The sequence below is a fragment of the Punica granatum genome, chromosome 5, assembly GCF_007655135.1.
Source record: "Punica granatum isolate Tunisia-2019 chromosome 5, ASM765513v2, whole genome shotgun sequence".
Classification (NCBI taxonomy): domain Eukaryota; kingdom Viridiplantae; phylum Streptophyta; class Magnoliopsida; order Myrtales; family Lythraceae; genus Punica; species Punica granatum.
Window position 1 is genome coordinate 12,034,960 of NC_045131.1, and position 72,089 is coordinate 12,107,048.

The 72,089-nt window shown below is 37.1% G+C and overlaps 3 protein-coding genes across 3 annotated transcripts; all 3 read right to left on the reverse strand.

The window, feature by feature from the left end:
* Positions 1 to 12,316: 12,316 nt before the first annotated feature.
* LOC116206699 (protease inhibitor HPI-like) lies at positions 12,317 to 13,171 on the reverse strand. The gene is made up of 2 exons (XM_031539498.1): positions 13,032 to 13,171; positions 12,317 to 12,715 (listed from the first exon to the last, which is right to left on the reverse strand). Exons 1-2 carry the CDS (start codon positions 13,051 to 13,053, stop codon positions 12,510 to 12,512), a joined length of 228 nt encoding a protein of 75 aa, XP_031395358.1. The 5' UTR covers positions 13,054 to 13,171; the 3' UTR covers positions 12,317 to 12,509.
* An 11,264-nt stretch (positions 13,172 to 24,435) lies between these two features.
* On the reverse strand, positions 24,436 to 25,230 carry LOC116206698 (protease inhibitor HPI-like). Its single transcript, XM_031539497.1, has 2 exons — positions 25,075 to 25,230; positions 24,436 to 24,802 (listed from the first exon to the last, which is right to left on the reverse strand). Exons 1-2 carry the CDS (start codon positions 25,094 to 25,096, stop codon positions 24,594 to 24,596), a joined length of 231 nt encoding a protein of 76 aa, XP_031395357.1. The 5' UTR covers positions 25,097 to 25,230; the 3' UTR covers positions 24,436 to 24,593.
* Positions 25,231 to 40,749: 15,519 nt separating this feature from the next.
* Positions 40,750 to 41,583, reverse strand: LOC116206697 (proteinase inhibitor-like). Its single transcript, XM_031539496.1, has 2 exons — positions 41,428 to 41,583; positions 40,750 to 41,110 (listed from the first exon to the last, which is right to left on the reverse strand). Exons 1-2 carry the CDS (start codon positions 41,447 to 41,449, stop codon positions 40,902 to 40,904), a joined length of 231 nt encoding a protein of 76 aa, XP_031395356.1. The 5' UTR covers positions 41,450 to 41,583; the 3' UTR covers positions 40,750 to 40,901.
* Positions 41,584 to 72,089: the final 30,506 nt, after the last annotated feature.

Below are 72,089 nucleotides of genomic sequence, written 5' to 3' on the forward strand. Positions count from 1 at the left end.
GTTTCCTTTTACTTATAATATTGAATATTTTTATTTATTCTGAGTTTTATCTTAAAATGTTAAATTATTTCACTCTAATAAGCTCAATTAAAATTCGATATATCATTTACCAACATAAGACGGCAAAGTATATGATTTTAAATTAATTCAAAATTCTTTGAATAATTAGTCTTTTTTAGTTTTAGTATCGAATGTTTGCAATTTTATTGGGTTTAACTTAAATTTGTAATTATTTTAGATTTACTCTAATATACAAAGAAATTTTTGATGCATTTTTACATACATAAGATAGCAAAGTATATGACTTTAAATTATTTCAAAATTCATGATTTTTTTAATAATTGTTTTCTTTTTAATTATAATATTCAACATTTATAACAAAATTATATCATTCACGAGTTTCTGGTTTAGAGCTCCCCCCTCTATGTGGCTCAACGAAATCATGGCCAGTCTTTTTTACCCATGCGTTGCGCAGCTAATTATTCTACTAAGATTTTTGGATTTTTTTGCTTTTGGATGTAAGATTATAATTTGTTTTCCCCAAGTGAAGAAATTTTTTCTTTTTCGAAATTAATTATTGTTTCATTTTCAATAATGTATTTTCCATAAACTATGCAGGATTTCAAAGTGTAGATAATTATGTCATCATTTTATGAACATTAATTAATTTGTTATACGTAATATAAATTTTATTTGTTAAAATAAAATTTTCAACATAAATTTAAAATCATAGTAGATTTGCATGGCAAGAGTCTAATAATATGTATTTAACTTTGTTCTTATAAGTTTTAGTTCCTTTATAGTTTGTACAGTTAACATATCACTTGAAACTTATTGTTTTATAAATAAAATTTCCTAGATTGAGGGCAAATATACTTAAATAAATTAATTCAAGTACAGTTTCTTTTCTAATTTAGTTATTTTAAAATTAAATTTAATCTAAATTAGATATAGAAGTAAACATTATTTCGATATTTTGACCTTTCTAGCTCTATATCAGTAAATATCGTTTCTAATCCTATTTGTTTCAGAGATGTTGACACTTTCCAACCCTATATCAATAAATATTTATCTCTCTAACATTATTTATTGGATGGGATACAACTATATATATATATATATATATAGATATAGATTATGAGTTCCACAAGTGTGAGAAGCAAATGTTGACATTTGGTCCGCCCATCAGGAACACTACCCAACACATACGACTCTCTCTTATGTATTAGTGTTGAATTGATAGACAGTTTCCTGTTGGTTACAAGAGAATTGATCTCTTTGCAACTCTCGCAATTATCTCTTGTAATTAACCCACAATTAATTAGGTTAATGGTTGCACGTATTATGTCAGCCCAAGTCGGATATATACAAGGATACTAGTTTTCTATCCCGTGCATTGCACGAGTTTGTTCCCATATATTCCTATACCATTTCCTATTGTAATTATTCACAATTTGAAACACAAATTTTATGATTCAAAATAATAAAATTTTCAATTATAAATAATAATTTCAAATGTTTATCTTAACATTTTTTTATTAAAGAAAAAGAACGAGTGGTCATTATTTCTTTTGCCACAGAGCAAGCTAATTATTATAATATTTGAAACTATTTATTTATTCATAAAAAAAAATTGAAACTACTTAATTCAATTGATATGCATCATCATATTTATGTTAATTATCAATATAGATTAACATATGTTAAGTTTACTAATAAAAATAAAACTTCATTTTGCTCGTTTGTTAAACAATATATGTGAGATTCTTATTTTATATTTTTGTTTTTATTTTATTTATGAGTTTAAACTCATGGCAGTGTATCATATATAATATTTTTTCATTTATAAGACCAGAACTTTTTTGAAATTTTTATTTTTATTTATGAGCTTAAAACATTTTTAGAACAATTATTCTGAATTTTGAAAAACATATTGGCTTCTTAACACAATAAAATACTTTCAGACGATAATTGGATAATATATATTTTGCAACAAACAATCTCAATTAGAGAATATTACATTATTTATTAATTTTAATAGTAAGTATATTAGATAGACTGGTTGTAGATAATATCCTCATGATAAGTTCATGCATATTGACTTCATACCGAATTTAAGTAGGTAAATCTTATGACATCCTTGTTTTAATTTTTATATTATCATAAGTTCATAAATAATAAGAACAATTTTAATTTTATAATAGAAACTAGGTTAACATCCAATTAAATAAATGAAATTCGCATGATTAAATCAACTCTCTTAATTTTTTTCAAATTTTGTTCACTACTGAGAGATCATTTATTAGTATAGAAGTCAATTTCAGATATATGACCATAAATTTGTAGAATTAGTGATTTTTTTATCATTTTTGAGAAAAAATTTGGATGAAAAAACTATTTATTTTTTACTGTTCCATCATTGTATTATACGCAGATTCATCTTTCATGCACTTATTTAATTTATATAATAATTATATATATATTTAAAAGTTAATTTGCTTTCTAAAAATCATAAAAATATATATATAAAAAATAAGTTCGTAGAATTAATGATTTGTTATCATTTTTTAGGAAATGTTTATGTGAAAAACTAATTATGTTTTAATGTTCTGTCTTTGTATTATTCGCGGATTCAACTTTTCATATATTTATTCCATTTATATAATAATTATATATATTTTTAAAATAATTTGCATCTAAAGAATCATAAAAGTATCAAAAAAAGTTTAAAATTTCACTCAAATTTTTTACTAATAATAACCTTCGATGAAGTTGGACTAATTAATTTATTCAGTATTTTTTTATTTTTCTATTATGAATTTGATTTATACATTTTTATACTCAATTTCATATATTTTAATTTCTTTCACATTCCAATAGTTTATGGTATGTTCCTATTTATGATCAATCGATTATCTTTCAATATAAGTCACATAATAATACCATATTAAATATTTCATTGTTATAAAATTATAAATTAACCTTTGGGGTCGTAAAATGGCAAGTGATGACTCCTTCTCACGCGTGTCCATCACGCGTCCCCACGGGAAGGTGGATACTCCCAAGTCATGCGATCGGACCGCACGCATGCGGGCCCCTATGAGACGAAATTCGGGTCCGCACACTCAAACATCAAACACGATGAATAACACGTATTTGACAAAGTCGGTATCGCCATGATTTTGGAAAAAAAAAACATTTAAACATACAAACATGGACAAACATGTTGTTTATGGAATCGATAAAACGATACTGAATTCATGGATGCGGAAAAAACGTGAAAACTCAGGAAACGACTTAAATCGGGACAAGGAGACCACCCTTAGCCGGAGAAGACCCAGATAGCTCTCGGTCACCTCATTTGGAGGCAAGGCCGAGAGCTTCCTTGGTTTTCCCGGGTCTTCTCAACTCCGATTCAAACATTTCCATACATGCTAGCATATATCACGATGATAAACATGCATAATATAACATGAAAATGCATACAAATATTATCTTGCATGCAAATCGAACTTGACACACCTTATTACCCCACAAACACAAAGAAAACGTAAAATTCCTAACTCCTCTAAGTCGGGAATATTATACCTAGTCTCGAGATACGAGGAAAGAGTCAGAGAAGAGCTGGAGAATCGGGTGACTCGGCTAGACACGTGGACGGGTGTTTGGGTGCACGGGCGTAGGCGATCGGGCGTGCACGCGGGCAGGCGTCTGGGCGCTCTGGCATGCGGACGTATGCATGGGCGGATGTCTGGGACGTTCTGGCGTGCACGCAGGCGGGCGTTTGGATCGCGAGCATGCGCGCAAGCGAGCATCTGGAGCATGTGGGGTAGAATCTGGAGCGCGAGGGCGAGCGTCTGAAGCGCACGGGCAAGCGTCTTGTACGCGCGGGCGAGCGTCTTGAGCGCACTGGCCTGCGTCTGGAGCGTGCAAGCATGCATTTGAAGCGCCTGGGCGCACATCTGGAGTGCCCGGGCGTGCGCTTGAGGCACTCGAGAGTACGGGCTGATTCCAAAACGATGAGCTAGGAGGCTCAAATGGGAAATCTAAGTTTGGAAATGAACTCAAATGGTCCAAAATATATAGGATATGAAGTTTAGTCAAGTTTGAATTTAAGTCGGGATTGTGATCGCCGGAAATCCGAATAGTTTCTGACTTATTTTGCTTGGTTTCGGGCTTGTTGCTAGGGGTTGCGGTTGTTGTGTTTGCTGCTGGTTGCAAGAGAGCTCCAGAGCATTTTCTTGAGTGAGAAAGCTAGAGAGATGGCAAGAGGCCAAAGTGATTAGCTTAACGACTTCAAGGGTATATATAGGCAAAACTTAAGTGCAATTAAGGAAAACAAAGTGCAATTAGGGCAATGCTTAGATAGAGTCGGTTTTATTAGGGGAGGATGAGGATGAATCTGCTCCAAGTAAATTGATAAAGAAGAGTTAAAGGCATTAATGAGGGTGGAATGTTGAAGAAGAAGACTTAGGATATTTTTAGGGCAAGGTGAACAAGAGTCCAAGGGAGGGGCGGCTTGGGCAAGGTGCGGCTGCCCGAGGCTGACCGTGGGTCCCACGGACTTAGGGTGAAAGTCGGGAGGAAGCTCGGATCTCGATTGGTCACGCGTTCGAGGCCCGTGGCTCAAATGAATGTCGAATTGGTGATGTGTGCGTGAAAACGGTTCAAATGAGCCTAAGATGGTCCATTTTGCATGAGGAGATGCTCGGGTGGTTTTGGAGCTCGAAAGTCGGTTTTGCTCGTTTCAGGCAATCAGAGTAAAGTTACTCGTATTTGATAGCATGTCTTTCATCTATGTTCCGCTTTGATCGTTTTGACATGCATTGTCAGTCGGAATGAATAGTTGACCCTTAAGCCGATATTGCAAATGTGGAGTCAGAGATGTCATAGGAGTCCGTAGCCGGATTTCTCAAATTGTGTCTGTGCGCACCCGAATTTCGTCTCATCGGGGCACGCAGCGCGCGCCTAATGCAACGCGGTTAGGAGTGTCCACCTTCCCGGGGACGCGCGACGGACGCAGTGAGAAGGAATCGTCACTACCTGTTTACGACTCAAAGGTCGAGGGCCGGTGAGTTGTCCGAGTCTAGGGGTATGGGACACACCTAGTATGTTAAGGTAATGGTCTGTACGGAACCGAAAATTCCGAATTCGGAGGTTCTATTACGTGTGGGCCTATATCCCACACACCCTTTCGGTACTCTAACTTCTTAGACTTGCCATTTTATTTATTTACCGCATGATTTAGAGTTGCACTTGACTCGCCCGTTTTGACACCGTAAATTCGAAGAAACACTTGAACCATCCACTCTCCGACCGGGATTATAACATGAATAAATATACAATATAAACCCTTACATTGTTCTCTCAAATAAATAAAAGATAAATTACAATGACTGAATCCCGGTCGGTTCGCGTTCGGCTATTATTCCACTCATGCTCACCGTATGGTTTTGGAAAAGACCGAAAATTAAATTAAATGTGCACTCGGTGTATGGGGGCATTGGACCCCGTGATTGACGGTTAGGGGCTTTAGACCCTGTGTGAATCGTTTCCTAAAGAATCGGGCTCGACTCACATAACAAACAAGTGCAAAAATGTAACAAGCAAGCTCAAATAAACAAACAATGAGTTTTTGTTATGGCCGAATTTACGTGAATTAACTGATTATTAACCGGGGTATTTTGGCATACAAATCCTACCTTAAAATAAACAAAAAGAGTGATAGAGAGGGCATGTAGCATTCGGCATTATTTTAATGGACCTGACAAAACACAATGCATGTAATCAAGTCTCAAATGTGTGGATTGTTTTTACATTATTCTGTATCATGACAATATCGCTTTTACAGATTAAGAGTATTTTCACCTAATACCTGAAACTTAACCCTCTACTCGACTATTTGCACATGTTTGATTTAAGCTGAGTTTGAGATTAATCGCTTTTTCCATATTTTAACCCGTTTTAAACACAAACCTACACTAAAGTGACGGCAAGACAAGAACCGGTAGTCATGCCCTTAAACCGGAAAATATGTGTGTGGATGAAAAATCAAGATTACGTGGCACGTATCTCAATGCTTTTGAAATTGTGAATTTAAAAAGGGAATGACTAACAGTTCTTGAACTGTTGATGCGATTACAGATTATTAATCGGTTCGTACAATTCATTTAAATGAGTCAAGTGATTTAATTTAGCCAAATTTAACGTTCCGATTACCCCGTGTGTGGAATTTTAAGTTAATTAAAACTTGCCGAATGCTTTAATTTACGGGTTTCGAGCCATCGGAATGGCCATTGGTGGACCACCCGATAAACTTTAATTTCCGACCGTCTTGGGGTTAAATCAAAATTTTTAATCAACTTTACGTGATTAAACCAATTCATGTGAGGTTTTAATCAAAGACACATTCATCATTCCAAGCACAAGAATATTGGCAAAATGATCACAATAAAATTAATTCGTCGATTTTAAGTCCAAGTGATTAATTAAACCGGTCTTGGTTTGTTTAGTCGATTTTATCTTTAACAGCCGAAAGAGCATGAGGTTAATTCGTGTGGGCTCATTCTCATTTCAAACAATCAATTCTAAATCCGATTCTTTGAAAATATTCAAATTCATATTCATATCGATTTCTTTTCACATGCCTCATTTTTTTAAAAGTCGGGTTTAATGATTAGATCAATTCATGTTATTTTCATCCAAGACACATATTTCTCATCATCACAATTCATGCGAGTATTGAATCGACAACACGACAATAACAAACAAATACGAAATCGGTATCCACATAATCTCGGAATTTCAAACAAAACATTCAAGCATGCATAACAATATGGGATTTAACGAAATCGATAAAAGGGGCATCGGTTCATACCAAAACATGCATGGAAATCGATATGGGACCGCCTTATCACCCCACAATACTCGAAAATTAAAAGACCTAACTCCTCTAAGGGTTTAGTGGATGTCATACCTATGCCTTAAGGATGAAAATGAGTCGGGGAAAGTGTGAGGTGATCTGCTGGATGCTCAGGTACAACAATGATCCGAGTAAGCCTTCCTTGGAGCTAAGGTGAGGTGAGACTGTGAGGAAAAGGAGGGGTGTCTCCTCCGATCAGGCACGGTTTGTTCAAGGTTGTTAAGAGGTCCACGGAAGTGGCTGTGGATGGTGCTCAAGAGGTGAGTACCCTAGCTAACCCGAATCAACAAGGAAAAAACCGTGAAACTCTAAAGAGAGAGAAAGAAAAATAAAAATAAAGAAATAAAAAATTCGGGTAGTTTGCACAACGGAACGGCTCTCGGGCTGTGACCTTCGTGTCACGGGGAGAGTGAGGATCGTTAGAGACCCGTCAAGGAAGAATCGTACGACTCGCCTTAGTCGTAGGGGTCGAAGAACGCAAGGAAACCTTAAAATCTACAAAGAGCTCGTTTCCGTTCAGCTCTGGAGCGGGTGGCTAAGACTCCAAATGGCTAAATGGATGTCACCAATGAATTGAAAATGTCGAAAATAGGTGGGGTATGTATTTTTTCGAAGGTTGGGTAAGGGTAGATGGATGTTTTGCCCCAAAAACGACGTTTTTTTGACAATAACGGTTTTTTTTTGTTCTCTCCTCTACAGCCCTCTTTTCCTCCGAATTCTCTCTGTTCTCTGCTCACTCCCTCCCTTTCGAATATTGCTGAATGAATTCTGAATCAATGAGGGTGATGGGTAAGAGAGGAAGGAAGGTTTTAGATCGGAAAGTTGTGCCAAAAAATCGGGCAAATTCCCACGAACTTCCTTTTTTCTTTTTCAGCTGAACCTGGCCCTTATTCAGCTCACCATGCTGACCGAAATCTTCCTAAATCTCTGCTAAAAAATGAATGGGAGAAATGAATTAATGTCATGTGCAAAGAGGAAGGTGAGGCTTGGATAATAAAGTTTCGCAAAAACCGGGAAATTTTCTACAAACTTCCTTTCTTCCTTTCTGCTATGAACCTAGCCGTGTTCCTCATCCTCCTGCTGACCGAATCCTCTCAAGAATTAATGGAGAGATGAATGTGATTTTCGGGCAAGAAAAGGAGGAGAGGCTTAGATAGAAAAATTGTGTAAAACCGGGAAAACCTTCACGAACTTCCTTTTTTTTTTTTTTCTTTTTCAGCTAAACATAGCCGAATTCTTGGCTTCTTTTGAATGTGTTTTTCTGCTGAAATTAAGAGAGTAAATGCTTAAGGGAGTGTGAACTTGGAAGGTGAATGCGAGTTTAGAAATTGTCACACGATGAGGAAAGTCATTAATGAAATTTTTTTGTTTCTTTTCTCCTTTGCAGGTGCCCCTTTTTGGCCGAATTCTTCCTTTCTTTGCTGCAAAATGAATGATTTTATTAAAGGAGGAATTTTTGCCAATCGAAGAGCAAACTAGGAAAATGATTAAATGGCATAAAGTGTCATGAATGGCTGGTCAAAGGAAATGAATGCAGCCATGTTTTTTGCCGAAATTAATGAGGAAGCTTGATTGATGGAATGAGCTTGGAATGATTCTTAGAATGGCAAAGGATTGAATGAGTTTGGAGACCGGTTAAAGGAGGAAAGATTTGGCCATGCAAGACTACAATGAATGAGTGAAATTCCGCCATATGAAGGAAGAAACATAATTGGAAGGAAAATGCAAGAGAGGAATATAATTGATGCAAAAAGGATTCGGCCATAAAGAGAAAGAAGCAAGAAGAAAATTGGAGTTGGAAGTGGGATTCAAGATGGAAGAATAAGATCAAAAATGGAAGAAAAGTTAATGGGAAATAAAAGGAGAAAAGTGACCAAATGTAAAATAAAATAGGAAAGAAAAGACTTGGATGTGAGTTTAAGAGAAATATGGATGGAATGTGCTAGATTAGGAAAGAATGAGACTAATTTTGCAAATGAAATAAAGAATGGAGCTAGTTTTATGAAAAACAAAAGATTGGGGCCAATTTGTGAATAATGAAAAGGTGGTGCTAGTTTTGTAAATAAATAAAAGTAACGTGCTAGTTTGCAAAATAATAAGAAAAATGCTAGATTGCAAATAAAGAAAGAGAATGGAGCTGGTTTGCAAATAAAAATGGAAAAGTGGCCGTGGGTCCTGCATGGATTTAAGGGATGTTGGAGGAGTCTTGATCCCAATCAATTGCACATTCAAATTTCGTAACACAAAGGACAAGGTACTGTTGATATGTGCAGAAGAGCGATCCCGACTAGCCTGATATTGGTTTATCATGACTTGATGCACTGGAAGCTTGGGAGCCGATTTTTCCCGGTACGGGTAATCGGAGCAACACTAATTGATTCAATTGCATGTTTGCATATTTGTGCATTATACTGCTTGTCTGGGCAAGATCTGTCATCCTTTCGTAAACCTCTTGGGAGGCCCTGAAACATTCCTTTGTCATCATATTTCTTGAGTCGCCTGGTCAGCCCTATCGATCTTACCTTCAATAGTAAACCGACTTTGTTTGATTATTTTCTGCTGGAGCTCATATTATGGCCTAATTGGTTCAAGACTTTGCTGTAACTGGTGGACCAAAATGGGGTGCTGACAGCGTCCTGAGTTGCTTGGGCGACCCATATATCGCTGCGATCTCTGTTTGTTGAAAACAGATCTCAAAAGACTGAAGAAAGGCATCTGAGACCTTTGAAGTACTGTTCTGGAGGCCTAGATGACTCGTGCGGTTCAGTCTGAAGATTTCACATTGAGCCTTGGGATAATTAGCACTGTGTTGGCCAGCTGTCCGGCATCAAGTTTTCACCAAAAGGACCTCCGGGTATGGATTTACGTTGAAAACGGCATTTTCTGCTCCTCGGAGGTCACTCGAGAAACTGAAAGGGATTATGCAAATTGATTTGGCCAATTGCATATGTCCGCTGTAGTTTTCAGGGCCATGCAGGGCTAACTTCGTTTATCGAAGTTTCGTCAGACTAGTCTCTGGTTATGCATTTCCCTTGAAAGGTATGCTTGTTCTATCACTCGGGAGTCATTCGAGGAGTCTGCGTGACTTTCGAGAAACAATCTATGGGGTTTGACTGTGTCTGACATCAGGCATTAACATTTGTCTGATAATCTGGCGCTTTAGGACTTCTTGTGAAAAGATTTTTGTATTCGAGAAAGTGCTCTGTATAGAGCAGATGATCTGCAAAATGTGTTCGGAGACACTTTTCATATGTTTGACATCGCTAAGGATTTTTGAGACCCAATATTGACTATCTTCTGATGGCCCATTGAACCGTCGGAAAATAGCACTGTTGGCGTTATATTCGACAAATGTCGGTTTTGAAGCTATTTGGGCTCTTTGGTTGCTTTGTAAGATCTTGATGACCAAGAAAGTTTTTCTGTTGTGCGCTCGAGTCCTCTGCTTGTCCCTGCTAACTTGAGGATGAATAGTGACTCGCTGCGCTGTCGAGCATTCTTCTGTATCAGTGTCCAAGTCATGGCCTGAATTACTGTTGATATTGTTATTTGAACCGGTGAGCCAAAATGAAGTGCTAACAATCATAACATGCAGGGCATAGGCGTTCAATGGAGTTACTGGTGTCCTGCAGAAGAAAAACCAGAGAGGAAGAACAGTAAAGAAAGAAAAAATTTAATGGTCAGCTTCCGAGAGAGGGATCGAGTGTGAAAGAGCCCGACAGAGAGAGCAGCAGAGAAAGGAAATGGTTGCGAGAAGATCAGCAGGTGACAGGGGATGGCCTTTTCAGAGCAAGACCCGTGCCAGCCTCAGATGAAGAAGATCAACCGATTCTGCCACTTTTCAATTTTCTTTCTCTTCTCTCTCTTTTTTTTAATTATTATTACTTGTATGGGCGTCTTTGGGTGAAATTAAATTTCTTGGAATTCGTCGACAATTCCGAAATGAGTACTTTGAAATCGAGAAATTCGCAAAATAATCGGCTTTATGAGAATTTCAATTTACATCGACGGAGATCGAATCTCAATAAAAATCAATGTCGAACCTCTGACACACGTCGATAGTAATTGCTCGATTATTTTTTAAAATTCAATATTTTTTATCGGATATCTGAAAAATATTCCAGGACCACTGTAATGTTCAGAAAAACTTAATGATCGATATTGTGCAGAAAATTATTTCTCGGCCTTGAGTTTTGTCCCAAATTTTAAAAAATCGAAATTAATGCACGTGAGGCTTGAAATTATTGCATTTTCAATCGGATATCCGAAAAATAATCTGGGATCACTATTGCATTCATAAAAATTCGAGAATCAATATTATGCAAAGAAATATTTTCCGGTCCCTAATATAATTCTAAATTTCGAGAGATAGAAATTGGTGCGCCTAAGACCCAAAGACGTCCCGTAGAGTATTTTTTTTGAAAAATGTAAAGTTGGAGTTAAATTAAGAGAATGTCTCGATTTCAAAAGCAGTCAGTGTATCGAACAATAATTAGTCATGATCTCCTCGATGAATGGGAAATATGGTTAGGTCTTCCTCAACGGTTCCCGAGTGTCAGTGAACTAAAACGGGATGTTGGCAATATGTATACATATGTGTTGTGTGAGTCTACAAGTTTATAGTTATTAGTTTTTTCTTGAGCCCTAAATGACATCCCTTTCATCAAGCTTGTAAGAGCTCGAGCTCATCTAAGGTTATATACGATCTCAAGCTCAAGCAGAGTTGACTCAGAGCTCTTTCGCTTCACATGGCTGAGCCTTGTCGAATTCAAGCTCAAGCCTCCTATTTGTATAACGAGCCTAGCTCGAGCTCAATTGTTTAGGCTTGACTGAGCTCGAGTTCGAGCTTGACACATGATAAAATGATCAAGCGGATGAGCTTGATCCTTCCAGATTTTGGGCTCGGCTCGGCTCGGCTCGGCTCGTTTATACCTTTAACTGCCAAGGAAATGTAAGTGGAAAAGGATCAAGAAGAAAAATCATCTTTGATAGGCAAATCATTTTCGGATCCTAATTCGCCAAATCTTACTTAATTAGAGTGATGACATCTTGGATATATGTAAAATACTTTCCTTCAACAGTTTCCTTGTATTTCTCTCATTGTGCACACTATACGATCTCTTCAATCCCCATCCATTCTGAAAACATTAAGTGGAAACAATACGAAAATTTCTCTTGCCACTTATCTCGAACGTGCCGGTGGGGAGGCCATTGCCCCTCTCCTTTACTCGTTATTTTTTTATTTTATTTTATTGGAAATTTTTTTCACAAGTCATTCGTTGGTTTTCAAGATTGGCCGAAAATTCCTTCAAGGCCAAATTGACAATTTACTTATTTATTTTTTATTTTGAATTACATTTATATTTATTTGTATAATAATAAGATATGCTTCACATGTAAGGCAAACCATTCTTCTTTTAGTATACTTGAAATATATGAAGAGGAGACGTAAACAAAATATTATAACTAGATTAAGACATATCCAGAAGTTAAACAACATTTATTTCATCACATTCAACAGCGTTGGGCTCCTCTGATTAACGTACTGAGGAGCTCTCATTTATATTATTTAATTTAGTAACACGATTGTTTATCCAATTTTAGGGACATTGGTGACAATGCAGTGTTCATCAACGGAGACACGGACACGACCGCTGTTGTAGTCGGCAGAAACGGGGGTGATGTGGCCGGTGGCTGACGGGATTATCACCACGAACACATTTGGATTCTCACTGATTATTGTTGTCGCCGCTTCCCCCCCATTTTTTCCTACAAGCTCCGGCCACGAGCTCTTCCCTGTAAAAATTTCATTAATGATCATGTTATTGTGATCAAATAAAGGAGCAAAGAAACAAGCTTTTCACCTGATGGTCAAGCACAATAACAAAAGTTGTATATCCCATTTACAACTTTAGCGACAATTTGGAAAGCCGGGGCAAGAAGTTGTTCAATAAAATATAGTCTACATTCCAAAAGTTATGGCCTTCATAAGGCCAAGCAACGTCTCGATACGTACTTTGTTGATGATATGGGAAACTCTTAAGTCATCTAACAATACAAAACAAGAGATCAGTTCATATTTCCAAGTAATTATACCCGCAAAAGAACTCACCAGGAACGTTGATGCTTGCCATAATTCAAACTCTAAAATGTGCTGCTGCTGCTCTCTTTTCTCTATGTGTCTTACAAAATGGAATGGATGTGTTGAGCAACTCTTGGTATGAACATCTGGTATTTATAGGTGGGGGCTCGAGGCGTAGAGGGTTCAATAATTGAAAATGAAGAAAAGTCACCCACGTACATTAACTCAAATGGTTCGACGCTTTTTTCCCCTTAATTAAAGTCTTGGATTCGAATATTATGAATGGAGAAAATCTAGCGGTGAGAGTTTTACCTTTTGGTAGGCCAACATAACTCAAACTGGATTAGTTGGGATCTATTGGCTTTTAGATACGAGAGTGCACGTCAGAAAATGAAAAAAAAAATCGGATATTGTGGAGGCAATAACACATTTTTCATGTTCCCATAAAAAACAAAATTTTCATGGCAGCCAGACATTTTCGTCCCTAAAAGCTAGAGTAATATCTAAAACACCCAATCAAGAATTCGACTTGCTCTGTCATGTTCCACCTTGGTGGAATAAATTGCCCTATATGCAGTTCTTAATTTTCAAAAATCCCTTAGTGTTCTTTTTCTTTGATTTGAAAACAAGTCTCTCACGATCTTCTGTCACTACCAACAGGACGAAATGTTAGAGGCATTATATATTAAATCGATCATATCTAGCAACATTACTATGTACATGTTTATATACGAGTGATGCATATCTTGATATTCGAATATCTTCTACATGCTATATTTTGGTGGTGATAACTAATTAATTTTGGTGGTGATTGCGGAAATAAATCAATGAAAAGGGTTTGGTGCAATCGCTGCTTGTGCTAGTTAGAACTAATAATATAAAGGAGAAGACCGAGTTGTAACCGTTTATGAAGTCAAGTAAGGTTCACCTTATTGCAAAAGAAATTTTAATTTATTAATTTCATGCATGGTGCGGGCTCCATGTCTAGTGTACTTGAAATAGAGAAAGAACAATTGCAAACGGAAGATAACATATAACGAGACTAAGATATATCGAAATGGAAGTTACATTTATTTTCCTCACATTCAGGAGAGGGCTCCTATACTTATAGTATCTTATTTAGTAACACGATTCATTAGCAATCATAGGGACCCTGGTGACGACGCCATAGTCATCGACAAAGACACAGACACAGTCCCCGCCAGATGTCCATGGTGATAGGGCTGCCCTCCTTGATTGTGAACGCCTCCATATTTGGGTTCTCACTCTTCATTGTAGCCGATGCAACCTCCCTGCTGGCTGGTTTTCCCTACCTGCTCTGGCCACGAGCTCTTCGCTGCATGCTAAAATTTTAACGAATCATTACTAGCTAATACAAGTCAATTGAAAGAGTAAAGAAATTAATACAACTTATTACAACCTAGGGACAGGATAATTTGCAAAATCGGGCCAAAAAATTGTTCGAACCATTATGGTACATACTTTTTTGGTGGGAAAGAATTTTTTAAACACAACAATAATATGAGGTGAGAAACCAGATCAGTCGTAAATGGTTATGAGTTGATGTGCTAATGAGAACTAGAACTTACAATCAAGGTGGTAGTACAACTATTACAAGCTTATTCTGAAGTGATTTGGTAATCTCAAGGTCTCGGTTCGAGTCCTCTCTATCCATTTATGTCAAAACATTTAATGGAAGTGTACTGCTCACTTGGATTTGAGAGACACCGACTTCTGTAAACTATATTAGACCTTTAGTGGTGTTACGTTGACGCGAGCAGTACTTGCACTAACTGTTTAATTCATCTAAGATGTTTGCCGTTGAGCACGAGAATTGAATAACATGCATGTTTACTAAGTTAACATGTAAAAAGAAAACTGTTCCAAACAAATGGTTATATTGTGAAAATAATATTTAATTATTATAAAATTAAGAAATTCAACAAAGTACTTTTCAGTTTGTCAAAATTCCCGTTTTATCCTTTAAATGTATCTAGCCTCTTTTTTTCGATGAATAAATGCATGTGCACTCATTGCTTGTTTACACTGCGCGCTTTCAACATGTGACTTGAGCTCTTGTTAGTATGCTGCTGTCAGACGATATAGCGGTCCATGTACCATATTTATTTTGTGCTCCGTAGCCATTTATATAGTGGTCCACCTCCTGTCCTTTTTTCCAATTTAATAAAATTAAAAGCATTGAGACTGACATTCTCCTCTATCCGGACTAAGAGATCCTTATTTCTGTTCTTACTAACGGGACTCTTTGTGCTCCTGTATCGTTCCCTTTATCTATCTCACTTTGAGTCCTGAAACCAAAAATAAAAATAAAAAAATAATAAAAGCAGTAGGAAATATGAAAGTTAAAAAACAAAACAATGTAGATACTAGATAATAGGAGCCCGTGATCACCATGCGTGGTCCCATTTGATAAAAAACAGAGGATACTAGAATGAAAACAGGAGCCAAGCGATCATCCGCGTCCGTGGTCCCGTTTTGATATTTCAAACTTGTCCGACTATTTGATAAGTGAAACTGATAACACATTTTCCATGTGCACGATTTTGGCTTCGTGCACGATTTTACTGGACATTGTATATACTTCTTTGAGCCATCCTCGAATTGTTATTTTAGCTATCTTGTACTGTTACGGAATAATCCCCACTAAATATACAAAATAATATATATATCTACGATCTATAACTATTATAAAATGATGAATCTCAATTACCTTTTTTGTCAATATTTCTTGTAATTCCATTTTTACTGTTTTGATTTATTTTAATAAATATTAATTTCCATCGCCAGCCTTGCGATGCATCTAGACCATTTCTTTCATCATACCTAGATAAATTTTACTTCACGTATTTAGACCGTACCATTTATCCCTTAAAATAATATATATTCGGAGTTAATTTTGGTGCTTCTTACCACAAAATTGAAATTGGTCCAAGTATAACGAATTTGTATAATACTTTGAATGAACAAAAGTGTATTTGGTACAGATATGCCCTTTAAAAAGAGAACATCTATTGACACATATTTTCAATAGTATATCTTAATAGTGCATTTTGATATTGAATATATATAATACCTCATATGCCATAAATCATTATTTTAAAATAATCCCAAAAGTTCGAGCAGTAGGTTATTCGATATTGCATATTTCATTACTCAAAAAGATTTTATTGTATTTTGGGAGAGGCATTGTCTAAACTCAATACTAAATTATGTCGGGTCCAATAACTCCAAAGAACGTGTTCTTTTGCGCCAAGAAAATTCCTAGGTTTTGTTCCATGTCCCATATACATCTAGCCTACACATATTTATGTTGGTACTTTATTTGCTCTATATTTTCCTCCCCACTTTTCATCATATATTCATTTACGATATTTGAATTAAGTATTAATTAATAAATAAAATGATATGACTTTTTTTTAATAAAAAGGTATTTTCGGACTACGATCAAATAATCTGCACGGCCCACTTGAACGCACTGCAAGCTTATGGGACATGTCAATTCTTCCACATAGGATGTGCAAGTGTATAAATAGGGAATATTCTCTTACATGATCTTGTGGTAACTCGAACTTGGGTCTCCACTAGGGATGTCTTGCCCTTTAATTATCATACTAATCCCATTTAGTTAATGATATGAAATTCATATTCAATAAATAAAATTGAGACATGTGCGGGAATATACAATATTTTGCCGTTGAAATCTAGGCATTATATATAACAAGAGCTTTCATTGGCGCTATAAATGGCCCATAAATTAAGCAAAATTATATTATACTTTTTCAAGTAAATAAAATTATATTAAAATGCAATGAGAAAGAAAACTAAAAGTGAATGGGAGGTGAGGTGGAGGAAACGGAAGACGAAAGGAGAGGGAAAGAGGATGTGGGACATGCGGCGCGAAGAGATAAGAGGAGAAAGTTGTGGGGAGTAATAGGTATAACAATTTTTACAGCTTTCTCACTGCATTTAACATTTATTTTTCTTCTTTTTAATATAATTACAGTTGTTGAGAGAAATTTGGTAAAATCATAGCTAAAATAATTACCAAGGAAAACCAAACGTTTGCATTTTTTTTTTGGTGAATGAGTCTATATGATGTTTTTTTTTAGCTCATTTAATTTTTTGAGTTATAAAATACTCATAATGTACAAATAAGATTATATTTCACTTGTAAAATATTTCGATTTATACTAGTACTAGAGAGCAATTCACACTACGCGCGGTGCTAAACGCAATTTCAATTCGTAAAACCGTATAGGCATATCTTGCTGCATAAATTACATTTCATCTCTTAAATATGAATATATTGTTTAATATATAGATTAATTTTGTATAATTCATAAATCCATATATGCACCATATCTTATGTGTGAAAATTTAAGAAATTTAATCACGAATAATCAAAATTAGAAAGAAAAATAAGAGGCTGGGGTGAGTGAACGTTATTAGATAGAGTAAGAGAGAGAAGAGGAAGAGATATTATAGGAGAACTAATCAATCCGCCCGCGATTTGTGCGGAAGTGTTACTTATGATAGATTCTAGTGTATTCTATCATTTAATTTGATTGTATTAATTAAATTATAACTATATAAAATTTACTTCTATCAATATCTCTCCAGTTAACATTGAATATACAATATTTAATATCGAATGTTTGTGTTTATTTTGGGTTTAACTTAAATTTGTAATTATTTTAGATTTAGTCTAATATACTAAAAAAAATTGATGTATTTTTACGTACATAAAATAGCAAAGTATATGATTTTAAATTATTTCAAAATTCATGATTTTTTAATAATTGGTTTCTTATTAATTATAATATTAAACATTTATGCCAAAATTATATCATTCACGAGTTTCTAGTTTAGAGTTCACCTCTGTGTGGCTCAGCGATCTCATGGCACATTCAGCCATATGGACCACTTTCCTTAATAGCCAGTCGTTTTTACTTGTGTGTTACACAACTAATTTTTCTACGAAGATTTTTGAATTTTTTGCTTTTGGATGTAAGATTATAATTCCTTTTATTTCCCAAGTGGAGAATTTATTTATTTTTCAAAATTAATTATTGTTTCATTTTCAATAATGTACTTTCCATAAACTATGCAGGATTTGAAAGAGCAGATAATTATGTCATCATTTTATGCGCATTAATTAATTTGTTATACACAATATAAATTTTATTTGCTGAAATAAAATTTTCAACATAAATTTAAAATCATAGGAGATTTGCATTGCAATAGACTAATAATATGTATATAACTTTGTTCTTATAAGTTTTAGCTCCTTTATAGTTTGTACAGTTAACATATCATTTGGAACATAGTTTTTTATAAATAAAAATTTCTAGATTGAGGGTAAATATACTTAAAGAAATTAATTCAAGTACAGTTTCTTTTTCTAATTTGGTTATTTTTAAATTAAATTTAATCTAAATTAGATACAGAAATATATATTATTTAGATATTGACCTTTTTAGCCCTATATCAGTAAATATCTTTTCTAATCCTATTTATTTAATAGATATTGACATTTTCCAATCCTATATCAATAAATATTTATCTCTCTAACTTTATCTATGGCATGGGATACAACTTTATATATCTATATATATAGATTGTGAGCATATCACAATTTGGTGAGTTCCACAAGTGTGAAAAGCAAATGTTGACATTTGGTCAGCCCATGAGGAACCCTACCCAATACATACGACTCTCTCTTATGGACTAGTGCTGAATTGATCGACAGTTACTTGCCGATTACAAGACAATTGATCTCTTTGTAACTCCCGCAATTATCTCTTGTAATTAACCACAATTATTAGGTTAATGGTTGCACGTATTATGTCAGCCCAAATCATCGATCATGGGGTCCAATGCCCCCACACATACTGAGGGTGTGCGACCCGAGCACTGCTAGTTTCACGGGGCCAACGGAAGTGTAAAAGAATGATAAATTCAAAATTTCCTACCTGTGAAACTAATCCCAAGACCTACTATAAGAATAGGAATAGATAAAGTGTATCTGAAATTATAAAATCGTTGATCGAGCGTCTCAAGCGTGACGCCTCTACCGATATCCACACCGACTTTCTCGACAGGTTTTCGAAATTAGCGGCGCTAGTGGCCAATGCTCGAAGGAAACACCGGTGCAACACTTAGAATTATTACACTAATTAGATCAATTTAAGTTGAACAATTCAGCTTGTATCTCCAATATATATAAACTCATACACGTACACATATATCTATATATATGTATATGTATATGCCTTACCTCTATCTGAAAGCTCAACATTTGAGCTCCTTTTATAAGGCAATGAGGAAATCAATTATCCATGTTTGGCCGGTGTGGGATGGCTGAAATTAAGCCTCCCAAACCGTCACATGGCCCCATGCATTAATCCTTGGGTGGCATGGCATGTATACCACACGTGGCTTTCAATTTCGAGCCCTGTGTGTCTTTATTTTGTGTAAAAATCGGATCCAATTAATCTAGTAAATCGGGTCTAATTAATAGGTAATTTTAATCTCATTAAATGCCCGATTAATTAGCTGCACCTTAACTCGTCTAATTTCCATTAGACAGTTTCAGTGTTTCGAAATTATCCCATCGATTCAGTCGTAGTGTGTGACCCTGTAGGTTCCCGATTACATTGACAGTAATATCAAAATCTCTATTTTAATATTACAAATAGTGAGCGACATCTAATAATACATAATTGTTACTCAAGTAATCGGAAAGTCAATTTATCGACGAACCTTGTGACCTGTGTTACTATACAGTACAATCTCTTTGTCCTCTATATCTCTATTGAGCCCAAGGCATGGTCGATAACATCCTTGTATGGCTTAATCTCTCTTTCTTAGTTTACCGGATAAGTCTATCATAACAAATGAGCTCGATATCCCTATATCGACTCATTTGGGTATGCATATACTTTTAGACTCTTCCCACCAAACGGCCCTGAGATATCGCTCCCGTTTCGAAGGAGGGACAAATCCTATCTTGGTCACTCACATTCTTTTCCATGCTTTGTGCTATACCCAATAACTGTGTTTTATAACCAGCCTGTTACGGTGGCGTTTGACAGCACCAAAGTATACAACATTACATGTAGGAATCCATGGTGACCTCAAGTCAAAGGACCACTGCACCATAGTCACTATGAGATCTGCTAATGACAGTCACGTAACGACCCATGTAGCAGTCTCATGGCGGATCAGTCCATTATACATTAATACTAATGTATACCTATGGTGTGACTCGATGTCTCCACATCCATGACTTGTGAGACTTAGTCATCAATCAACACCCATACTAGTCTAACCTTATTATCATCGTCCTAATTAACGATAATACTTTGATTAGGAACATTTAGGAATAGTGTTCAGTAATTATAGAATCTCACAATTAAGTCACACTTGATGCCTATTGAACCTAGTATTCCAAGGACATTATTGTGTAAAATCATATTTAGCGCAATCTACACAATAACAAAAATATCTCGTATTATAATGAAATACATGTCATATTACATAATTGATGACAGATTGCCTCTAAGGCATACACCAATTTCCATCAAGCGCGGCATGGAGTCTAACCTCGAGTCACCGTTTCAACTCGAGTAGTATCCAAGCGAAAGATAACTCAAGTCAGGATGTGCAAAACGAAGTTCGATAATCACTTGGGAGCTCGACTGTTCTCACGGCTATCTTAAGGACCATTCGGTCCTCTTGGGACTCGTTGATTCGGTTGGACTCGATCCTCGGCTCTCATGCGCCTACGTCGCATTAATTTCGGTTTCGTCCTTTCCAAAACTCATGGTGAGTGCGAGCGGAATAGTGGTCAAACGTTAGTAAACTAGGACCCATTTATTGTAATTTGTATTTATCATTTGAGAATACATTATAAGGTATTTATTTGTACATATATTTATGTAACGATCCCGATCGGCAAGCATGGAGTCTGAGAATAGTAATCGATTGAGTCGATTTATGGGTCCTCGAGACGAGTGGGACCACATGAGTCACGGGTCTGGTCCACACGCACGAACTGGCCATCACGGTCTTGTTAGCCGAGATACGAGGACGGTGGACCGACCCCATGACCGAGGATTCACTCCTCTTTCGGTCCCTCCAATCGAATCGATTATTTCCACGAATTTACAGTGTCAAAACCAGCGAGATGAGCAAAACTTAATCAACACGGTAAATAAACTAAAAATGGAAAACCTTAGTTAAACTAGAGTACCGATAGAGCGTGCGGGATATAGGCCTCGTATGTAACAGAACTCTCGAATTTGGAACTTCCGGTTTTGCAAGACCATATGCGTTAGCAAATTAGGTGTATCTTTACCCCCTGACTCGGACAACTCAACAACCCTCGATCTCTGGATCGTAAACAGGTAATTGCAACTCCTTCTCACGCGTGTCTGTCATGCGTCTCCCGGAAAGGTAGACACTCCCAAGCCATGCTATCAGAGCGCACGCATGCGAGCTCCAACGAGACGAAATTCGGGTCCGCACGGAATGATACTACTAAAAATTAAGGGATTATCAAGGGGAATTGCCGAGGGGTAGTGTCCTTGGGTAAAATTCTCTCGGTAATCCCTCGAAATTTTTACCGAGGAATTTCTGAAGGATTACTGAGGGAAAAATCCCTCGATAATTTCCTAGGTAAAATAATTTTTTAAATTTTTATTAAAAATAAATTACAAAGGGAATCACCAAGAAAAAAAAAAGCATGGGTAAAACTAAAAAAATTATTTGTTAAATAATTTACTGGTGAAAATTCCCCCGGTAATATTACTGAAGGAAAATCCTTTGATAAAATTTTTTAAATAAAATTTACCGAAGGATTTTTATAAATTACAGTGGGATCACCGAGAAAAAAAAGCCTAGGTAAAACTAAAAAAATTATTTGTTAAATAATTTACTGGTGAAAATTCCCTCAGTAATATTACTAAAGGAAAATCCTTCGATAAAATTTTAAAATATATATATATTTTAAAATTTTTTACCGAGGGATTTTTCCCTCTATAAAATTAAAGAAAAAAATATTTTTTAAAATAATTTACCGAGGAAAAAATCCCTTTGCAATATTACCGAGGGATTTACCCGGGAAAATCCCTCGGTAAATTAAAATTTTTAAATTTTTCTGATAAAAATTTTTAAAAATAAAAGATCAAATGAGAAAATTTATATTTATTTTACGGTAATAATTGTAGAGATATATCACATAAAATTATATTTCTCGAAGTGAATATTATATCGTAAGCTAAATATAAAATTAATTTAATTAGGATTGAAGTGTTAAATATTATTAGTAAATATGAAATTAATTCATTTGAATGTTTGAAATTTTGAGTTTTTGAAAAAATATATACAAATATTAGTATATAAATATAATGTTTATGCTCGGAGCGAGTAAATAATATAATTAAGATAATTTTTATGCTTGGAGCGCGAGTCATTGATAGATGCATTTTATAGTTACTTACCATTTTTAATACTGTACATGAAAATTTTTTAAAAACGGAATGAATTGAAATAAATAGTATTAGAAATATAACCTCAAAATGGATAGTAGTGGAAAGCATGTTCGAACTCATATTGAGACTGTATAAAATTATCGATTATGTTACATTAAAATTTACTTAGATCAGTCAAATAAATTATGTGATTATTTTCAATTAAATATCACATGCATTATATAGATAAATAACGTTGAATTTATTATTAAATTTATATATTATCAATGCGAATTTGTTAATATTACAAGTTTTTTATTTTCTAAAAATGAAAATATAAACACAAGTACTACAAATATAATTAAGTGTAGAGAATGCCCATAACTCAACGGTTAAAGAGATGGCATGAGGGGCGAGTTGATGAAGGGTGGGAGGTCCGGGGTTAGAGACTATGCAAGAAAAATATGAGAGAGGCGGGAGGGGAAAGGAGGGGGATGGGGGTAGCGGGCGTAATTTTTACCACGGGATTACCGAGAGATCCGCCCCTTGGTAAATCCCTTAATTTTTAGCAGTGTGATGTCGCCAGCAAACTATGACGTTGCCATGGCCCATAGGATGGGGTTGAGCATTGCTTTCGTTACTATTATAAAGATATGAAATTCAAATAGCTGATTTTCGATTTTGTTGGATATGTCAAAAACATTTATTTCTCAATTTTATATAATTCCATTTTCACCCTTCCCATTTTATTTTATATTCTCGATTTCTTTTTGCAAATTGGTGGGATCGTTAAACGGATGGATCTGCGACGAGTGGCCAACGCGGAAGTTGATGTGTCCCACAAAGACATGGAAAATTAATGAAGAGAAAACTGTCACTGTAGATAATTGTGCTTTTCGCAGTAGTGACCTATATCCAAAGATATAGAAGATAATTTAGCGTAGTAGAGCGCACTTAATTCAAGAAGGCAAACTCCAACTCAATAGTATTTGGCTCGATAAGTCGGTACCTAATTGAGCTTTACTATTTTTTATGGTAGATAATTGTGCTTTGCTATTGTACACATACACGCGCTACATACATACATACATATATATATATATATATATACATATGTGTTGTGTGAGTCTACAAGTTTATAGTTATTAGTTTTTTCTCGAGCCCTAAATGACATCGCTTTCATCGAGCTTGTACAAGCTCGAGTTCATCTAAGCTTATATACGAGTTCGAGCTCAAGCAGAGTTGAGTCAGAGCTCTTTTGCTTCACATGGCCGAGCTTGTCGAATTCAAGCTCAAGCCTCCAATTTTTATAACAAGCCAACCTTGAGCTCAATTGTTTAGGCTTGATTGAGCTCGAGTTCGATCTTGACACGTGATAAAATGATCAAGCTGATAGGCTTGATCCTTCCAGATTTTGGGCTCGGCTAGGCTGGTTTATACCTTTACTTGCCAAGGGAATGTAAGTGAAAAAGATAGAGAAGAAAAATTATCTTTGAAAGGCAAATTATTTTCGGATCCTAATTCACCAAATCTTACTTAATTAGAGTGATGACATACTGGAGATTTGTAAAATATTTTCCTTCAACAGTTTCCTTGTATTTCTCTCATTGTACACAGCTTCAATCCTGATTCATTTTGAAAACATTAAGTGGAAACAATAAGAAAATTTCTCTTGCCTCTTATCTCAAACGTGCCGGTAGGGAGGCCATTGCCCCTCTCCCTTACTCGTTATTTTTTAGTTATTTTTATTTTATTTTATTGGAATTTTTTTTTACACAAGTCACTCGTTGGTTTTCAAGATTGGCCGAAAATTCATTCAAGGCCAAATTGATAATTTACTTAATTATTTTTTATTTTGAATTATATTTATATTTATTTGTATAATAATAAGGTATGTTTCACATGTAAGGCAAATCATTCTTCTTTTAGTATACTTGGAATATATGAAGAGGAGACGTAAACAAAATATTATAACTAGATTAAAACAGATCCAGAAATTAAACAACATTTGTTTCATCACATTCAAGAGCGTTGGGCTCCTCTAATTAACATACTGAGGAGCTCTCATTTATATTAGTTAATTTAGTAACACGATTGTTTATCCAATAGTAGGGACACTGGTGACAACGCAGCGGTCATCGACGAAGACACGGACACGACTACCATTGTCGTCGCCAGTAACGGCGGTGACGTGGCCGGTGGCTGACGGGGGGATTATCACCACGAACACATTTGGATTCTCATTGATTATTGTTGTCGCTGCGTCTCCCCCATTTTTCCCTACCAGCTCCGGCCACGAGCTCTTCCCTGTCAAAATTTCATTAATGATCCTGTTATTGTGATCAAATAAAGTAGCAAAGAAACAAGCTTTTCACCTTTAGCGACAATTTGGAAAGCCGGGGCAAGAAGTTGTTCAATAAAATATAATCTACATTCCAAAAGTTATGGCCTTCATGAGGCCAAGCAATGTCTCGATACGTACTTTGTTGATGATATGTGAAACTCTTAAGTCGTCTAACAATATAAAACAAGAGATCAGTTCATATTTCCAAGTAATTATACCCAGCAAAAGAACTCACCAGGAACGTTGATGCTTGCCATAATTCAAACTCTAAAATGTGCCGCTGCTGCTCTCTCTCCTTTCTCTATGTGTCTTATAAGTGGGATGGATGTGTTGAGCAACTCTTGGTATGAACGTCTGGTATTTATAGGTGGGGGCTCGGGGAGGAGAGGGTTCAATAATTGAAAATGAAGAAAAGTCACCCCGTAAATTAATTCAAACGGTTCGGCGCTTTTTTCCCTTAATTAAAGTCTCGAATTCGAATATCCTGAATGAAAAAAATCTAGTGGGGAGAGTTTTACCTTTTGAGGGCTAATCTAACTCGAATTGAATTAGTTGGGGTCTATTAGTTTCTAAATACCAAAGTGCACATCAAAAAATAAAAATAAAAAATTCGGAGATTGCGGACGCAAAAATATATTTTTCATGTTCCCATAAAAAACAAAATTTTCATGGCCACGACATATTTTCGTCGCTAAGAGCTAGAGCAATATCTAAAACACCCAATCAAGAATTCGACTTGTTTCTGTCATGTTCCACCTTGGTTATTGCAAGACCCAACGAGTATATTATATAACGAATTGCCCAATACGCAGCTCTTAATTTTCAAAAATTCGTGGATTTTTGCATGAGTTTCTCGAAGACTTGTGACCTCACTTTACAAACTGCATGTACGTTGCAAAATTGAAAATTTACATTAGGTAAACTAACATTAGGTCTTATAATTTACAGCGTTCCACGTTATTCCCATTTTTAAGGAATAAAATCAATTAATAATTAGAACCCTTCCACCACCACATAGGCAGCCTTCCTCCTAAGTCCCTTAGTATTCTTCTTCTTCTATTTGAAAAGTTAATAAGTTTCTCATTATCTTCCGTCAACACCAACAGGACGAAATGTTAGAGGCAATATATATTAAATCGATCATATCTAGCACATTAATATGTACATGTTTATATACGGGTTATGCGTATCTTGATATTCGAATATTGTCTACATGCTATATACATGGCTGAATAACTAATTAATTTTGGTAGTGATTGTGGAAATAAATCAATGAGAAGGGTATGGTGCAATCATTGCTTGTGCTAGTTAGAACTAATAATATAAAGGAGAAGCCCGAGTTGTAACCGTTTATGAAATAAACTAAGGTTTACCTTATTGCAAAAGAAACAAAAAATCAAGCTTATACAATTTTAATTTATTAATTTCACACATGGTGCGGGCTCCATGTCTAGTATACTTGAAATAGAGAAAGAACAATTGCAAATGGAACATAATATATAACCAGATTAAGATATATCGAAATGGAAGTGACATTTATTTTCATCACATTCAAGAGAGGGTTCCTATACCTATAGTATCTTATTTAGTAACACGATTCACTAGCAATCATAGGGGCCCTGGTGACGACGCCATGGTCATCGACAAAGACACAGACACAGTCCCCGTTGGATGTTCATAGTGATAGGGCTGCCCTCCTCGATGTGAACGCCTCCATATTTGGGTTCTCACTCGTCATTGTAGCCAATGCAGCCTCCCTGCTGGCCGTTTTTCCCTCCTTGCTCTGGCCACGAGCTGTTCTCTGCATTTTAAAATTTTAACGAATCATTACTGGCTAATACAAGTCAATTGAAAGAGTAAAGAAATTAGTACATCTTATTACAACTTAGAGACAAGATAATTTACAAAATTGGGCCAAAAAATTGTTCGAACCATTCCGGTAGTTACTTTTTTGGTGGGAAAGAATTTTTTATACACAGCAATAATATAAGATGAGAAACCAGATCAGTTGCAAGTGTATATGACTAGAGGTGCTAATGAGAACTAGAACTTGCAATCAAGGTGGTAGTACAGTGATTACAAAGTTATTATCATGTGATTTGGTAATCTCAAGGTTTCATGTTTCAATCCTCTCTACACATTTATGTCAAAACATTTGCTAGAAGTGTACTGCTCGCCTAAGCTCTAGGGACACCGACTTCTGTAAACTATACTAGGCCTTTAGTGATGTTACGCTGAAGCGACTAATACTTGCGCTAGTTGTTTAGCTCGTTTGATATGTTCCGTTGAGCACGAAAGTCGAAACATTACGTAGAGGAGGCAAAAAAGTTGCCACCATTATTGCTCACCATTTTATTCAGCAAAAATGAGAATTAGAACTTGGGAGTTTAACGTTTAAAACTCAAATTAACTATTTCCAAGTGGAAGTTGTGGGACTTGAATAACATGCTTGTTTACTAAGTTAACATGTGTTATTCTTTTGCTTATTTTTATATAGTAAAAATAAAACTGTTTCAAAAAAACCGTTATATTGTGAAACTTATATTTAATTATTATAAAAGTAAGAAATTCAACAAAGTACTTTTCAGTTTGTCAAAATTCCCGTTTTATCCTTTAAATGTATCTAGACTCTTTTTTTGATGAATAAATGCATGTGCACTCATTGCTTGTTTACACTGTACACTTTCAACATGTGACTTGAGCTCTTATTAGTATACTGCTGTCAGACGATACATATATCTCGCACCATATTTATTTTGTGCTCCGTAGCCATTTATATACTGGGCCAACCTCTGTCCTCTTTTACAATTTAATAAAATTAAAACCACTAAGAATGACATTCTCCTCGATCCGACTAAGAGATCCTTATTTCTATTTTTACTAATGGGAGTCTCTGTGCTCCTATATCGTTCTCTCTATCTATCTCACTCTGAGTCCTGGAACCAAAAAAAGTTTAAAAAATAATAATAAAAGCATTAGGAAATATGAAAGTAAAAAAAAAAATGTAGATACTAGACAATAGGAGCCCATGATCACCATGAGTGGTCCCATTTGATAAAAAACAAAGTACATTAGAATGAAAACGGGAGCCAAGTGATCATCTGCATCCGTGGTCCCGTTTTGATATTTCAAACTTGTCCGACTATTTGATATGTGAAACTGATAAAACGCATTTTCCATGTGCACGATTTTGGCTTCGTTCCAGATTTTGGTGGAAATTGTATATACTCTTTGAGCCATCCTCGTTTTGTTATTATAGCTATCTCATAATGCTACGGAATCATCCCCACTAAATATGAAAAATAATATATATATATATATATATGTACAATCTATTACTATTATAAAATGAAGAACCTCAATAACTTGTTTGTCAATATTTCTCGTGATTCCATTTTACTGTTTTGATTTATTTTAATAACTATTAATTTCCATCGCCAGTCTTGCGATGCATCTAGACCATTTCTTTCATCATACCTAGATAAATTTTACTTCACGTATTTAGAACGGTACCATTTATCCCTCAAAATAATATATATTCGGAGTTAAATTTTTGTGCTTCTTAGCACAAAATTGAAATTGGTCCAAGTATAACGAACTTTTATAATACTTTGAAAGAACAAAAGTGTATTTGGTATAGATATGCCCTTTAAAAAGAGAACATATATTGACACATATTTTCTATAGTATATCTTAATAGTGCATCTTGACATTCAATATATATTATACCTCATATGCCAGAAATCATTATTTTAAAATAATCCCAAAAGTTCGAGCACTAGGTTATTCGATATTGCTTATTTCATCACTCAAAAAGATTTTATTGTATTGTGGGAGAGGCATTGTCTAGACTCAATAGTAAATTATGTCAGGTCCAATAACTCTAAAGAACGTGTTCTTTTGTGCCAAGAAAATTCCTAGGTTTTGTTCCATCTCCCGTACACATCTAGCCTACACATATTTATGTTGGTACTTTATTTGCTCTATATTTTCCTCTCCATTTTTCAACATATATTCATTTACGATATTTGAATTAAGTATTAATTAATAAATAAAAAGCTATGATTTTTTTATATAAAAAGATATTTCCGAACTACGATCAAATAATATGCACGGCCCATGTGAAAGCACTGCAAGTTTACGAGACAGGTCAATTCTTCCACATAGGCTGTGCAGGTGTATCAACAGGGGTTATTCTCTTACATGATTTTGTGGTGACTCGAACTTGGGCCTTCACCAGGGATGTCTTGCCCTTTAATTATCAAACCAATCATATTTAGTTAATGGTATGAAATTCATATTCAAAAAATAAAACTGAGACATGTGAGGGAATATGCAATATTTTTCCGTTGAAATCTAGGCATTATATATAACAAAAGCTTTCACTCACGCTATGCATGGCCCATAAATTAAGCAACATTATATTATACTTTTTCAAGTAAATAAAATTATATTAAAATGCAATGAAAAAGAAAACTAAAAGTGAATGGGAGGTGAGGTGTGGTGGAAAAAACGGAAGAGGAAAGGTGAGGGAAAGAGGATGTGGGACATGTGGCGCGAAGAGATGAGAGGAGAAAGTTGTAGGGAGTAATGGGTATTACAATTTTTACAGCTTTCTCACCGTATTTAACATTTATTTTTCTTCAATTTAATATGATTACTGTTGTTGAGAGAAATTTGGTAAAATCGCAGCTAAAATAATTACCAAGGAATACCAAACTTTTGCATTTTTTATTTTTTGTGAATGATTCTATATGATGTTTTTGTTTGCTCATTTAATTTTTTGTGCTATAAAATACTCATAATGTACAAATAAGATTATACGTGTAAATTATTTCGATTTATACTAGTACTAGAGAGCGATTCGCACTATGCACGGTGTTAAACACAATTTCAATTCGTAAAACTGTATAGGTATATCTTGCTACATAAATTACATTTCTCTCTTAAAGATGAATATATTGTTTAATATATATATTAATTTTGTATAATTCATAAACCCATATATTCACCATATCTTATGTGTGAAAATTTATGAAATTTAATCACGAATCAAATATAACCAAGTATAATCAAAATTAAAAAGAAAAATAAGAGGCTGGGGTGAGTGAACGTTATTAGCTAGAGTAAGAAAGAGAAGAGAAAGAGATACTAGTCAATCTGCCCGCGATTTGTGCGAAATTGTTACTTATGACGGATTCTAGTATACTCTATCAATTAATTTGATTGTATAAATTTTTAATTAAATTATAACTGTATAGAATTTACTTCTATTGATATTTCTCAAGTTGGCATTGAATATACAATATTTAATAAATACAATGCATGGAACTATCTTCAATAAAATACTTAAGTAACTAAATTATATGTTTTCTAAACATTTTTCATATTATATAATTAATAACTTTACTTTCATTAATATTAAGATAATTAACTAGATTTCTAATTTATAAAAAAAAAATGAATTTTTAACATCAAATTGTAAAAGTCACATTGATTTCTAGATCTCACGTATTCTAAATAATGAAAAATTACTTATATAATTTTAATTTATGAACTAAAATAATAATTAATTCACTTAGAATTTAAATTTAAATTATTTAATTTTTCAATAATGACACTTTTTAATTTCTTGATGAATGTTATTAACTATTTTAAAACTCATTTTACATTTTCGAGAAAGTAATTAATTCTGACAAAATTATTTTGAGATTTGACTTAACCTGTAAATTATTTCACTACAAGATACTAAATTAAATTTTGATATATTTTTAAATATATAATTTAGCAACGTATATGGCTTTAAATTATTTCAAAATTCGTGATTTTTCAATAGTTAGTCTCTTTTCAATTATAATATGACTATTTTTTTAACTTAAATTTATTATTATTTCGCTTTAATGCACTCATCTAAAACTCATGATTTTTGAATTTTTAGTTCTTTTTCATCGTAGTATTGAACATTCGTGTTTATTTTGAGTTTTAACTTTAATTTGTAAAAGTTTTTACTATAATATATGTGCGCACCCGAATTTCATCTTGTCAGGGCACGCAATGCGTGCGCCTATGCAACGCGGCTTGGGATTGTCCACCTTTCCGGGGATGCGTGATGGATACGCGTGAGAAGGAGTCGTCACCTACCATTTCACGACCCGAAGGTCGAGGGTCGGTAAGTTACTCGGATCTAAGGGGTACAGGGTACACCTAATTGCTAAGGCATATGATCTGTCGAACCCGAGGTCCCGAATTTGGGGGTTCTATTACATAGGGGCCTATATCCCACACGCCCTTTCGGTACTCTAGCTTGCTAGGCTTGCCATTTTATTTATTTACTGCATGATTTAGGGTTGTACTTGACTCGCCTGTTTTGACACCGTAAATTTGAAGGAAACGGTCGATTCGGATTAAGAACCCGAAAAAGGAGTAGGCCCATACATCGAGGAATCAGTTCGCTATCCTCACGCAACAATACATCGAACCGTGATGGTCGACGTCCCTTGCGAACCAAAACCGCGAAGCATTGGGTTTACTCGTCCCTAGGTAGGTAAATCGACTCGACCGATTCAACACTCGGGCCGTTCACTATCCAACCGGGATTCTTACATTAATAAATGTACATAATAAATCCTTACACTGTTCTCTCAAATAAATAAGAATACAAATTATAACGACTGAATCCCGATCGGTTTGCATTCGGTCATTATTCTACTCGTGCTCACCGTGTGGTTTGGAAAAGACTGAAAATTAAATTGAGATGCACATTCGGTGTATGGGGGCATTGGACCCCGTGATCGACGGTTAGGGGCGTTGGACCCCGTGTGAATCGTATCCTAAAGGATCGAGCTCGACTTGCAAAACAAAACAAGTGCAAAAATGTAACAAGTAAGCACAAATAAACAAACAATGAGATTTTGTTATTGCCGAGTTTACGTGAGTTAACCGATTATTAATTGGGCTACCTTGGCATGCAAATCCTATTTTAAAGCAGACGAGCGCGGTGATGGGGAGGGCATGTAGCATTCGTTGTTATTTTAGTGGACCCGACAAACACAATGTCTGTAATCAAGTCTCCAATGTGTGGGTTGTTTTTAAATTATTCTATATTATGACAATGTAACTTTTACAGATTAAGAGTATTTTCACCTAAAACCCGAAACCTAACCCTTTGCTTGACTATTTGGCCATGTTTGGTTAAGCCGAGTTTGAGGTTAGGTAAGTCTATTTTTCGTATTTTAACCCGTTCTAAATACAAACTTAGGGAAATTGGAGCACGAAACACCGCTAGGGTGTCGACGGGTCAAGAACCGGTAGTCATGCCCTTGAACTGGAAAATATGTGTGTATGAAAAATCAAGATCACGCGACACGGACTATCAAAAGTGAATAGCCGGTGTCGACCGATCCCTTGGATCCATCGGGGTTGTGAAGACCCCGAAAGAGCCGAGAAACCGGTCGCTCCGCCCGGAAGTGGTCTTAAGAGGACTCGTGTACCCAAACTTGAGCCGCCTCAAATTGGGCCTAGACTTATGTCAAGATATACGAGTACTCCCTAGATATTCATGCTACACGTGGCACGTATCTCGGTACTTTTAAAATTGTTAATTTTTTTAAAAAAGGGTATGACCAACAGTTCTTGAACTGTCGATGCGATTACAAATTGTTGACCGATTCGTGCAACTTATTTAAAAGAGTCGAGTGATTTATTTTAGCCAAGTTTAACATCTCGATTGTCCCGTGTGTGGAATTTTAAGTTAATTAAAAATTTTTCGAATGCTTTAGTTTACGGGTTTCGAGCCGCCGTAACGGTCACTGGTGGACCGCCCCTAGAAAACTCTAATTCCCGACAATCTTGGGGTTAAATCTAATTTTTAATCAATTTTATGTGATTAAACCGATTCATGTAAGGTTTTAATCAAAGACACATTCAAACATTCCAAGCACACGAATATGGGCAAAATGATCACAATAAAATTAATTCGTCGGTTTTAAGTCAAAGTGATTAATTAAACCGTTTTGATGTATTCTTTGCCTTAGATTCTATGGGTTTACGAAGCGATTTGTTTAAATCTAACTCATTTAACTTATGATTTATCATTCGATCAAAACTAAACATAAAGTACGGTCGTATACGATCATATATCACTCACTATCATAACACACATCTCATAAATTCCTCAAGGATCAAATTAAAATAATTTTGAAAGAACAGAGACTAATTTGGAAATTCGGCTAAAAATCTCGGGGACTGATTTAAGATAACTTGAAATGTTTCCTGGACTAATTTGAAACGTTTGAAAAGTTCTGTGGCTGAATGGGAATTAAAATAGCCTGGGACCTGATTGAAACAGATTTGAAAGTTTGGGGCTGATCTGAAAAAATGAAAAAAGAATCACAGGGACTTAACTGAAACGAATTAAAAAGTTCCCCGGACTGATTTGAATGACCTGAAAATTCTGTGGCTGAACTGAAAGTGTTAAAAATAGCCCAGACTTGATTGAAACGAATTTTTAAGTTCGGGATTGATCTGAAAAAGTGGAAAATGTCATAGGGACTGAAATGAAATGAAACAAATTTAAAAGTTTTCTGGACTGGTTTAAATCATCTGAAAATTCTGTGGCTGAACTGAAAGTGTTAAAAATGGCCCAGGGCTTGATTGAAACAAATTTTAAAGTTTGAGACTGATCTGAAAAATTGGAAAATGTCACAGGGAGTGAACTAAAACAAATTTAAAATTTTTCTGGCTGGTTTAAATCATCTAAAAAGTTAAGGACTGTGCAGAAAACACTGAAAATGGCCCAGGACTTGTTTGGAACGAATTTGAAAGTTTGTGGCTGATCGGAAAAGAAGGAAAATGTCGCAGGGACTGAACTGAAACAGTTTGGAAAGTTCGTAAAACCGAGTTTTGGTGTAACTCACGAACGTTTACTTCACATTAACACCATTTAAACAAACATTAATATGGAAATGAGGCCCTAATCATGCTACTAAGTCTAGATGTTTACCTAGTTCGAGAGAAAAGAAGATCTAGAAGTCGGGTTTGGTAGACGAGTCTGGTACTCAATCGGGTTTGGTAGACCCGACTGGTGGAACAAGCGCCCAGGAAGCGGCGAAGCTGGTCTAGGTTGATCAAGTCGCTTCCAGCGATCCACCCGACGGCTTCGAACCCTAGGGGAGCTCCCGAAAGTGCTTGAAGATGTCTTGCACCTGTGCTAGTCAAAAAAAGAAGAGAATGACCCCTGAGAGCTTAAGTGTGAAACCAGAAAAGAGAGGAGGACACAGGGGCAGCTCGGGTGACTCCACACAGGAACTCTTCGCTCTAAGGACATCGTGGTTGGTGGTGAAGGGTGGTTCGCTAGTCGTAGGAGCCCGGACTGCCTCGCCTGTGCCTAGAACCGAATGGGAGTCGACGTGAAGTCAGGTCGATTGGACTGTTTCTGCACAGAGGGAGTTAGGGAGGAGCTGAGGGAGCCAGAGCGTGAAGGAGCTGTGGGTTGTCTCAACTGAGGGCGTGAAGGGGGAGTCGAGGGTGAGATTGATGAGCTGAGAGTTGAGGGCGTGAGCTGTGGGTTCATGAGGCGAGGGAGGATGAGGGAGAGTGAGGTTGTGGGAGCAGAGAGGGCAGTGAGCTCGGGACAGTCCGAGAGTGTGGGTTGTGTGAGTAGAGGGGTGCTAGAGAAGAACTGAGGGAGTGTGTGAGGCGGTTTGCTAGTTGAGAGTTGCGGGAAGGAAGTTGAGGGAGAGTGAAGGAGTTGTGGAGAGTGAGATCCGTGAGCTTGGGGAAACTGAGGGGATCGAAAAATGAGGCCGGAATGTTGCGGCTGAGGAGGAACAGATGACAGAGGAGAAAAAGGAGAGGGGGACGATTCGAGGTGGCAGGGGAGGCGGGTAGGAGAAGAGGCCGCTGCAGAGGAAGAAGAAGCAGGCGAAGAAGAGGAAGAGGCTAGGGTTTTCGCGGGAGTTGAGGGTAGTGAGGTGAGAGGGAAGCTAGGGTATTTTTGTTTTCAAGGGGCTCGGGTGTATTGTGGGAGTGAGAGCTGAGCCGGGGAATCTCAGGGCCAACTGAGAGGAAAACGGAGCTGAGAAGAAGCCGTGAGCTCAGAGAGGAGTCGATCGAGCTGAGGGAAAAAGCTCGAGAGTGAGCTGCCAGGAAGAAAAGTAGAGCCGAGGGAGTCGAGCTGAGGGCACTAGTTGGGGGAGTCGGAGAGAAAGAGAGGGAGAGAGAGAGAGAGAGAGAGAGAGAGAGCTGTCACCTGAGAGAGTGTGAGGAAGCTGTGAGCTGGAGGTTGCAGGGAAGGAGAAAAGGAAGCGGTGAGCTGGAGGTTGCAGGGAAGGAGAGAAGGAAAGGAGAAGAAAATGAAGAAGAAGAAGAAATGGGGGGAAGGGGAAAGGGGCAACGACCCTTTTATTTTTATTTTTTTCAGATTCAAAAATTCAAATTTAACGTGCGTAGAGATTAAAATTCTCGTCTTTGCAATTGAATATTGAAAAAAATGATCTAGGGCCGGTATTGTGTTCAGAAAAATTTATGTATCAATGTTATGCAATAAAATATTTTTCGGCCTTAATTTTAGTCCCGAATTATGAAAATTGACGTTGACGTATGCGAAATCCAAATACGTCCCAAATACCATTATTTTTTTGAAAAATCATAAAATTGGTGTTAAATTATGAAAATTTACCATTTTTAGAAGTCGTGCATGCCCGAGCGATTAGCTGAAAATATTTCCCTCCGATGGATGACAAAAATGACGATTTTGCCCCTTTGGAGCTGGCAGACCGAAATGGGGTGTTGACAATATACTAAGTTAAAATTCAATAAATTTTTACATACATAAGATATCAAAGTATATAGCGTTAAATTATTTCGAAATAATGATTTTCAATTAATTAGTTTCTTTTTAATTAAAATATAAATTTGTATATTTTGAGTTTCAACTGATATTTATAAATTACTTCACTCTAATATACTAAGTTAAAATATGATATACTTTTACATACATAAGATAATAAAGTAATAATGTTATGTTATTTCAAAATGAAAATTTATGATTAATTAGTTTCCTTTTACTTCTAATATTGAATATTTTTATTTATTCTGAGTTTTGTCTTAAAATTTTAAATTATTTCACTCTAATAAGCTCAATTAAAATTCGATATATCATTTACCATATATGATTTTAAATTAATTCAAAATTCTTTGAATAATTAGTCTTTTTTAGTTTTAGTATTGAATGTTTGCAATTTTATTGGGTTTAACTTAAATTTGTAATTATTTTAGATTTACTCTAATATACAAAGAAATTTTTGATGCATTTTTACATACATAAGATAGCAAAGTATATGAATTTAAATTATTTCAAAATTCATGATTTTTTAATAATTGTTTTCTTTTTAATTATAATATTCAACATTTATAACAAAATTATATCATTCACGAGTTTCTGGTTTAGAGCTCCCCCCTCTATGTGGCTCAACGATATCATGGCCAGTCTTTTTTACCCATGCATTGCGCAGCTAATTATTCTACGAAGATTTTTTGGATTTTTTTGCTTTTGGATGTAATATTATAATTCTTTTTTTCCCCAAGTGAAGAATTTTTTTCTTTTTCGAAATTAATTATTGTTTCATTTTCAATAATGTATTTTCCATAAACTATGCAGGATTTCAAAGTGTAGATAATTATGTCATCATTTTATGAACATTAATTAATTTGTTATACGTAATATAAATTTTATTTGTTAAAATAAAATTTTCAACATAAATTTAAAATCATAGTATATTTGCATGGCAAGAGTCTAATAATATGTATTTAACTTTGTTCTTATAAGTTTTAGTTCCTTTATAGTTTGTACAGTTAACATATCACTTGGAACTTAATGTTTTATAAATAAAATTTTCTAGATTGAGGGAAAATATACTTAAATAAATTAATTCAAGTACAGTTTCTTTTATAATTTAGTTATTTTAAAATTAAATTTAATCTAAATTAGATATAGAAGTAAACATTATTTCGATATTGACCTTTCTAGCTCTATATCAGTAAATATCGTTTCTAATCCTATTTGTTTCATAGATGTTGACATTTTCCAACCCTATATCAATAAATATTTATCTCTCTAACATTATTTATTGGATGGGATACAACTATATATATATATATAGATTATGAGCATATCATAATTTGGTGAGTTCCACAAGTGTGACAAGCAAATGTTGACATTTGGTCCGCCCATCAGGAACCCTACCCAACACATACGACTCTCTCTTATGGATTAGTGTTGAATTGATAGACAGTTACCTGCTGGTTACAAGAGAATTGATCTCTTTGCAACTCTCGCAATTATCTCTTGTAATTAACCCACAATTAATTAGGTTAATGGTTGCACGTATTATGTTAGCCCAAGTCGGATATATACAAGGATACTAGTTTTCTATCCCGTGCATTGCACGAGTTTGTTCCCATATATTCCTATACCATTTCTTATTGTATTTATTCACAATTTGAAACACAAATTTTATGATTCAAAATAATAAAATTTTCAATAATAAATAATAATTTCAAATGTTTATCTTAACATTTTTTTTATTAAAGAAAAAGAATGAGTGGTCATTATTTCTTTTGCCACAGGGCAAGCTAATTATTATAATATTTGAAACTATTTATTTATTCATAAAAAAATTGAAACTACTTAATTCAATTGATATGCATCATCATATTTATGTTAATTATCAATATAGATTAACATATGTTAAGTTTACTAATAAAAATAAAACTTCATTTTGCTTGTTTGTTAAACAATATATGTGAGATTCTTATTTTACATTTTCGTTTTTATTTTATTTATGAGTTTAACTCATGGTAGTGTATCATATATAATATTTTTTCATTTATAAGACCAGAACTTTTTTGAAATTTATATTTTTATTTATGAGCTTAAAACATTTTTAGAACAATTATTCTGAATTTTGGAAAACGTATTGGCTTCTTAACACAATAAAATACTTTCAGACGATAATTGGATAATATATATTTTGCAACAAACAATCTCAATTAGAAAATATTACATTATTTATTAATTTTAATAATAAGTATATTAGATAGACTGGTTGTAGATAATATCCTCATGATAAGTTCATACATATTGACTTCATACCGAATTTAAGTAGGTAAATCTTATGACATCCTTGTTTAATTTTTATATTATCATACGTTCATAAATAATACGAACAATTTTAATTTTATAATAGAAACTAGGTTAACATCCAATTAAATAAATGAAATTCGCATGATTAAATCAACTCTCTTAAGTTTTTTCAAATTTTGCTCACTACTGAGAGATCATTTATTAGTATAGAAGTCAATTTCAGTTATATGACCATAAATTCGTAGAATTAGTGATTTGTTATCATTTTTGAGAAAACATTTGTATGAAAACTATTTATTTTTTACTGTTCCATCATTGTATTATACGCAGATTCATCTTTCATGCACTTATTTAATTTATATAATAATTATATATATATATATTTAAAAGTTAATTTGCTTTCTAAAAATCATAAAAAATATAAAAAAAAAATAAGTTCGTAGAATTAATGATTTGTTATCATTTTTTAGGAAATGTTTATGTGAAAAACTAATTATGTTTTAATGTTCTATCTTTGTATTATTCGCGGATTCATCTTTTCATATATTTATTCCATTTATATAATAATTATATATTTTATAAAATAATTTGCATCTAAAGAATCATAAAAGTATCAAAAAAAGTTTAAAATTTCACTCAAATTTTTGACTAATAATAACCTTCCATGAAGTTGGACTAATTAATTTATTCAGTATTTTTTTATTTTTCTGTTATGAAATTTGGTTTATACATTTTTATACTTAATTTCATATATTTTAATTTCTTTCACATTCCAATAGTTTATGGTATGTTCCTATATATGATCAATCGATTATCTTTCAATATAAGTCACATAATAATACCATATTAAATATTTCATTGTTATATAATTATAAATTAACCTTTGGGTCGTAAAATGGCAAGTGGCGACTCCTCCTCGCGCGTGTCCATCGCTCGTCCTCACGGGAAGGTGGATACTCCCAAGTCGTGAGATCAGACCGCACGCATGCGGGCCCCTATGAGACGAAATTCGAGTCCGCACACTCAAACATCAAACACGATGAATAACACGTATTTGACAAAGTCAATATCGCCATGATTTTGGAAAAAAAACATTTAAACATACAAGCATGCACAAACATGTTGTTTATGGAATCGATAAAACGATACTGAATTCATGGATGCGGGAAAAACGTGAAAACTCAGGAAACAACTTAAATCGGGACAAGGAGACCACCCTTAGCCCGAGAAGGCCAAGATAGCTCTTGGTCACCTCATTTGGAGGCAAGGCCGAGAGCTTCCTTGGTTTTCCCGAGTCTTCTCAACTCCGATTCAAACATTTCCATACATGCTAGCATATATCACGATGATAAACATGCATAATATAACATGAAAATGCATACAAATATTATCTTGCATGCAAATCGAACCTAACACACCTTATTACCCTACAAACACAAAGAAAACGTAAAATTCCTAACTCCTCTAAGTCGGGAATATTATACCTAGCCTCGGGATACTAGGAAAGAGTCAGAGAAGAGCTGGAGAATCGGGTGACTCGGCTAGACACGTGGACGGGTGTTTGGGTGCACGGGCGTAGGCGTTCGGGCGTGCGCGCGGGCAAGCGTTTGGGCGCTTGAAATTATTGCATTTTCAATCGAATATCCGAAAAATAATCTAGGATCACTATTGAATTTAGAAAAATTCGAGAATCAATATTATGCAAAGAAATATTTTCCGGTCCCTAATATAATTCTAAATTTCGAGAGATAGAAATTGGTGCGCCTAAGACCCAAAGACGTCCCATAGAGTATTTTTTCTGAAAAATGTAAAGTTGGAATTAAATTAAGAAAATGTCCCGATTTCAAAAGCAGTCAGTGTATCGAACAATAATTATTCATGATTTCCTTGATGAATCGGAAATATGGTTAGGTCTTCCTCAACGGTTCCCGAGTGTCAGTGAACTAAAACGGAATGCTGGTATATATATGTGTTGTGTGAGTCTACAAGTTTATAGTTATTAGTTTTTTCTTGAGCCCTAAATGACATCGCTTTCGTCGAGCTTGTAAGAGCTCGAGCTCATCTAAGGTTATATACGATCTCGAGCTCAAGCAGAGTTGAGTCAGAGCTCTTTCGCTTCACATGGCTGAGCCTTGTCGAATTCAAGCTCAAGCCTCCAATTTGTATAAGGAGCCTAGCTCGAGCTAAATTGTTTAGGCTTGACTGAGCTCGAGTTCGAGCTTGACACATGATAAAATGATCAAGCGGATGAGCTTGATCCTTCCAGATTTTGGGCTCGGCTCGGCTCGGCTCATTTATACCTTTAACTGCCAAGGAAATGTAAGTGAAAAGGATCAAGAAGAAAAATCATCTTTGATAGGCAAATCATTTTCGGATCCTAATTCGCCAAATCTTACTTAATTAGAGTGATGACATCTTGGAGATATGTATAATATTTTCCTTCAACAGTTTCCTTGTAATTCTCTCATTGTACACGCTATACGATCTCTTCAATCCCCATCCATTCTGAAAACATTAAGTGGAAACAATACGAAAATTTATCTTGCCACTTATCTCGAACGTGCCGGTGGGGAGGCCATTGCCACTCTCCCTAACTCGTTATTTTTTTATTTTATTTTATTGGAATATTTTTTTACACAAGTCATTCGTTGGTTTTCAAGATTTGCCGAAATTTCCTTCGAGGCCAAATTGACAATTTACTTATTTATTTTTTATTTTGAATTACATTTATATTTATTTGTATAATAATAAGATATGCTTCACATGTAAGGCAAACCATTCTTCTTTTAGTATACTTGAAATATATGAAGAGGAGACGTAAACAACATTTATTTCATCACATTCAAGAGCGTTGGGCTCCTCTAATTAACGTACTGAGGAGCTCTCATTTATATTATTTAATTTAGTAACACGATTGTTTATCCAATAGTAGGGACACTGGTGACAACGCAGTGGTCATCAACGGAGACACGGACACGACTACCATTGTAGTCGCCAGTAACGGCGGTGACATGGCCGGTGGCTGATGGGGGGATTATCACCACGAACACATTTGGATTCTCACTGATTATTGTTGTCGCTGCTTCCCCCCCATTTTTCCCTACAAGCTCCGGCCACGAGCTCTTCCCTGTCAAAATTTCATTAATGATCCTGTTATTGTGATCAAATAAAGGAGCAAAGAAACAAGCTTTTCACCTGATGGTCAAGCACAATAACAAAAGTTGTATATCCCATTTACAACTTTAGCGACAATTTGGAAAGCCGGGGCAAGAAGTTGTTCAATAAAATATAATCTACATTCCAAAAGTTATGGCCTTCATAAGGCCAAGCAACGTCTCGATACGTACTTTGTTGATGATATGTGAAACTCTTAAGTCGTCTAACAATATAAAACAAAAGATCAGTTCATATTTCCAAGTAATTATACGCAGCAAAAGAACTCACCAGGAACGTTGATGCTCTGCATAATTCAGACTCTAAAATGTGCTGCTGCTGCTCTCTCTCCTTTCTCTCTGTGTCTTATAAATGGAATGGATGTGTTGAGCAACTCTTGGTATGAACGCCTGGTATTTATAGGTGGGGGCTCGGGGAGGAGAGGGTTCAATAATTGAAAATGAAGAAAAGTCACCGATGTAGATTAATTCAAACGGTTCGGCTCTTTTTTCCCTTAATTAAAGTCTCGGATTCGAATTTTCTGAATTGAGAAAATCTAGCAGCGAGAGTTTTATCTTTTGATAGGCCAACCCGACTCGAACTGGATTAGTTGGGGTCTATTGGCTTCTAGATGCCAGAGTGCACCTCAAAAAATGGAAAAATAATCGGAGATTGTGGACGCAAAAACACATTTTTCATGTTCCCGTAAAAAACAAAATTTTCGTGGCCACCAGATATTTTCGTCGCTAACAGCTAGAGTAATATCTAAAACACCCTATCAAGAATTCGACTTCTTTTGTCTTGCTCCACCTTGGTTATTGCAAGACCCAACGAGTATATTATATAACAAATTGCCCTAAATGCAGTTCTTAATTTTCAAAAATTCGTGGATTTTTTAATGAGTTTCTCGAAGACTTGTGACCTCCACTTTACAAACTGCATGTACGTTGCAAAACTGAGAAGAGCTTTTGCAATGACTTATAAGACTAGCTAATTAGATGTTGGTTTCTCCTTCGTTTCTAAGCCACATCATGCCTTTTATTAAGTAAACTAACATCATGTCGTATAATTTACAATGTTCCACGTTATTCCTATTTTTAAGGAATAAAATCAATTAATTATTAGAACCCTTCCACCACCACATAGGCAGCCTTCCTCCTAAGTCCATTAACATTCTTCTTCTTCTATTTGAAAAGTTAATAAAGTTTCTCATGATCTACTGTCACTCCCAACAGGACGAAACGTTAGAGGCATTATATATTAAATCGATCATATCTAGCACCATTACTATGTACATGTTTATATACGGGTGATGTATATCTTGATATACGAATATCTTCTACATGCTATAGACATGGTTGATTAACTAATTAACTTTGGTAGTGATTGTGGAAATAAATCAATGAGAAGGGTTTGGTGCAATCACAGATTGTGCTAGTTAGAACTAATAATATAAAAGAGAAGCCCAAGTTGTAACCGTTTATGAAGTCAACTAAGGTTTACCTTATTGCAAAAGAAACAAGAAAAAAAAATCAAAGCTTATACAATTTTAATTTTTTCGGTGAATTTATACAATTTTAATTTATTAATTTCACGCATGGTGCGGGCTCCATATCTAGTGTACTTGAAATAGAGAAAGAACAATTGCAAATGAAACATAATATATGACCGGATTAAGATATATCGAAATGGAAGTGACATTTATTTTCATCACATTTAGGATAGGGCTCCTATATCTATAGTATCTTATTTAGTAACACAATTCATTTGCAATCATAGGGAACCCGGTGACGATGCCATAGTCACCGACAAAGACACAGACACGGTCCCCGTCGGATGTCCATGGTGATAGGGCTGCCCTTCTTGATTGTGAACGCCTCCACATTTGGGTTCTTATTCGTCATTGGAGCCGATGCAGCATCCCTGTTGGCCGTTTTTTGGTACCTGCTCTGGCCACGAGCTCTTCTCTGCAAGCTAAAATTTTAACGAATCATTACTAGCTAATACAAATCAATTGAAAGAGTAAAGAAATTAGTACAACTCATTACAAATCAGAGACAAGATAATTTACAAAATCGGGCCAAAAAATTGTTCCAACCATTATGGTACATACATTTTTGGTGGGAAAGAAATTTTTATACACAGCATTAATATAAGATGAGAAACCAGATCAGTCGTAAATGGTTATGGCTAAAGGTGCTAGTGAGAACTAGAACTTACAATCAAGGTGGTAGTATAGTGATTACAAGCTTATTCTCATGTGATTTGGTAATATCAAGATTTCGAGTTCCAGTCCTCTCTATCCATTTATGTCAAAACATTTGCTAGAAATGTACTGCTCGCTTGAGCTTAGGAAACATCGACTTCTATAAACTATACTAGGCCTTTAGTGGCGTTACGCTGACGCGACAATGCTTGCGTTAGTTGTTTAGTTCGTCTGATATGATCGTTGTTGAATACGAGAGTCTGAACATTGCATAGAGGGGGCGGCAAGATTGCCACCATTGTTGCCACCATTTTATTCAGCAAAAAATGAGAATTAGAACTTGGGAGTTTAAGAATATCGTTTACAAACTCAAATTGACTATTTCCAAGTGGAAGTTTTGGGACTTGAATGACATGCATGTTATGTTAACATGTGTTATTCTTTTGCTTATTTTTGATATAGTAAAAATAAAACCGTTTCAAACAAATGGTTGTATTGTGAAACTTATATTTAATTATTATAAAATTAAGAAATTCAACAAAGTACTTTTTCAGTTTGTCAAAATTCCCGTTTTATCCTTTAAATGTATTTAGACTCTTTTTTTCGATGAATAAATGTATGTGTCCTCATTGCTTGTTTACACTGCACACTTTCAACATGTGACTTGAGCTCTTATTAGTATGCCGCTGTCAGACGATACCTATATGTCCTACCATATTTATTTTGTGCTCCATAGCCATTTATATAGTGGTCCACCCCCTGTCCTCTTTTCCAATTTAACAAAATTAAAAGCATTGAGACTGACATTCTCCTCGACCCAGACTAAGAGATCCTTATTTTTGTTCTTACTAATGGGACTCTATGTGCTCCTATATCATTTCCTCTATCTATCTCATTCTAAGTCCTGAAACCAAAAAAAAGTTTAAAAAAATAATAAAAAGCAGTAGGAAATATGAAAGTAAAAAAACAAATAAAAGTAGATAGTAGATAATTGGAGCCCGTGATCACTATGCGTGGTCCCATTTGATAAAAAACAAAGTATACTGGAATGAAAACAGAAGCCAAGTGATCATCTGCACCCGTGGCCCCGTTTTGATATTTCAGACTTGTCCGACTATTGGATATGTGAAACTGATAAAACAGATTTTCCATGTGCACGATGTTGGCTTCGTGGACGATTTTGCTGGACATTGTATATACTTCTTTGAGCCATCCTCGAATTGTTATTATAGCTATCTCGTAATGTTACGGAATCACCCCCAATAAATGTACAAAATAACATATATATATATATATAATCTATAACTATTATAAAATGATGAATCTCAATAACTTGTTTGTCAATATTTCTCGTAATTCCATTTTACTGTTTTGATTTTTATTAATAAATATTAATTTCCATCGCCAATCTTGCTATGCATCTAGACCATTTCTTTCATCATACCTAGATAAATTTTAATTCACGTATTCAGAACGTACCATTTATCCCTTAAAATAACATATATTCGGAGTTAATTTTTGTGCCTCTTACCACAAAATTGAAATTGGTCCAAGTATAACGAACTTGTATAACACTTTGAATGAACAAAAGTGTATTTGGTATAGATATGCCCTTTAAAAAGAGAACATATATTGACAAAATAATAGTATATCTTAATACTGCATTTATACATTCAATATATATATGTTGCGTTTGGTTTCATAATAGAATTTTAAAATCAGATTTTGATTTTGCAAAAGAGTGGTATAAATGGAACCCACCCTTTGACTTTGTATGAGTTATTTTGTTTTGTTGTGGAAAAAAGTAATATAAATGAGATTCACTTTTTGACTTTGTATGAGTTATTTTATTTTGTTATGGGTAGAATTAGATTAAAGTTGTAATTTTAAAATGTGATTAAAATGTGAGTGGCAAACCAAACAAGCCAATAATACCTCATATGCTAGAAATCATTATTTCAAAATAATCCCAAAAGTTGGAGCACTAGGTTATTCGATATTGCTTATTTCATGACTCATAAAGATTTTACTGTATTCTGGGAGAGGCATTGTCTAGACTCAATAGTAAATTATGTCGAGTCCAATAACTCTAAAGAACGTCTTCTTTTGCGCCAAGAAAATTCCTAGGTTTGGTTCCATGTTCCATATACATCTAGCCTACACATATTTATGCTGATATTTTATTTGCTCTATATTTTCCTCTCCATTTTTCAACATATATTCATTTACGATATTTGAATTAAGTTTTAATTAATAAATAAAATGGTATGACTTTTTTTTTATAACAAGGTGTTTTTGGGCTACAACCAGACAATTTACACGGGCCACGTGAACACATTGCAAGCTTGTGGGACATGTCAGTTCTTCCACATAGGCTGTGCAGGTCTCTCAATAGGGAGTATTTTCTTGCATGATCATGTGGTGACTCAAATTTGGGTCTTCACCAGGGAAGTCTTGCCCTTTATTCATCAGATCAATCATCTGTAGTTAATGGTATGAAATTCTTATTCAAAAAATAAAACTGAGTTGAAATGTAGGCATTATATATAACAAGAGCTTTCACTCGCGCTATGCATGGCCCATAAATTATACTTTTTCAAGTAAATAAAATTATATTAAAATGCAATGAAAAAGAAAACTAAAAGTGAATGGGAGGGGAGAGGGAAGAAACGGAAGAGGAATGGAGAGGGAAAGAGGATGTGGGACATGTGGCGCCAAGAGATGAGACGAGAAAGTTGTGGGGAGTAACAATTTTTACAGTTTTCTCACCGCATTTAACATTTATTTTTTTTCTTTTTAATATGATGGCAGTCGTTCAGAGAAATTTGCTAAAATCACAGCTAAAATAATTACCAAGGAATACCAAACGTTTGCATTTTTTATTTTTGGTGAATGATTCTATATGATGTTTTTTTTAGCTCATTTAATTTTTTGTGTTATAAAATACTCATAGTGTACAAATAAGATTATATTTCACCTGTAAGGTATTTGGATTTAAATTAGTATTAGAGAGCAATTCACACTACGCGTGGTGTTAAATGCAATTCCAGTTTGTAAAACTGTATAGGTATATATTGATGCATAAATTACATTTCATGTCTTAAATATGAATATATTGTTTAATATATAAATTAATTTTGTATAATTCATAAATCCATATCTGCACCATAAATTATGTGTGAAAATTTATGAAATTTAATCACGAATCAAATATGAACAAGTATAATCAAAATTAAAAAGAAAAATAAGAGGCAAGGGTGAGTGAACGTTATTAGCTAGAGTACGAGAGACAAGAAGGAGAGATATTATAGGAGAATTAGTCGATCCACCAGCAATTTGCGCAGAATTCTTACTTATGACAAATTCTAGCATATTCTATCTGTGCGCACCCGAATTTCATATCGTCGGGGCACGTGTGCGCGCGCCTATGCAACGCAGCTTGCGAGTGTCCACCTTCATAGGGACGCGCGACGGACGCACGTGAGAAGGAGTCGCCACTTGCCATTTTACAACCCGAAAGGTCGAGGGCCGACAAGTTACCCGGGTCTAGGGGTACACCTAATTACTAAGGCATATGGTCTGCGAAACTCGAGGTTCCGAATTCGGGGGTCCTATTACATGCGAGCCTATATCTCGCATGCCCTATCGGTACTCTAGCTTGTCTAGGCTTGCCATTTTAATTTAATTACCGCTTAATTAAGTTCCGCTCAATCTTACGCATTTTGACACCGCAAATTCGAAGGAACACTCCGACCGTCCACTCTCCGACCAGGATTCTTACATGAATAAATGTACAACACAAATCCTTACATTGTCCTCTCAAATAAGTAAAATACAAATTACGACAACTGAATCCCGGTCGAATCGCGTTCGGTTATTATTCCACTCGTACTCACCGTGTGGTTTGAAAAGACCGAAATTGAAATTAAGATGCGCGCTCAGTGTTAGGGGAATTGGACCTCGTGATCTACGATTGGGGCATTGGACCCCCTATGAATCATGCCCTAAAGGATCGGACTCGATCCGCATAACAAACAAGTGCAAGAATGTTAACAAGCGGATATAAATAAAACAAACAATGGGGTTTTGTTATTGCCGAATTTACGTAAATTAACCAATTATTAACCGGGGTATCTTGGCATACAAATCTTACCCTAAAACAAACAAAGTGGGTACAAGGTGCGAATCGATCAAGGATCGCATCGAGAAGATATTTCGCATTTGGCATTATTTTCCGAGGACTTGACGTACGTGACGTCTGTTGTCAAGTCTTGTGTTGGTGGGTTGCTTTTAGAATTGTTCTATGTTGTGACACTACGGTTATTACAAGTTATTACCGAACATTGATTCCACCCGTAAATCCTAGAACCTAGTGCCTATCCCGCTATTGCCCGCTTTCGTCTTAACCAAGTACACAATTAGTTCGGTATTTGTATTTTGAGCCCATCCACCGAACTAACTACCCGAGACTACGCTAGAATAACGAAAAACTCATCGGTCGGATAGAGCGGGCTATGCAGATGAACCTGCGCCTAGATAGGTAGCCCATCCCTACCCTGATACCATAATGTTTCTCTTATTCTAACCCTAGGGGTGTCGCTAAGTTGCAAATAGACGATTTTGCTCTTGAGGTAAAAATTATTTTTGGGAAAGTGAGATTACGCGGTGCGGGCCACCTCGGCCTGTGACCGGCGCTAACCGATTCCCTAGACCTTCCAGGGTTGTCAAGAACCCTAAAAGAGCCAAAAGATCGGTTAATCTATCCGGAAGTGATCTAAGAAAAACTTCCACGTCTCGACCTGAGTTTCCTGAAATCAGGTGAGGCCTCGAGTCGAGACGCGCAAGTCCTTCCTAGACATCCATGTCACATCGAACCACGTGTCTCGAGTTTTATAAATTTGCAAGTTTTGAAAAGGGCACCAACGCATGTTTGCAACCTATCGACGCGTGTTACCGATTTATTATCAATTCGTGCAAAATTATCAGGGCCGAGTGAATTAATTAATCGCATGAACATCCCAATTACCCCGTTAGTGGAATTATTGGTTAAATTAATTAATGTTTTGCCAAATGTTCTAAATATGCGAGTTTCAGACCGTCGAGCCGATCATTGATAGACCGTCCGATGCGAATCCTAATTCCCGACCGCCTTGGGATTTAAAAGTTAGTTTTAGGTTGAGTTTGCATGATTAAGTCGATTCATGTGAGGTTTCGATTAAAAACGAGAAAATAAAGCATTTAAACACGGATCAGGAGCACATTATCACATCAAGCACAACAAACATACAAATTTACACAATCGGTGCCGCTATGATCATGATAAACACATACAAGCATACGCAAACATAATGTTGATAAAATTGATAAAACAGCACCGATTCATGCTAGCAAAAATCATGCAAAGAGCACGCATCATCACGTTGTGTACAAATAATTACAGGAACAAATATTTAAAGGGGGCACATACGTTGTCGATCGGGGATCCAAGTAGGTAAGGGTTGGATATCTTAAAAAATGTCCAGGGACTGATTTGAATAATTTTAAAAGAACAGGGACTGGTTTGAAAATTTGGATAAAGTTTCAGGGGAATGATTTAAAAATCCTGAAAAATTTGGGACTGTGAAGAAGTTACTGAAAATATCCCAGGACTTGTCTGAAGCGAATTTGAAAATTCGGGCTGATCTGGAAGTGAAAATGCCCAGGGACTGAACTGAAACGACTCGAAGAGTTCTTTGGGCTGGTTGGAAAATTCAGGAAAATTCAAGGACCGATTGGAAAATGCTATAAATGGCTGAGACTCAGCTGAAACGAATTTTACAATTTTGGGGCAGATCTGAAAGGGCGAAAAATGATCCCGGGACTAAAATGAAACAACTCGAAAAGTTCCTTAGGATGTTTGAAAAATTCTGAAAAATTCAAGGACTGATTGGAAAATGATAAATATGGCTGGGCCTTGGCTAAAATGAATTTTAAAATTCGGGGCAGATCTGAAAAAAATAAAAATGCATCCTCAGGACTGAAATGAGACAAAGCAGAAAGTTTGTAAAATCGAGTTCGGGACAAATCCGATCAACCACGCAACCCAAGAACGTTCATTTCACGTCACATCCATCCAAGCAAACATTAATATTCAGAAATGGAGCCCTAAACATGCTGCTAAGTCGAGAATTTACCTAGTTCGAGAAGTTGAGGGGTGATTCTGTAAATAAAAATAATAATAAAAGACAAAATACTGGACGAGTTGGGCCGGGCTGTGACGGGCCGAAATCCGGTGGGGTGGACTGGGCCGAATGGGCCGAACGGACCGAGCTGGGCTGGACGCTGGTGGACCAGGCCGCTACCGCTGGACTGGGCCGCCGCTGGGGTGGCTGTTGGGCCGCAGGATCTGGACCGGACCGCGTTGGTCTGCTGGGCTGGGCGTATCTGTTCAATGGGGATCTGGACCCGATTACAAGGGCGAAGTCGGCTTGGGAGCCGAGGGCGAGTCGAGGGACTGTCCGAGCTCTGGGGTCTCGGTGCCAAACGAGCTGCCGGTTCCGAGGGACGGCGTTCGAGCTACGAGTTTTCCGTTTTTTTTTTAAATCGAGAGGCCGAGAGAGAGAGAGATCCGAAATAAATCGCGCTCCGGCCGTCTTAAAACTCGAGCTAAGGGTCGTGATTTTTTTGAGAGAAAATATCGGAGCTGCCGGTCAAAAGAATGGCGTCCGAGCTGGGAGTTTTCCGTCCGAATCAGCTGGAGATTTTTCGCGAGAGTCCCCCCCGAACTCTGTGAGCTGCGGGCTTTTGTTCCGGAATCGAGAGAGAGAGAGAGATCGTGTGCACGAAATCCGTTCGCGTGTGCAGAGGAAGACGTTGGCGTGTGCAGAGGAGTTGGCGTGTGGCAGGCTCGGGTGCAGCGGCTCAGGAGGCTCGGGTCGAGGAGCAGCTGGAACGGAAAGGGAAAAAAAAGAAAAAAAACAAAGGAGTCAAAAGAAGAAGAAAAAGGACGAAGGCTAGGGGGAAACAGGGAGGAAGAAGGGAAAGCCATGGTCAGAAGTCAGCAGTCTGACTTCTGACCGGTTTTTGAATTTTTTTTTTTTGAAATTGACGTGCGTACAAATTGAAAATTCCGTCTTCTCAATCGGACGTCGGAAAGATAATTCGAGACCGCCATCACGCTTAGAAAAATTCGATGATCGATATTATGCGACCAAATTATTTTCAATCTTGAATTTTGTCACGAATTTTGAAAATTGACGTCGATGTACGCGAAATTCGAAAACGTCACAAATAGTATTATTTTGAAAAATCATAAAATTGGTACGAGATTTAGGAAAATGTGCTATCTCCGAAAAGTCGTGAATACTCGGGTAAATAATTGAAAATACTTCCCTCACGGGTGGCAAAAAACGACGATTCTGCCCCTCTGAAGCCGGTGGACCAAAATTGGGTGCAGCGTGAATTTGTAACTCGAAACAGCAAATGCAGGGATAAAGTTTGTAAAGCAATAAATGTGGACGCGAAGTCCGGCGAGTAGTAAAGATGGACGCGGAGTCCGAAAAGCAGTAAAGATGGACGCGGAGTCCGAAAAGCTGTAAAGATGGATGCGGAGTCCTGGACGCGGAGTCCGAAAAGCTGTAAAGATGGACGCGGAGTCCGAAAAGCTGTAAAGATGGACGCGAAGTCCGAAAAGCAGTAAAGATGGACCCGGTGTCCTGGAAGCAGAATCCGAAAAGCAGTAAAGATGGACACGAAGTCCGAAAAGCTGTAAAGATGGACCCGGAGTCCTGGACGCGGAGTCCGAAAAGCTGTAAAGATGGACACGAAGTCCTGGACCCCGGAGTCCGAAAAGCTGTAAAGATGGACACGGAGTCTTGGACGCGGAATCCGAAAAGCAGTAAAGATGGACGCGGAGTCCGAAAAGCAGTAAAGATGGACACGGAGCCCTGGACGCGGAGTCCGAAAAGCAGTAAAGATGGACGCGGAGTCCGAAAAGCAGTAAAGATGGACACGGAGCCCTGGACACGGAGTCCGAAAAGCTGTAAAGATGGACGTGGAGTCCGAAAAGCTGTAAAGATGGACGCGGAATCCGAAAATCAGTAAAGATGGACGCGGAGTCCGAAAAGCAGTAAAGATGGACACGGAGTCCTGGACGCAGAGTCCGAAAAGCTGTAAAGATTGACACGGAGTCCTGGACGCGGAGTCCGAAAAGCAGTAAAGATAGACGCGGAGTCCGAAAAACAGTAAAGATGGACACGGAGTCCTGGACGCGGAGTCCGAAAAGCTGTAAAGATGGACACGGAGTCCTGGACGCGGAGTCCGAAAAGCTGTAAAGATGGACATGAAGTCTTGGACGCGGAGTCCGAAAAGCAGTAAAGATGGACGCGGAGTCCGAAAAGCAGTAAAGATGGACACGGAGTCATGGACGCAGAGTCCAAAAAGCAGTAAATGTGGACACGCAGTCCTGGACGCGGAGTCCGAAAAGCTGTAAAGATGGACACGGAGTCCGAAAAACAGTAAAGGTGGACACGAAGTCTTGGACGCGGAGTCCGAAAAGCAGTAAAGGTGGACACGAAGTCTTGGACGCGGAGTCTGAAAAGCAGTAAAGGTGGACACGAAGTCCGAAAAGTTGTAAAGATGAACACGGAGTCCTGGACGCGAAGTCCGAAAAGCAGTAAAGATGGACACGGAGTCCTGGACGCGAAGTCCGAAAAGCAGTAAAGATGGACACGGAGTCCTGGACATGGAGTCCAAAAAGTAGTAAAGATGGACACGAAGTCCGAAAACCAATAAAGGTGGGCATGATGCGAAAATGCAGGGAATGCAGAAGCAACGACTAGTGTTAGGGAATGGCGCGGGGCGCCGAAGAGGGGCGCTTGGCATTGGGTCATGGTTTTGTTGGGATGATGCAGTGGTGGGTGTGGCTTGCAGTTTGTCGCGTGATTGGACGCGTGCTGGATGACTTGTGTCGCGCGCTTGGCAGGAATGGTCTGATCACTGTATTCACCGGGGATGCTGTTGCTTGTGAATGTTGCCCTAGTGAAGCGGGGCTGTGGGTTGAACTAACTTTCGGGACCAAGACGCATCTTGTCTCGGTGGAGAGTGAGGATTGCACGTGGCACTCCCGCAGAGATGGGCACCACTTTCTATTAGTCGTGTGAATGGTGGTGTACGCTAAATGTGCAGGGCTAATGCTACCCCGAATGTGCTAATCTGCCGAAGGCCGGCCTCGCCACTAGGACGGTTGCTCGTTGCTCCGCCGGATGCCGGCTCTGTCGCAAGGGCGATTATAGTTTGCTGGGGATGCCCGGTCTTGCGATGAATGACTCAAGTTCTAGACGAAGTGCCCACGTACCCCGAGGGATAGGGAATCAGAGTCCGTCGTAGTTTCCGCGTTTGTTGTACCTGTGATCCTGACATCATTAGTAAGTCATGGGATTACTAGCGAATTGTAAGCACATGCAAAAGGATGTATTCGCGACGCATGTTCTTCAGCTTCGGTTCGCCTGGCGACCCGTATAGAGTTTTTTTGCTTTGGCGATACAAATGAGATCCCATTTTCGAAGGCCTCAATGCGAGGCCTCCAAGGCTCCTGTTGGCCATGTACGAGCATATCGAGACATTCTCAATGATGCCCTAACGACTCTGCCTATTATTCGACGCGCCCGTCGGCTTAGGACCCTTCTCGTCAGGGTACCGTAGGGCGGCTGCGTTTGTGACCCGCCTGGGGATTTATGTGCAAATTTGGTTAGACCTCAGTCTATTCATTTCCAAAGTGTTTATGACTTGACTCCCGGAGATGAGTGTCTAGGATTTTGGCTTTGTGGTAGCCGGTTGTAGGGTGGCTATGACCCATTTGGAGTTATGCAATGACAAAGAGAAATGAGAAAGCTTAGGAAGCACGCTGTCCCAAGCCAAAAGGATACATGGGTTCACACCCTGCAGCGACATGTACCCCCTTTCTCTTCCGTCCTTCGGTTGGTGTTGGCTGTCTTGAACTGCTTGGATTGCATGCTTGGTCGCCCGCTGTGCTTGAGGAAGAATCCGCCTTGGACACTTGAGTCGTGCAGGAGAGTCGATCGGTGATCATGTTGGAGTAGATAACTTGGCCATTTTCCTTGGGGATCCCTGGTTCGCGCAGTGTGCGAGAGCCTAGGGTGACTGTTTTGTTTATCTCTCGTTTTACTCTCCTTTTGCTACGGTTACCCATATCGGGGCCGTACCTCTCAACCTAAAGGGGATTAGCTCTCCTTTTGCCACGACTGCCCGCCTCGGGATTTTCAGTCGTGTCTCTCTCTTGCCCTAACTTTTGCCTAGGTCGCCCCGAGGGGTTTTCGACCTAGCGAGCTCGATTCTTTTGTCTCTCGAGTTTGCAAGGGCGAATGGCTCGAAGGATTCGACCTCCGAGTGCGTTGTGTTCTGTCTCCGTCGAGGAGTTGCGTTTGCTGCTCCCCTTTTTGTCGGGGTTTGTTGATTTCTTCTTCGAATTAGCAGTGCCGGAGTTGTATATCTCGGCGGTGCTTTGTTTTGTTCATTGGCGGGTTTTTCCCGCGTCTTTTCTCTCTCTCTTCATTGGCGGGTGTTTCCCGCTTCTTTTCGCTCTGTTTTTTTTCTTGCAATTGGGATTTGTTTTGTACCCCGTGTATTTGTTGGAAACTCCGCGACTTTACATTGCGTGGTTGCTTTGGTGTGCCTTGCCCCATTTCGTGAGGGCCGGCCTTTCATGGAGGTCTGGCTCCTAGATATTCGGAAGCCGAACTTCGTGTTGCTCGTCCTTGCAAACTTTACAAATGATTTCCCCTATCGTCTAAGAAGAAGAATAAGATTTGCCCTGGGGTGCAAGTGACCGAGGTTGCCTCGGCATGAGTGTTAAATGCGGATGCCCTGGTCTTCGTGGTCTGCGTCGGACGCCGCTCCTGACTGAGTTTTGTCGTTCCTGTGGAGGGTGCCCCTAGGAGGATAGGTGCTCTTGAAGTCGACGTATGTGCTTTGCTTCGAGGGCCATGCTTGCTATCGACTGAGATGGTTGGGTTGGCAGCATGTGGCTCACTCAGTCGTTTTTGTCTTCGACTTCGTTAAAAAGGGGGTACTTCCTCATCAAGCCTCTTTCCTGTCGAAGTATAAGGAGAGAGGCTCGATAGGAGTTCTCGCGGAGGTGTGAACCCGTGTATCGCTCTTCGCTTGTAGCCGTCGTGCTCCTGTAAATGATGACAAAGAAGATGATGTATTAGGTGATTATACGGTGAAATATGTGGTAAGAAATGTAAGGTGCCGCGCACGACCCATGGGGTGCCGCGCGTGGGGGACACTCAATTTCGGGAGTCCGGTCATCGCCACGCTAGAGCAGTTAGACTGTGACTGGGAACCGCATAGTTGTACTTTCCCTGATTACGGGTTGGTCTGCGCAGCCGTCCTAGGGAAAGCTCGAGGAGCCGAGTCCCATTGGGACATGCGAGTCGGACAGGTCCGACAGAACTAATAGGGCGTCTTCGAGACTGTTCAAGTGCCTCTTGAATGGTTCGTTCATGCCGAGAGCTTGTTTGGAAATGCGAATAAATGTAAAAGAGCTTGAAGGAGAGTGTGTGTTGCCCCAGTAGCAGGTCGATGGCCATAGCGGAGGGTGGGTTGGGCCCAATCTTCGATCGGCAGTGTGATTGGGCTAGAAGCCCCGTGGCGGGTGGGCTGGGACATGCTATGTTCGTTGGAGCTGTCGCCTGTGGTCTTTCGTGGAGGGATGGTCGTTCTTTAGTGTTTGGAGTTCACGGAAGTAGCAGAGAAGTGTTTCCTGTCTCGATTGTGGTCGTTCGGGATTCAGATTGCCTTCTTGTCGGTTATTTCCTGCAATGGGAAAGGGGAACGATGAAGGAGCAAACTATGTTCGCAATTTTATCGCAAGGGTACAGGGGATCGAACTAGCCTGGTAGGCGTCGTGCGAGCGTGCCGGGGATGTGTGCATGGGTAAGGTGGAGGCATGCTCGCACGACGCGAAAGGACGCACTCGATTGTGCTGGTAGATGTGCTTAGTTACGCGAAGAGACGTGTTTGCAATCACGCGATGACGCTTAGTTGCGCGGGGTTAGTGAGAAGCTAGCTTTGCCAAGGAAGGTGAATCGGTCATCGGGCCATGGCTTGCCTTGCCGTGAAAGTCGTGATTGGTCTACCTGCGAAGAAGGACTTCACTCACTTGCATGGTGGGACGTTAGTTGTTATGCAAAACAGTAAATGAGTAGGATACATGCGATACGTGAGTTTTTCAAAACTAATGCTGCCATTCACATTGATTCAAAACGATCAAAGTACAATGTAAATTTTGTAAAGTAAAGCCCTAAGCTGATCTTCCACTACACTCGAAATTTGAGCGAGCGCGGCATTGGAAAGCACCGGTTCTAGGCGAGAGCCTTGCGGAGACATCTATCATAGAGCGCATGTGTGGGTCTCTACGAGCCTTCTTCCTAGACCTCTCTAAGACGGCGTTCGTTCGTGCAGGCCCCTTCTGAAGTTGTGGTTGGCCGACGAATACCTCATCAATCAGCAATCTCTCAGTGATCGATCATAGTGTTGGTGAGGTCGATCATACTGGATGTGCTCGAAGGAAAGGGTGTCCTGGGAGACGTGTGGCATGCATCCTGTGGAGAGTCGGTGAGGTCCTCGTAGATTGGCGGGTTCTATCGAGGTGCGAGCAAGAAGACGAGTGAGGCGTCTCTTACCAAGACGAAAGGAAGATCGACTTACCACTCGTCAATATGAATGGCACCCTAATTTTGTAAAACATAAGATGCATGTGTGCGAAGAAAGTAAATGCCCACGGCTTAGTATAAATTACAAGGTACATAGCTCTTGAAACAGAAAAGACTCAAGTGGCACGCAGGCCGACTCGATGGACTGTTCGTCGAAGCCGGGTTGGAGGATGGCATGGAGCTCCTGCAGAACGCATGGTTTTAGTGCTACAGGGACCGTGCTACGTAAGGATGGGGGCTCCCCACTCAAGGGTGTCAATTCCTTGAAATCGGGCGGGGATCTTTGGGGGCCTAATCGACGGTCCAACCGCGCGACGTACCCTTACTCGGAACCCCTATCTAACCTATGCTCCTATTACCGGTCGTGGGACGCGACCCATAGGTACCTAGAAGCTAGTATGATATGCAATGCATGTGCGGGAAATAAAAGTGCGCAAAGTAGATAAGCAGGAAATGCGGAAAGCGGTAAATAAACAAGCAAACAAAGCAAGCGGGAACGAGCCCGAACCCTCTAAGTATCCCCAGTGGAGTCGCCAAGCTGTGCGCACCCGAATTTCATCTCGTCGGGGCACGCATGCGCGCGCCTATGCAACGCGGCTTGGGAGTGTCCACCTTCCTAGGGACGCGCGACGGACGCACGTGAGAAGGAGTCGCCACTTGCCATTTTACGACCCGAAAGGTCGATGGCCGACAAGTTACCCGGGTCTAGGGGTATGGGGCACACCTAATTACTAAGGCATATGGTCTGCGAAACCCGAGGTTCCGAATTCGGAGGTCCTGTTACATGCGAGCCTATATCTCGCATGCCCTATCGGTACTCTAGCTTGTCTAGGCTTGCCATTTTAATTTAATTACCGCTTAATTAAGTTCCGCTCAATCTTACGCGTTTTGACACCGTAAATTCGAAGGAACACTCCGACCGGGATTCTTACATGAATAAATGTACAACATAAATCCTTACATTGTCCTCTCAAATAAGTAAAATACAGATTACGACAACTGAATCCCGGTCGAATCGCGTTCGGTTATTATTCCACTCGTACTCACCGTGTGGTTTGAAAAGACCGAAATTGATATTAAGATGCGCGCTCAGTGTTAGGGGAATTGGACCCCGTGATCTACGATTGGGGTGTTGGACCCCCTATGAATCGTGCCCTAAAGGATCGGGCTCGATCCGCATAACAAACAAGTGCAAGAATGTTAACAAGCGGATATAAATAAAACAAACAATGGGGTTTTGTTATTGTCGAATTTATGTAAATTAACCAATTATTAACCGGGGTATCTTGGCATACAAATCCTACCCTAAAACAAACAAAGTGGGTACAAGGTGCGAATCGATCAAGGATCGCATCGGGAAGATATTTCGCATTTGGCATTATTTTCCGAGGACTTGACGTACGTGACGTCTGTTGTCAAGTCTTGTGTTGGTGGGTTGCTTTTAGAATTGTTCTATGTTGTGACACTATGGTTATTACAAGTTATTACCGAACATTGATTCCACCCGTAAATCCTAGAACCTAGTGCCTATCCCGCTATTGCCCGCTTTCGTCTTAACCAAGTACACAATTAGTCCGGTATTTGTATTTTGAGCCCATCCACCGAACTAACTACCCGAGACTACGCTAGAATAACGAAAAACTCATCGGTCGGATAGAGCGGGCTATGCAGATGAACCTGCGCCTAGATAGGTAGCCCATCCCTACCCTGATACCATAATGTTTCTCTTATTCTAACCCTAGGGGTGTCGCTAAGTTGCAAATAGACGATTTTGCCCTTGAGGTAAAAATTATTTTCGGGAAAGTGAGATTACGCGGTGCGGGCCACCTCGGCCTGTGACCGGCGCTAACCGATTCCCTAGACCTTCCAGGGGTTGTCAAGAACCCTAAAAGAGCCAAAAGATCGGTTAATCTATCCGGAAGTGATCTAAGAAAAACTTCCACGTCCCGACCTGAGTTTTCTGAAATCAGGTGAGGCCTCGAGTCGAGACGCGCAAGTCCTTCCTAGACATCCATGTCACATCGAACCACGTGTCACGAGTTTTATAAAATTTGCAAGTTTTGAAAAGGGCACCAACGCATGTTTGCAACCTATCGACGCGTGTTACCGATTTATTATCAATTCGTGCAAAATTATCAGGGCCGAGTGAATTAATTAATCGCATGAACATCCCAATTACCCCGTTAGTGGAATTATTGGTTAAATTAATTAATGTTTTGCCAAATGCTCTAAATATGCGAGTTTCAGACCGTCGAGCCGATCATTGATAGACCGTCCGATGCGAATCCTAATTCCCGACCGCCTTGGGATTTAAAAGTTAGTTTTAGGTCGAGTTTGCATGATTAAGTCGATTCATGTGAGGTTTCGATTAAAACGAGAAAATAAAGCATTTAAACACGGATCAGGAGCACATTATCACATCAAGCACAACAAACATACAAATTTACACAATCGGTGCCGCTATGATCATGATAAACACATACAAGCATACGCAAACATAATGTTGATAAAATTGATAAAACAGCACCGATTCATGCGAGCAAAAATCATGCAAAGAGCACGCATCATCACGTTGTATACAAATAATTACAGGAACAAATATTTAAAGGGGGCACATACGTTGTCGATCGGGGATCCAAGTAGGTAAGGGTTGGATATCTTAAAAAATGTCCAGGGACTGATTTGAATAATTTTAAAAGAACAGGGACTGGTTTGAAAATTCGGATAAAGTTTCAAGGGACTGATTTAAAAATCCTGAAAAATTGGGGACTGTGAAGAAGTTACTGAAAATATCCCAGGACTTGTTTGAAGCGAATTTGAAAATTCGGCCTGATCTGGAAGTGAAAATGCCCAGGGACTGAACTGAAACGACTCGAAGAGTTCTTTGGGCTGGTTGGTTAAAATTCAGGAAAATTCAAGGACCGATTGGAAAATGCTATAAATGGCTGAGACTCGGCTGCATGAATTGAACGAAATTTACAATTTTGGGGCAGATCTGAAAGGGCGAAAAATTATCCCGGGACTAAAATGAAACAACTCGAAAAGTTCCTTAGGATGTTTGAAAAATTCTGAAAAATTCAAGAACTGATTGGAAAATGATAAAAATGGCTGGGCCTGGCTGGCTGAAATGAATTTTAAAATTCGGGGAAGATCTGAAAAAAATAAAAATGCATCCTTAGGACTGAAATGAGACAAAGCAGAAAGTTTGTAAAATCGAGTTCGGGACAAATCCGATCAACCACGCAACCCAAGAACGTTCATTTCACGTCACATCCATCCAATCAAACATTAATATTCAGAAATGGAGCCCTAAAGATGCTGCTAAGTCGAGAATTTACCTAGTTCGAGAAGTTGAGGGGTGATTCTGTAAATAAAAATAATAATAAAAGACAAAATGCTGGACGAGTTGGGCCGGGCTGTGACGGGCCGAAATCCGGTGGGGTGGACTGGGCCGAATGGGCCGAACGGACCGAGCTGGGCTGGACGCTGGTGGACCGGGCCACTACCGCTGGACGGGGCCGCCGCTGGGGTGGCTGTGTTAGGCCGCAGGATCTGGACCGGACCGCGTTGGTCTGCTGGGCTGGGCGTATCTGTTCAATGGGGATCTGGACCCGATTACAAAATAAATAAATAAATAAATAAAAATAAAAATGGAGAAGAAGGAGAGGGATCGGGCGATGATGTCGGCGTCGGGGACGAGTCGCGTGCGAGGGGAAGAAGAGAGAGCCGGGGAGTCGAGCGGTGGGAGCTACGAGCTCGACTGGGAGTTGGGCCGGGGAAGCCGAGCTGAGGGCGAAGTCGGCGTGGGAGCCGAGGGCGAGTCGAGGACTGTCCGAGCTCTGGGGTCTCGATGCCAAACGAGCTACCGGTTCCGAGGGAGGGCGTTCGAGCTACGAGTTTTCCGTTTTTTTTTTAAATCGAGAGGCCGAGAGAGAGAGAGATCCGAAATAAATCGGGCTCCGGCCGTCTTAAAACTCGAGCTAAGGGTCGTGATTTTTTTGAGAGAAAATATCGGAGCTGCCGGTCAAAAGAATGGCGTTCGAGCTGGGAGTTTTCCGTCTGAATCAACTGGAGATTTTTCGCGCGTGAGTCCCCCCCGAACTCTGTGAGCTGCGGGCTTTTGTTCCGGAATCGAGAGGAGAGAGAGAGGAGAGAGAGAGAGAGATCGTGTGCACGAAATCCGTTCGCGTGTGCAGAGGAAGATGTTGGCGTGTGGCAGAGGAGTTGGCGTGTGGCAGGCAGGCATGGCGGGTGCAGCGGCGCAGGAGGCTCGGGTCGAGGAGAGCAGCTGGAACGGAAAGGGAAAAAAAAGAAAAAAAACAAAAAAGTCAAGGAGTCAGAAGAAGAAGAAGAAGAAGGACAAAGGCTAGGGGGAAACAGGGAGGAAGAAGGGAAAGCCATGGTCAGAAGTCAGCAGTCTGACTTCTGACCGGTTTTTGATTTTTTTTTTTTTGAAATTGACGTGTGCGTACAAATTGAAAATTCCGTCTTCTCAATCGGACGTCAGAAAGATAATTCGAGACCGCCATCACGCTTAGAAAAATTCGATGATCGATATTATGCGACCAAATTATTTTCAATCTCGAATTTTGTCCCGAATTTTGAAAATTGATGTCGATGTACGCGAAATTCGAAAACGTCACAAATAGTATTATTTTGAAAAATCATAAAATTGGTACGAGATTTAGGAAAATGTGCTATCTCCGAAAAGTCGTGTATACTCGGGTAAATAATTGAAAATACTTCCCTCACGGGTGGCAAAAAACGACGATTCTGCCCCTCTGAAGCCGGTGGACCAAAATTGGGTGTTGACACTATTATTTATCTTGATTGTATGAATTTTTAATTAAGCTATAATTATATAGAATTTGCTTCTATTGATATCTCTCAAGTTAACATTGAATATAAAATATTTAATAAATACAACGAATTGAACTATTTTTATTAAAATACTTAAGTAACTAAAATTATATATTTTCTAAATTTTTTCATATAATCTAATTAATAAATTTACTTTTATTAATATTAAGGTAAATAACCAGATTTCTAATTTATAAAAAATTGAATTTTTAACATCAAACTGTAAAAGTCACTTTGATATGACTTGTTTGGTTTCTTAGTAAAATTTTAAAATTCTACTTTAACTTAATTCTACCCACAACAAAACAAAATAACTTATATAAAGTCAAAGGGTGGGCCCCATTTATACCACTCTTTTCCACAACAAAAAAAAAATAACTCATACAAAGTCAAAGGATGTGCCCCATTTATATTACTCTTTTTCAAAATCAAAATCTGATTTTAAAATTCTACTTTGAAACCAAACGCAACATAAATCTCACATATTCTAAATAATGAAAACTTACATATAAAATTTTAATTTATGAACTCAAATGATATTAATTCACTTAGAATTAAAATTTAAATATTTAATTTTAAAAAATGATTTTTTTTTAATTTCTTGATGAATGTTATTAACTATTTTAAAACTCTTTTTACATTTTCTAGGAAATAATTAATTCTGACAAAATTATTTGATTTGAGATTTAACTTAAACCTGTAAATTATTTCACTATAAGATCCTAAATTAAAGTTTGATATATTTTACATATATAAGTTAGCAACGTATATGACTTTAAATTATTTCAAAATTCATGATTTTTCAATAGTTAGTGTCCTTTTATTTAAATATGAATATTTTTTTTTACTTTTAAACTTAAATTTATTATTATTTCGCTCTAATACACCCATCTAAAACTCATGATTTTTGAATGTTTAGTTTCTTTTTGATTGTAGTATTGAACACATATTCATTTTGAGTTTTAACTTAAATTTGTAAATCATTATACTATAATATACTAAGTTAAAATTCAATATATTTTTACATACATAAGATAGCAAAGTATATAGGGTTAAATTATTTCGAAATCATGATTTTCAATTAATTACTTTATTTTTAATTATAATATAAAATATCTTTTGTATATTTCGAGTTTCAGCTTAAATTTATAAATTACTTCACTCTAATATACTAACTTAAAACATGATATACTTTTACATACATAAGAAAATAAAGTATATAATGTTAATTTATTTCAAAATCACAAGTTTTGATTAGTTAGTTTCCGTTTAATTATAATATTGAATATTTTTATTTATTATGAGTTTTACCTTAAAAAATTTATATTATTTCACTCTAATAAACTCAATTAAAATTCGACATATCATTTACCAACATAAGGTGGTAAAGTATAGGGAAAATAGCCTCATATAGCACAGTTTTTACCTTATTTTCACTTCCTAGTACGTTTTAAAAGTTGTCACGATATAGCACGAATCGCCATTTTATTCCCGGATCTAGCACGCCGTTAAACTCCGTCTAAAAACCGTTAAACACCGTTAGACGGAGTTTAACGGTGTGCTAAATCGTAATGATAAAATGGTGATTTGTGTTAGATCGTGACAACTTTTAAAAACGCATTAGGAAGTGAAAATAAGATAAAAACTGTGCTATATGAGGTAATTTTCCTTTTTATATTTGAAGATTCACCTCCCAGAAAAATCTGAAAATTAGTGTGGAGTTTTATAATAATATTAGGAACATGGGTTAAAAGTTTAAGCTATTTTTGAGATCGAACGGTTCACAAAAATTATCAAAATCAGAATACCGAAAAAATGGGTAAATATTTTTATCTGAAGATTCAAAGCCCAAAAGAATCTGAAAATCTGTGTGGAGCTTTATAATAATATCAGGAACATGGGGTAAAAGTTTCATCTCATTTGGGATTGGACGATTCACAAAAACTATCAAAGTCAGAACACCGAAAAGATAGGTAAATATATTTTATTTGAAGATTCATTACCCAGAAAAATATGAAAATTAGTGAGGAGCTTTATAATAATGTTAGGAACATGGGGAAAAAGTTTCATCTCGTTTTGAGATCGGACGGTTTACAAAATATCAAAATCAGAGTACTGAAAAGAATGGTAATTATTTTTTATATGAAGAGTCACCTCCCAAAAAGATTTGAAATTTTTTACAGGGCTTTATAATAATATCATGAACATAGGGTAAATTTTTCACCTCGTTTTGAAATCGGACGATTCACAAAAGCTATCTAAATCACAACATAAAAAAAGAGGTAAATATTTTTTATTTGAAAATTCACCACCCAGAAAAATTTGAAAATTGTGTGGAGCTTATAATAACATCAGAAACATGGAGTAAAATTTTCATCTTGTTTTGAGGTCGGGCGATTCACAAAAACTATCAAAATTGGAACATCAAAAAAATGGATAAATATATTTATTTGAAGATTCACCGCCCAAAAAAATCTGAAAATCTGTGAGGAGCTTTATTATAATAATGTTAGGAATATGGGAAAAAATTTCATCTCGTTTTTAGATCGGACGGTTCACAAAAACTATCAAAATCAGAGCACCGAAAAGAAGGGTAATTATTTTTTATTTGTAGATTCACTGTCCAGAAAAATTTGAAATTTTATGTGGAGTTTTATAATAATATTAGAAATGTGGGGTAAAAGTTTCACCTTATTTTGAGATCGGACGATTCACAAAAGCAATCTAAATCACAACACCAAAAAAAGAGGTAAAGGTAAATATTTTTATCTAAAAATTCACCACTAGAAAAATCTGAAAATTTGTATGCAGCTATATAATAACATTAGGAATATGGGGTAAAAGTTTCACCTCATTTTGAGATCATACAGTTCACAAAAAATTGTCAAATCAAAATACCGGAAAGAGTGATAAATATTTTTTTAAGGGAAAATAATCTCATGTAGCACAGTTTTTACCTTATTTTCACTTCCTAGCACGTTTTTAAAAGTTGTCACAATCTAGCACGAATCACCATTTTATTTCCGGATCTAGCACACCGTTAAACTCCATCTAACGGTGTTTAATGGTTTTTAGACGGAGTTTAACGGGTTGTGCTAGATGGGATCCGGGAATAAAATGGTAATTCGTGCTAGATCGTGACGACTTTTAAGAACGTACTAGGAAGTGAAAATAAGGTAAAAATTATGCTACATGAGGCTATTTTCCCTAAAGTATATGATTTAAAATTAATTCAAAATTCACAGTCTTTGAATGGTTAGTTTCTTTTAGTTTTAATGTCGAATGTTAGTGTTTATTTTGGGTTTAACTTAAATTTGTAATTATTTTAGATTTACTCTAATATCCTAAAAAATTTTGATGTACTTTTACATATATAAGATAGCAAAGTATATGACTTTAAATTATTTCAAAATTCAAGATTTTTAATTATTGGTTTCTTTTTAATTATAATATTCAACATTTATGCCAAAATTATATCATTCACAAGTTTTGGTTTAGATCTCCCCCCTCTGTGTGGCTCAGCGATCTCATGGCACATTCACCCATATGAACCACTTTCGTTAATGGCTAGTCCTTTTTACCCGTGTGTTACACGACTAATTTTTCTATGTAGATTTGTTGGACCTTTTGCTTTTGGATGTAAGACTATAGTTCTTTTTTCTTTCCCAGGTGGAGAAATTTTTCGTTTTCAAAATTAATTATTGTTTCATTGTCAATAATGTACTTTTCATAAACTATGTAGGATTTCAAAGTGCAGATAATTTTGTCATCATGTTAATTTGTTATATATAATATAAATTTTATTTGCTACAATAAATTTTTCAGCATAAATTTTAAATTATAGGAGATTTGCATTGTAATAGTCTAATAATATATTTAACTTTCTTCTATAATTTTGGGCAAATTACAAAAAAAAATCCAAATTTGTAAAAAGTCTCAGTTTTGTCTTAAATTTTGTTTTGTAACAAAAAAAAACCATAAGTTTTCTAAAATGTCTCAAAAATAACCTCCGTTATAACTTCCGTCAATTTTTGCTGCTGATGGTGGGTCCCTTTAACAGTCCACGTAGGTCACACGTAGGTAAAAATTGACGGAAGTTATAATGGAGGTCATTTTTGAGACATTTTAGAAAACTTATGATTTTTTTTGTTACAAAATAAAATTTAGGACAAAACTGAGACATTTTACAAAATTTGGTTTTTTTTGTAATTTACCCTATAATTTTTAGTTCCTTTATAGTTCGTACAATTAACTTATCACTTGGAACTTAATTTTTTATAGATAAAATTTTCTAGATTGAGGGCAAATAAATTTACAAAAATTAATTCAAGTACAGATTCTTTTCTAATTTGTTATTTTTAAATTAAATTTAATCTAAAGTAGATATAGAAGTAAATTATTTAGATATTGAACTTTCTAGCCCTATATCAGTAAATATCATTTCTAATCCTATTTATTTCGTAGATATTGACCTTTTTAACCCTATATTAATAAATATATTTCTCTAATCTTATTTATTGCTTGGGATACAACTATATATATATATATATATAGATTGTGAGCATATCACAATTTGGTGAGTTCCAGAAGTGTGAGAAGCAAATGCTGACATTTGGTCCGCCCATAAGGAACCATACGAAAACACATACGACTCTCTCTTATGGATTAGTGCTAATTGATCGACAATTACTTGCCGGCTACAAGAGAGTTGATATCTTTGTAACTCCCGCAATTATCTCTTGTGATTAACCCACAATTAATTGCGTTAATGGTTGCACGTATTATGTCAGCCGAAGTCTGGCATATACAAGAATACTAGTTTTCTATCATGTGCATTGCTCTAGTTCATTCCCATATATTCCTATACCATTGCTTATTGTAATTATTCACATTTTGTAACAACAATTTTATGATTCAAAATAATAAAATTTTCAATTATAAATAATAATTTCAAACATTTACCATAACATTTTTTATTAAAAAAGAATAGTTATAAATATTTTTTTTTGCCACAGTGCAAGTTAATTATTTATAATATTTGAAACTATTTAATTCAATTGATATGCATTATCATATTTATGTTAATTATCAATACAGATTAACATATATTAAGTTTAGTAATAAAAAATAAAACTTGACTTCGCTCGTATGTTAAAAAATATATTGAGATTCTTATTTTATATTTTATTTTATATTAGGGTAAATTAAAAAAAAACCCAAGTTTTGTAAAATGTCTCAGTTTTGTCCTAAATTTGTTTTGTAACAGAAAAAACCATAAGTTTTCTAAAATATCTAAAAATGACATCTGTTATAACTTCCGTCAATTTTTACCTACGTGTGACCTACGTGGACTGTTAAAGGGACCCACCATCAGCAGCAAAAAATTGACGGAAGTTATAACGGAAGTCATTTTTGAGACATTTTAGAAAACTTATGGTTTTTTTTTGTTACAAAACAAAATTTAAGACAAAACTGAGACTTTTTACAAAACTTGGGTTTTTTTTATAATTTGCCCTTTATTTTATGAGTTTAAACTCATAGAGCTATATCTTATATAATATTTTGCATTTATAAGACCATAACTTTTTTGAAAATTATATTTTTATTTATGAGTTTAAAACATTTATATATCATTTTTATAACAATTATTCTGAATTTTGGGAAACATATTTGCTTCTTAATGTGCGCACCCGAATTTCGTCTGTCGGGCGGGGCACGCATGCGCGCGCCTATGCGACGCGGCTTGAGAGTGTCTACCTTCCCGAGGACGCGCGACGGACGCACGTGAGAATGAGTCGCCACTACCTGTTTACAACCCGATAGTCGAGGCCGGTGGTGAGTTGCTCAAGTCTAGGGGTATAAGGTACACCTAGTATGCTAAGGCGATGGTCTGTACAGAATCGAAAATTTCAAATTCGGGGGTTCTATTACGTGTGGGCTTATATCCCACATGCCTTTCCGGTACTCTAGCTTGTTAGGCTTGCCATTTTATTTATTTACCGCATGATTTAGAGTTGCACTTGACTCGCGTGTTTTGACACCGTAAATTCGATTAAACACTCAGGCCTTTTCTACTTATTGACCGGGGTCCTTACAACCGACTAAATGGAAATGCATAAGAGGATTCTTACAGTGTACTCTCAAGAAAAATGCAAAATACAGACACGATACATTACTAGGACCCAGTCAATTTGCATCAAGTCAAATATTCCGCTCATGCTCACCGTGAATTTTGGAAGAACCGAAAAGTGAATTAATGCAACGCGGGCTCAGAGAGCCGGCGGCCGGTCGGGCCGACCGGAGCGACAGATAGCAGAAGAGTCGCTTGACTCTTGAGACAGTTGTAGGATAGGTCGAGCTCTCGGGTCATGTCCGACCATGACTCACTTATCCGATCTGAGTTGTCTTCCACATAGACGCCACTAAGAGCGAAGCAGTGAGTCGAGGCAAGACCCGATTCCGCACTTAGGTTGCGCACACTTGGTGTGTATGGGTGTTGGGACCCGTGATTGACGTTTTGGGGCGTTGGACCCCCTGCAAAGCGTGCCCTATGGATTCGGACTTGAACCGCGACAGAACAGCGAGCAACAGACAAAAATGGATAGGAAACAGATAAAAATTGATAAGAGTAGACAAAAACAGACAAGTGCAGACAAAGCATGCAAAAGCAAGTAAAAGCATGTGGATGCAGATAAAAGTAGCCCGAAGCACGAGAATGCAGATAAGGGATGTGAACGTAGATAAAGACAGACAAACATGTGGATGCAGAAAAGCGGTGTGTGTTTAGGCCAAATTTACGGGATTTAGTCAGTTATGCCCCAGGGTTGCTTGTCAATAATTTCCTAAGCTAGGCAGAACAAGGTGTGAGCATGCAGAGGGTGCGAAGCTGACATAACATGGGTGGATCCGTTTTAAAGTAGTTATTCAGTGTAGTGTCACTGCGGCTTCACTGATTATACCCGAAATGCATGTTTTTGCCTAAGAAACCCAAAAGCTATCCCTTTTTGCCTAATTGCTTGTGTTGATTGTGCCAAGTGCACAATTAGTCAAATTCTGCATGTCATGACAGAAGAACCCGTTTTATGCCCAACGATGTAATATTCGGTTATTTTCCAATTCGTGTACTTTTGCTTAATGTTTTGCTTTTAACCAAGTTACACGTCTATTTACCTGTATGTGCAAATCTTTTAATGATTATGGACTTGTGCTTTTCATGCACGGGTTTATGGATTCACTTTTTTCAATTAACTTGTCCAATTTTTGGCGAATTTCATATATGTAATTGCAAGTTACCGAGAATCGACTTCAAACCGAAGAAAAGAGGTCGTTTTTTACTTAATTAAATCAAGGAAGATCCCGGCCCCTTGAAAGGTATGCCCGCGGGATTTCTTGGTTACCTTAAGTCGGAAATGGTCTCTTTACCTCGGTTTTTAATCGTTTTTCTTGTGCTTTGCGTGCCATATTTGATAACGATTAATAACAACGAAGTTGGTGCCGCCATGATCTCGAGGAATTTTATGCAAACACAATATTAGGCGGAATCAATAAAACGGCACCAACTCATGCATCGACAAAGTATAGAGAAACATGGGGACACGGCCAAGATTGGGGCAAAGGAGACCACCAAGACCCAAGAGAATCAAGAGGATCTCGGCCCCTTAAAAGGTATGCCTGCGGGATCTCTCAGTTTCCTTGAGTATGGATGGTCTCCTCGGCCTCGAGCCTAACCTTTTCCCATCATGCACGACATATTACACACATTCATCCATACACTTATATCGCTACAAGTTAAAACAACCAAAATAAAACGAGAAAAACGAAAACGTGCAACGAAAATGAATAAATACCGCCTTATCACCCCACAAGCTTAAGGATCTATGAGTTCTAGCTTCTCTGAGTTGTAAGAAAGTTATACCTAGCCTCAAGGGTCAAGGACAAGTCAGAAAAATGGCTGGAAAAGGCTTGCTGGGGTTCGGATGCTGGGCTGGGTGTACTGTTCAGCCGAGAGGGCACCCGGTTTTGGCTAGCTTGCACCGGTGGCTCGGGATGGTTGCACAAGCTGGCCCGGGCTGTCACGACCCCTAGGAGGATGCTGAAGGTGGCTATGGGTGGCTCGTGGCGTGCAAGAACCTGTGTTAACCCGAAAACATGCAAAAACCGTTTAAAGCCAAAACTGTTTTTTTGGACCCGGTAAGGAAAAATGAGAGTTTGAGTGAGTTTAATGGGTTGCTTGATGGCTCCTTGCTCCGAGAGGACCCTTGGGGAGTGCTTAAGGATGTGCTCGAGCCAAAACACCAAGAAGTGGCTCGATTAGAGGAATGGCTCGGGCCATAAGTTCGGCTGCCACCCGAGAACCAATTCTGGACAGATTCTGGTCACGCCTGGTTGGGGCTGCTGGAGGCTCCAAACGAATAAAATGACATCACCAATGGATTGAGAGGGGTCAAAGATAGGTGGGGTATGTGTTTTTTTTGGGTTTGGGTGAAGGTGGATGGGTGGTTACTGGAAAACGGCATTTTTCCGGCAATAATGATTTTTTTTCTCTCTTCTGTGCAGCTCCCTTTCTCCGAATTCTCCTGTTCTCCTGCCTCTCCTCCCTGTCTTCTTCCTGTAGTTTTTCTGAAAAAAATGAGGATCAATTGAGGTTGAAAAGCAAGAAGAGAAAGAGCGGTTTTTATTGGAAAACGATGCCAAAAATTGGGCAAATTCCCACGAACTTCTTTTTTTTTTTTTTCTGCTGAACCTAGCCGAGATTCTCCCTCCTATTCCTGCTGAAAACTTCTGAAATCAATAAGTAATGAATGAGGGAGAGAGGCAAGAAGGGAAGGATGGTCCAAGACCGGAAAAATTGCGCCAAAATGGGAAAACCGTTAATGAACTTCCTCTTTCTTCTGCTGAATGCATGTGGGCCGAATTTTCCTTCTTTTTGAATGATTTCTTTCTACTGAAATGAATGTGTAATGAATGAGGGAGATTGGCAAGAAAGGAAGGATGATCCAAGATCGGAAAATTGCGCCAAAACGGGAAAACCGTTAATGAACTTCCTCCTTTCTTCTGCTGAATGCATGTGGCCGAATTTTCCTTCTTTTTGAATGATTTTTTTTCTCTGCTGAAATGAATGTGTAATGAATGAGGGAGAGTGGCAAGAAAGGAAGGTTCTTTTGATTGGCAAGTAATGAAGGTAAATTGGAGACCGTTGAAAACTGGTTGAAAAGGGAAAGATTCGGCCATGAAGAGGAGAAATCAAGTGGGGAAACTTGGCTATTTTGCTGAAAATGGAAGAAGAATTCGGTCATATAGTGTGGGGAAAGAGGGGAAGAAGGCTTTGGATGGCAAGCATTCAAGGAAGAAGAAGAAAAATTGGAAATAAAAGTGTAAAAGGAGAAAGATGGGTCATGAAGGAAAGAAAAGGGGTTTAAATGGCAAACTTGAAAAGGAAAAAGTTGACTTGGAAGTGGGGTTCAAGAATGGAAAGAAGTTAAAGTAGAATAAAAGGAGAAAAAGTAGCCAAATGTAAAATAAAATAGGAAAGAGGGGACTTGGAAGTAAGTTAATGGGAAATATGGATGGAAATGTGGTAGATTAGGAAAGAATGGTATTAATTTGCAAATGAAATAAAGAATGGGACTAATTCGTGAAAAATAAGAGAATGGGGCCAATTTGTAAATAATAGGGCTGGTTGGTAAATAATAAAAATAATGTGCTAGTTTGCAAATAATAAAAGAAAAAGAGCTAGATTGCAAATAAAAAAAAGAGAGAATGGAGCTAGTTTGCAAATGAATAAAAATGGGGAAGTGGTCGTGGGTCCCGCATGATTCAAGAGATGTTGGAGAAGTTCGGGTCTCAATCAAGTGCACATTCAAATTTTATAACCCAAAAGACAAGGTATTGTTGGTGTGTGCAGGAGGGTGATCCCGACGAGCCCGATGTTGGTTTATCATGACTTGATGCACTGGGAGCTTGAGAGTCGACTTTGCCCTGTTCGAGTGACTGAAGCAACACTAATTGATTCAATTGCATGTTGCATGTTTGTGCGTTGTACTGCTTGTCTGGGCATGATCTGTCATCCTTTCGCAAACCTTCTAGGAGGCCCTGAAACCTTCCTTTGTCATCATGCTTCTTGAGTCGCCTGGTCGGCCCTATCGATCTTACCTTGAATAGTGAACCGACGTTGTCTGATTGTTTTCTGCTGGAGCTCATATTATGGCCTGATTAGTTCAAGACTTTGTTGTAGTCGGTGGACCAAAATGAGGTACTGACACTTAACACAATAAAATACTTTCAGACAATAATTGGATAATATATATTTTGCAACAAACAATCCCAATTAGTAAGTACTATATTATATATTAATTTAATAGTAAGTATATAGAGAGATTTGTTGTAGATGATATCATCATGATAAGTTCATACATATTGACTTCATACCCATTTTAAGTAGGTAAGTTTTGTGATATCCTTGTTTAATTTTATATTATCATAAGTTCATAAATAATAAGAATAATTTTAAATATTATATATAGAAACTCGGTTAACATCCAATTAAATAAATGAAATTCACATGATTAAATTAACTCTGTTAATTTTTTTAAAAATTTGTTCACTACTGAGAGATCATTTATTATTTATATATAGAGTTAATTTCAGTTATATGACCATAAATTTATAGAATAAGTGATTTGTTATCATTTTTTTGGGGAAATTTTTGTGTGAAAAAACTAATTATTTTTATTGTTCTATCATTGTATCATACGAAAAATCATTTTTTCAAATATTTATTTCATTTATATAATAATTATATATTTTTAAAAATAATTTGCATCTAAAGAATCATAAAAGTATCAAAAAATAGTTTAAAACTTCACACAAAATTTTGACTAATAATAACCTTTGACGAAGTTGGACTAATTAATTTATTCAATATTTTTTTATTTTTCTGTTACGAATTTGATCTATACATTTTCATACTCAATTTCATATATTTTAATTTTTTTCACATGCCAATAATTTATGGTATATTCCTATATATGATCAATTGATTACTTTTCAATATAAGTCACATAATAATACCATATTAAATATTTCATTGTTATATAATTATAATTAACCATTTTAACCCTGCTTACTATGACTCCTTAATGCAAGGTGGAGTCGCTGACAAAAGCTTGTTC

Excerpts from the sequence above, each read along its gene's own strand:
- LOC116206697 (XM_031539496.1), bottom strand. The coding sequence starts at position 41,449 with ATGCAGAGCATCAACGTTCCTG. Across the intron at positions 41,111-41,427 it reads GCAGAGCATCAACGTTCCTG|GGAAGAGCTCGTGGCCGGAG; the intron begins GTGAGTTCTTTT and ends AAATTTTGACAG.
- LOC116206699 (XM_031539498.1), bottom strand. The coding sequence starts at position 13,053 with ATGGCAAGCATCAACGTTCCTG. Across the intron at positions 12,716-13,031 it reads GGCAAGCATCAACGTTCCTG|GGAAGAGCTCGTGGCCGGAG; the intron begins GTGAGTTCTTTT and ends AAATTTTTACAG.
- LOC116206698 (XM_031539497.1), bottom strand. The coding sequence starts at position 25,096 with ATGGCAAGCATCAACGTTCCTG. Across the intron at positions 24,803-25,074 it reads GGCAAGCATCAACGTTCCTG|GGAAGAGCTCGTGGCCGGAG; the intron begins GTGAGTTCTTTT and ends AAATTTTGACAG.